The following is a 72089-nucleotide window of genomic DNA, read 5'->3' as shown; positions in this document are numbered from 1 at the left end:
GAAGGATGACAAATTAAAGAAAATACCTAAATAAATGAGTGGAAAACCATTAACTAATGCAGATGCTGCTATGAAAGACACAAAGGGGTCACTGAATGAGCGAGAAAATGTTGTGAATCATACCCTATGGCCTTCACAGTCACCACATCTCAACCCAATGTTGATGCTCTCTCCACCAGCATCATCAAAACACTAGATGAGGGAATATCTTTTGGTGTTCATCCCTCTGGTAGAGTCTAGAGAGGAGGATCGTGGTGGCCTAACATCTTACTAAGACACTTTATGTTGGTTTTTCCTTTAATTTGTTACCCATCTGTAGTTGTCTGCTCAACATGCCAAGCTAGCATATTTCACAGCAGTTGTATTATTAGCAGCTAGTAAGGTGAGGTGTTGACAGTAGACAGTCCATAGAGCAGAGAAACACTCCCTACAATCTGTCTATCTAATGGGAAAAAGGGAAGATAGAAGACCACTGTGGTGTTGACTCTTTCAAATGCCACCCCCACCCAATCCTTGCCTTTCCAGACAGTCACACTCTGCGTTGGCACGTCATTTGCTATAGCCGCAAATGCGATCATTAATTTACCCTTCCCAGTGAAACTTCATATACCCATGACACATTTTTTTCTTTGTCTAATTAAATATAATTTTGAAGCTCTTTAAATCCAACTTCATCCAAATGCAAAATCTAATTTTTCATTTGCTTTTGTACATGATATAAGACATCAAGTCAATAATTTATTAAATTACTTTTCCCATTCATTTTCTTCTATCTATAATTGATCTCTCCAGTTGAAATTCTGTTGTTCCTCTTACTCAGCCAGTCTGCGGAGAGGCTGCGTGACATCACTGTGAACAGGGCTTGTACCTCCCCATACCCTCACTGGAAAACATACACACACACACACACACACACACACACACACACACACACACACACACACTTCGGACATCCTTACCGTGTATACATATAAGACAGCACTTTATGTTAATCATTAGAAGTTTGATTCATTCTCTTAAACGTAAAGTGCATTATTTTTGATTACTACTTTTTGACTGTTGCATTTTTGTGAAGTTACCTTTTATTTATAAATATATTTAACCCTTGTGTTGTCTTCCTGTCAACCTCAAAATAAAACACTTTTTTTTTGTTTTTGCTTTTTACATTTTTCTTGTTTTGTCTGCTTGTATTATTCTGGATGACCACATGGTCATTGCTCTCTTCCACCACTGTCACATTTTGTCAGGAGGGACCTGATTAATTAATGAATCTATTTGGATTCATTTCTTTTATTGTAAAACATTTATTTTATAACTTAGTTGATCACCTTAAACACAAATTTTGCACACAACACACATTTTCAAAGTACCTTTGCCCATTAGGTATACTGCTAGCTAGCTAACTCACCACATTTCCTATGTATTTGTCAAATGTATTTATTTGGCAAATTAAAGGATTATGTCTGCTTATGATATGGTAAAAGGTTAGCTTACATTCGCATGACATGGTAAACCAATCTGAGCAGATAACCCCTATATTTCACTTTTCTTTATGTAATTTCCCAATTCCCTACAAATTACCGTTAATTCCCATGGAAAGTTTCCACCTTGAATATTCCCAGACATCATTTCAATGTTGTAAAGATGTTTATCAAGAAATAAATTAACCTTTCAGTACAATTTGGGAACTGCTGCTCGATGAGGTTATTTCAGCAGTTCCAGTGGAGGACAGGGGGAGAGGACTCGAGTCTGGCCATATCCTGCATCCCACAAAAACAGGGCACCAAACCCATTCTGAATTTCCATCTGTTGAATGACTGCAGAGCCAGTATGCATTTCTGCTCCCATTAAAAAGGCTACAAGAGCTGGCTCAGCCAGGTGGTTCACCACTATAGACTTGAAAGATGTTTATTTTTATGTTGCAGTGGTGCCCCTAGATGAAAAGTTCCTCTGTGTAGCTTTCTAGGGAGTGGTTTACAAATACAGAACGCTGCTTTTCAGCTACTTTCTGGGTGCCAGGGTTTCTGCCAAGGTACTAGAGTCTTCTTCTAGCTAAATGACCTTAAGATTATTTTTGGCCTGGTCTCAAGAGTCGGCTATGTTCTATCCGGTTCTATCCAGCGCAGTTGATGCTGCACCTGAGAAAAAGAAGGAGAGCTCCCCTAGGCCCATCATATAGGTGTTTAATCCAGGAGCGGAACTGACTTTTGCCAGACTCTTAAGTCCAGTTAACGTGTACATAGTTGCATTCTCCAACATTGTAGTGGGTGTTGTTGACAAATCTACAGCAGGCCCAGGAAGGCTGCTCTTACAATTGCCGAAAGCAGGAAAATCTCCAAGTGATGTTGCTATGTTAAAATGTTCACAATGGCTACATTTATAGCACGTGTTAATGTTTTACTCTACTTGCTTGCTAAATGTATACGTCTTTACAAATGTGTTAGCTATCTGGATGCAAGCATGTTTGAGAAACCTGTTGAAGAGGAAGCGATTGGCTTAGGTGTATTATAGACCAACGAACCAATCATTTACAATTTTTAATAAAAGGCACACACAATTACGTAATGGACCTTTTTCACAGCAGACATTTTGACTTGTCATAGTAGGAAAAGCACAATAACCTTAACGATGGCTCAATTCCATCAAGTGGACCCAGTAAGCTATTTCAGTGAGTCAGCATGCACAATACCAGAGCCTCTCCTAAGTGGAATGCAGCCATCATTAATGGTTTTGAATATACCTGTGCTTTTCTTACTATGACATGTCAAAAAAAAAAGGTCTATTGCAGAGGTTTGTGGTGTGAAGTAGGAAGACCAGTGGGGAACAATGCAGTCAGCCATAACTTTTGCTGGTGTTTAGACACAATACATTACCCTTTTCTAGATTACCATAAAAATGTATTTATGAGTTGCTTCATAAAAATAAGAGTAATATAGCATATTAAAATGTTTTTCAGTGATCAGTCAAGTGTGCATCTTACTAAAATGGAAGGAGTCTCTGTCTGTATGTCAGTCCTTCTACCGGTATTTCCTCGGCAACCGCTCATCCAATCAACTTCACACTTGGCAGGTGTATTGCTGAGGGCCCAAGGAAGTGCAGTGTTGACTGCGAGCTCTTGAGATCTACGGGACATATGTATTAGTAGTGCCTTATGTACACGGTGTAGTGTATTGAGAGGGGACCTCTATTAATTGTAATGGCCAATGGCTTGCTCTGCCTCGCTCGCTACAGAACATTCAAGAACAGTTGAAGAAAGACAGGCCGTAGATGCTACACTTTAGCAAACTTAAACATTTCAAGAATCAGCAATGTAACTTTTGGAATAAAAGCTTTTGTTCCCAGAAATAGCCTGGTTCTGTATTATCTAGCATTGCTAAGGAACGCAACTATGTCATGGCAGGTGTATTGCTTAGGACTCAAAGAAGTGCAGTGTCGAGTGTAAAGTTGTTTGGATGAGCGGTTTTCCAGAAAGCTGCCAGCAGCCATACTGTGGCCAAGCGTGCCACATTTTGAACAGGCACTGCACTAGTCAAGTCAAAGGCAGAGTGAGATATGATAATTATCCTGGTTGTGATCAAAGTTGGTAGACGTTTTCTACCTGAACCCTTTGATTGCTCCAATGACGAGAAGAGAACAGGTTTCTGACAACAAGGACAGACAGTGAACAGTCTTGGAAAATTGGTCTATAATTAAATGTTTACATAATGCGATGGTTCATTTTGGTTCATTTTAAAATTCAAGTGCTTCCCTGAGACAATTTCCTCTCCCTAATTACAATTTCCGTCTAGACTGACATTTACAATGAAATCCTCAGATCTTTGAAAATGTGTTTTTGATTTATAATTTCTGGCTTTATTACAGTAGTTAGTGACAAGAAATTAGTTTAAAAAATAAGAGCTCAAATTATCAGGGCCTTTGACTTGTACAGCTGACTCATTATCGTACGTTAAGAAAAAGCTTATCAGAAAATCACGTACAGCAAGAGAAGATCAGAGGAAGAAATAGGTTGTTTAAATTTTTTTTCAAAATGCTTTTCTGCTATTGAAATGAACTGCAGGGACATCAAACATTCTTGGCTGCATAGCTTTCTGAGGGAAGACAGACAAAATGATTTGATGCCATCTGAGGCTCACCAGTGCTGATGATCACAATACAGCTAGTTGACACACTGGTGATTATTCATGGAACTCACGCTTATTATGCTGGAGAGACAGAAGAATGGTTTTCTGTTGTAGGAAGTGAAGAGTTAGAAGTTCTAACCTCTGCCAAACCAATCTCCCTATGCATTTCTTCCAGCAGTGAAACAGCAGAGGGATGCACACATCTCCGTCCCCCATGGGTGTAATCTGACTTAGATAAACATTTGCCATGCAGTCTAAACATCACACAAAACCATTGTGACGCTCTTGTGAAGTTTGCTGTGATACTTTACTCTACCACAGAGATGGATTTTAGCCTTCAACTTTCTTTGCTAAAATATCTACAACCGGGCATGACATGCAGCTGAAAGGAGAACTAAAAGCATTTTTTTAAATAAATCTATGAAAAATAAAGGAAAATCATCTTGAATCAATTCACAAAAATATATAGATAATTATTCTTGACCTGAAACTATAGAAAAAAAACTTAAGTCCAAAGCAATGTGAAGAGGATTTCTACTTTGTATGTTAGAGCTTTATTTCCTTTTAAAAAAACAAGGCAACAAGCCGGTGGGTTGAGTATTGGCAGTGACACAAATTATATTGCTTTGTCTTTGAAGACCCTTGCTTACCCTACAGCACTCTGGCCCACGTAGCTCATGTTTTACAATCACACACATCCATCACTGAGTCAGGAATCATATCAATACTTGCCCATTTCCCCATTTGGGGAGAGCTGAGTAGATCAATTCATTTATAAGGAACCACAGCCATACATCCGTTTTAGAGATTAGAGCTATTGGCTAGTCATCTGATGGAGGGTTTAAGGTTCATTAAGTCAATGGAATCCTTAATCAATAAGCAAACTTTAAGTCCAGGCTTATATGGAAGAATTTCTACTATATATCTACTATTCTTATTCTCTAATCTATTATTTTGATAGTTTAAATTGTATTTCCTAGCTTTTGTATATTTTGTCCTTGGTAAACAGCTAGCCTGAGAAATGCCCATGTTATCTGTAACAGGATACTTCAAAAGGCCAGTGATGTATTATAGAATTGTGAAATTGTGAGGTTTTACAAATCTGTTTCATAACCTTGGTGCTGTGATGAGGTTTTGAGGCAATACAAATGGAAGTATTGGTGAGAAATAATTTCTTGTTCCATTCTCAAAGTCCAAAAACTGGTAATCTTTGATAGTGGAAGACAAAGGTTAAAGACACATGGCAAGCATCAAATGTATGTTGCCATATCTGTACAGTATTGTCCAAATGACAGAGGGTGAGTCCTCAATCACCAGGTTTATGTAAATCCCGCAACTCAAGTTTCTGTCTGCAGTCCAGCGTATCCCTCTCCAGCTAAATCGCGGGGCATAGTCTGGCCATGATTCTTAAGTGTCACTCGTGTCCACCTGAATTATTGTTTGTGTGTAATGCAGGGGAAGAACCAGCATGCAATGAGAAGTGGTTGTTCCCTCTGATTGATTGTTAAGTGTTGTCCAGGAACCCATTGCCAGACTCCACTTAACGGCCTGAACAGCAGAAAGCAATCAGTGGCTGTTACTAAGGGTCTCGTGGGGACGGGTCCGGTCATGATTGATCTTCAGTGGATCTCTGAAGATGTCTCAGAGAACTGGGTTTCACCAGAGTCATGTTCAGGTTAGAGAGAGTTCCCTCGGACCTGAAAATGTGGCATCACATCAACTGAGAACTTTGGTTAGTGCAACACAAAGAAGCCAAAAACCTTTTTTTCTGATTTAACTTTCCTTGTTTGGAGAATATGATATGTCTTGGTGTGTCTAATCATAAGTGGTATTGCCCTGTGAGGCATTTTAATTGGTATGACAAATGGTGTGTATTTGCATACATCATTCATACCGTATGTTAACGGCAAATTACCGCATGAAGCAGTGCATTATAGAAAAATAGTAAATCCCACAGGATATATTACATGTCTCCAGGCACTGTTGTACCTGAGGACACAGGGACACAGGGACACACACACACACACACACACACACACACACACACACACACACACACACGCACACAGCCGTCTCTAGTACCAGGCCGTAGAGCTGTCCGCTCTCCAGTGGTGTGTCAATGTGTTCAGTGACCACAACGCCTGGTGTTATTCTCATTACAGAGGGATCAAAGGGACATGAGCTTCATAGCAGCGGGGACTCTCTTCAGCCCCCTGAGAAGCAACTCCTCCTCTAATCTCAAAGGTCACATTTAGTCATTCAAATATAAAACAGCATCACATCACTCGCACCCATGTGACCTGCTGGAGTCTTCTCCAAAGCCGAGGTTTCAGAGGAAACAGACATAAGCGAAACAGTTCCATAAGGACTGGAAAACATGTAGAACAAACCACAGTTTATCCTTTAGCAATAATTAGCCTCTAAGGTGCCCCAAATTATGGTGATGACCCTGTTGATATTTAATCTAGACTGGTAAGTAATGTTATTTTAATATTCAATTAATATTCTGAGGCCCCGTACCACACACAAACAATAATCCTCATTAAGAAGCTGGATGAGGGTTTGTCCTTGCACAGTGTCATAATGGCTGAAAATAACAGCCATGAATTGTGCACTGGTACACTTTATATTCTGTGTGATCACTGTTTCAACAATGCTCCAATGTCAGGGGTTAAGTGAGGTAAGGTGATACATGTTTAAGATGAAACCTAACACGCTCATAAGTATCTTTCTATTTATTTTAATTTTATTTTTTTCATACATTTTCTTACTTGCACAATATGTTGTTTCACGCTCACCTCCATATAGCATGTTGTAAAAATAAATCAGTTTAACATGTGCTGTGCTTAGTATTGCTACAAACACGCAATGTTCACAATTAAAATCACACCAGTGATTTTTGTTACGGAATTTAGTTTTCATTCTTTAAATGACACAGTGAGTGGACAGTAATGGTGGCAGCTAATAACATTGCAGTGCCAACAGCAGTTCCTCGGGATCTGAGCAGCTGTTCTGCAGTCTATATTGGCCTGTTCTTCAAGTGGAGAAAAAAAGAGCAACCTAGATGAGAATTTTGTGCTTCAGTGGCTATTGAAAGATGAGGCAATAAACGGCTAAACTTGAGTAATCACACACTCCCTGAGGAATTTCTCAAATGGGGATGGTCAAAAACCTTGAAATTTGAGCCCCTCGCACGCAGCCCAGGCTTTAACATTTGATGAGATTCATTATTGTAGGGAGCTGAATACAAGTGTCTTCTGATTACAGGGCCCACCATTAGAAGTTCCCACCAGTGTGAATTTCCATGGTAGAACGTCAATAGGATTAAAATCTCAATTCACTCCAGTCAATTCTCCTGTAACAAGATTTCATTAAAAGCAGGCAGGGAGGAAAATGGACTCGAAAGCACTGAAACAGCTGGACTATAAATTATAAAAAGGTGCTTTCTGCTAACTGAACACACCTTCAGCTTGCAGATGCATTATTATTTAATGTTCAGAGGAGCTGGTTTTATGTAAATTGGAGTCTTCTATTCTCTTCAACCCCCTTCTCAATGCCAGGTACTTCCAAACCAAGCAAAGAGAGAGATTATGCAAACCAATTAACATATGAAAATAACGTATTAATATACTGTCTCTGAACTGTATCCAATCAGTTCCTTTTCACTGGCGTGTGTACAAAACAATTAAAATTAAATTTATACTGCTCTTCCTTAACATATTCTGCAGCAAATGGAATCAGTGAGCAAATGCTGACAAAAGTTTTACAGGCCTGTGTTCTTCCTTAAAGGCACACTGACTTTAAGAATATTTATAAGACGCCATGCTAATAAATTCCACTCTTTGTTTCTCCCTAATGATGTGTGCATCTGAGACAAAGCAGCAAAATCCATAGCAGTAGCCAGGTGCTAATGAATGGCTTACATTATGCTGTCCACTAATTACTACCACACCATAAATAAAACACAAGACAATCAATTAGTGGTAGACGTGTGTTTGTTAGTCATGGGCAGAAAGTTCCTCCAGGCCAGTGCTTTGCAACAGACCTGCTTTTTCCGGGTGTAATTTTGAAATGGATAGGATGATATTTAGAATGTTACTGAATGCCTTTCAGGCAGTCTGTTTCTACTCTCACAGATTACAAGTAAATTAATATATACACAGTTTCAACTGAGAGGTGAGTGAAATGTTAAAATGCACATGGAGCAGAAAGTCTAATACCTTCCGTTGAATTAGACAAAAGAAACCAAACAGGCAGCTATCATCTCTCTGACTAAGCTTTGCAAAAAGGCTTTCTCCTCCACTTCAAACAAAGCTCCTCCAGTTTCCCAGACACCAACTGGCTGACGTATCACACTTGATTTGAACCAGAGCAGGGGAAATCAGAGTGCATTAACACTGCATGTAGAAGGCACTAACTGAATGATCCTAGCATTATGCGGCCTCTGGCCTGGCCTATCTGCGTAGTATGATGCATAATTTGAGCATTAATGTAATTTACATTTTAACACAGTCCCAAAAGTAAACTGATTAGTTGATAGTTATCTACTAATGTGCCAAGAGGACCCACATGTCACTTGCATGCAGGCAGAGGGACAGGATTACACATGACAAGGTTGGCCTTGCAGGAGCAAAGACAAAGAGACAATGCCCGCCAGAAGGATAGAGACCAGAGAGAGGCACCACGCAGACATACACACAAACACACACTCAAAGTCTAACACAGAATCTTGTGAGGTAAATGGTTGAGGTTAAGGTTAGCTAGTGTAGCATTTTTGTCTAACAGGATGTATCTTTCTTCTATATTTTCAGGGACCTTTAAACAAATCATACCCATAAAAAGGAGGGAGAAACGTAACAATACATCTGGAGGATATAAGAATAGGTTCTCAGTTGTGTTTGCAGTCCTTAGACCACTTGATAACATCTTCAAATACGTGTTTGTGCAAAGTTTCAAGGGCAGTTCACTTTTCAGACATCGTATTAATCAATCTAAAATTCAAATTTGAAAACTTTCTGGGCTGTCAAATATCTTTTATCTCTGTCCCGGCAGAGTTCCTTCTTTTTCATGGGACAAATTAGTGCCCCTGTAGATGACAGAGGCGCTTAAAGAAAGTGTAACAGAGTTGCAGTCCCATGATGCAATGCTCCCAGTGGTTACATCTGCTATATTCTTTCATCTTTCTCCATTGTTAGGTGGGAGCTGTCACATTAGGAGGAGAATAGTGGCTCCTTCCCAACCCCAAGTTCCCCCTTTTTCCCATTCCAGCAGTTGGCAGGGTGGCAGGCCCATACAAAAGAACGTGCACCAGGGGCACAGAGGGGAGCACCGTTAGAGGAAAAACAGTTTGGGAATTAAGGTCATTAATTTTCCACTTTCAAGGGCTGCCACACAGACGGAGATAAAGTCAGCATAAATATTCCGCCAAAGTTTCTCCTGCTTTTTCTCCTCTCCCCTTTTTCATCGGCAGCCCATTTATCTCCATGCTGTCAATTAGAGGCAAAAGCAAAGAACTAATTAGGAACTGTGCAATTTTAATTAGCTGTTTTGATAATTAAACTAATTGGTTCCCTTGTGTTTCTGCAATGTGTGCTGAGAACTTTTTTGATATCTGGGCAGCAGATTTCCCATCCGCTGGTTAATTAGTCACTTTTGCATTAAAAAGGAGCCTTCCTTAATAGCCTTAATTTGCAGTTGAAAAGAGAATCTACCATCAATAATTTGTGTAATTGGTAACCGTTTGATTGTAATTTAGAGGCATGGCCGGACAGCTCTGCATGTCTAATTCCTAATGACTAGGATTAAAGTTGGATTAACTGTTTGGGAAAGGGATTCACTCTCCTCTCTTTCCTACCCACCAAATGGCACCTTGTCTTCATTTAGGTGGTCATGAAATTCAAATTGACTAGGTGAAGAGCAGGGCTTATACCATTCCTATTACATTCTATATGGTGAGTCAGGTTACAAAAAAAGATTCCAATAATTCCTATTTTCCACATACCGTCTCAGGAGCGCCACGAGGAAGATAATAAAAAGTGGTTAGAATTTATTATATGATGTGTTAAACCTCTGCTATCAAACCCATTTGTGTACAACTCTGAGGGGTACACATTGCAGAGATCAGCCACTAGGAGGAGCAGAACCTTAAGTCTCAGAGTAACAAAGTAAAGTACATCTCACTGTTCAATGAAACTTCATTCAAGTAGTAAGCAATGCTTTTCTCTCTGAACATTAAATTGCATATTAAACACAGTGTACATACACAAACAGAAACTGAATGTCTGCATAGGAGTTGCAGGCCTAAACCCAATGCAAAGATGGTGACATTATACAAATCATTTTGTACAAGTACTCACCAAACTGATGTTTGCTACAGTCGCAGAAACATCAGGGGAAACAACACTGATGTTTACAGGTGTCAGCTTAATGCTAGAATGCATTTGAATATTGCTAGAGGCTGGGGAACCTGGACTAAAAGCATATCATTCAACATCTTAACTATCAGGCACCATCTCTATACTTTTCCAGCACAGAGCCCCGTCAGTAGTCTGATTAAAAAGCACCATTCATCCCACTTAGCTAGAATACAATTAAGGGACATGGCTTTAAAAGCCCAGCCCTGAAGCCTCTCCCCATCCCACATAAAAGGAGCACTCTCCACTGAGCCTTGCCTGTAAATATCATGTTTGATATGAGGTTTTAATCTGCTTAGCCATTCTGAACTATAGAATGGGCTCATCCTCTCTCTGAAACCTCTGTCCAATGGCTGTGTGCCCGAGGACGAATAGGAACACAACACTAGTGCGCTATCTGATTAGGTGGGGTTAATTACAGAGCACTGTTTTGTAGTGGCTACATTTGAGAGCCGCCCATAAATAGATGGGCATGGCTAATGCATGCTCAGAAATTAATTTTAATTAACTGTGTATCAGTGAGGCTCACTCAGGGGCTTGTTTGTAGTATGTACTGACCCCGCTGTTGGATGAAGAGTGGGAAAGGGTCTACACCCAAGACACTGTGAGAGGGGCTGAAGAGTACACCATGGCCTACATGAGCCACGTATCACAGACACACAAAATGTTGTGTCTTTACACAAAGGTAATGTGGGTAATTTATATTGATGAGAACCTTGATTGAGAGCCACTCTGCAACTTGTCCATGCCTTCATATTATGATGATCTCAGATGGATTGAGACACAGGGTCTCTGCAGCTACTCCACTTGTTCAAATGAGGATCAAACACCAGTGACACTTATACACACATATACATCAAACTACATACTACCGCAGCTACATGATTTCGCATAACATGTAGACCCCAAAACCTGGCTACTGGTGGGATAATTGTTGTAAATTCACAGCTCCATTCGCTATTACCCACCCCTCACACACACACACCATTTTCACTCCCTTTCTGAACGGTCTTTATATAGTTGTTTCTTTCCACATTAAAATGTCAAATGGCTATTTGAAGTCAAGTCCTGATGATAGTGAACCATTCTTTCCCCTTTCATTTCCAGTTTTCTGTGATTGGATTAATTATGTGCCACTCACTTTGCTAGAGGTCAGCAAACATACATTCTCGGTCATAAGTCATCAATCTATGTAACTCTGGAGATGAAAAGTCAAGCATGTCAGCCAGGAAGCTGGACAGAGAGGGATCAGGCCATTGATTTCAGGGCCAACTCAATCTACCACAGCCTGATACCCTGAGAACTGAAATTATCCCTATGGGCTATGTACAGTGAGCTTTATACCCTAGATGTGTGGTGCATGATCACATTAGCCTATTTACTGTACCTCTACCACAGTTTATACAGATATAATTCTAGCGATACAACAATAATCTTCACAGATGAGGTTCCACTACACGCATTGTACTAAAATGCGATTGAATGCAAATCTTAAAGAGGCCCTTGATGATGAAATAGTTTGAGAATTATTATTACAATTTTTTTATTATATAGTAGTTAATGATAATGTGCTTAGAGTAGGGTTGGTGCAAAAATGTAACAGAAGGCAAGGACAGACTGAGCAAGCTCACACCACAGACAGCCTGCTGGCTGCTGACGAACCAGCATTATTGTAGCTATACTCCACTCCACTCTCCTAAATGGCTAATCTTTGTTGGATCTCACCCTTAATTGGTTAACAATCTCCGCAGGGCAAGTGAAAGTGGTGCTATTTAAGGCTCCACCATGAAACAGCAACACTTTCATCTTGGCAATAACAGGCAACAATTATATTACCAGATTCGAAACTGAACCTTCTATCTACCCACTAATCAAAAACGCAGCCCATCTGTTGTGCTTTCTCTTTTGAAACGACTGTTTATCTACAGCCTGTATAACTGTGTCTGGACACTAATTAACTGCTAAATAGACCGCAATTAGATGTTATTTCTATTAAATTCTGCTGGGGAAAAAAGTAAGGAGAAGAAAAACAATAAGTGCATTTTATGTTTACTCCAACTGTACCAGGCACCGATGGAACAGTATCACTCTCCCTCAATGTCTCTCTCTCTCTCTCTCTCTCTCTCTCTCTCTCTCTCTCTCTCGCTCTCATCCTCACTCTCAGACGCACGCGCGTCCGTGCATCAATACAACCCTACGTGTATGCGCGCTTCCTTGCTCTCTCTCTATCACTCACATTCAGACGGGCACACACACACACACACACACACACACACACACACACACACACACACACACACACACACACACACACACTTTCCCTTAGCTGTGCTTTTGTGTTTTGTCAGAATTAATGAGAAAAGTTCCCTTGCCCTAGGGGTAATTAGTGTCCTTGGAGTTAAATAAGCTAATACTTAGACACCTCTGGCACAAGCAATTATGTTTGTGTATTGAATAATTGATTCAAAGAGGGGGGAAGGGCTGCTAATCAGATCTGAGCATAATGAATTGATTTAATTAACAGGGGAATCCGAGGGTCTCTGGAAACTGCGCGCATTTATTCAGTAGCAGCAGAGGCGAGCGCGGCACATAAACTGGGAGAGAGGCGGCGTGAGTTTGCTTTCAGCAGTTGTCAGATTTGCAATTGGATTTGTTTGAATATAGTTGCTGTTTCGGAGCAAATGAGAACGAGAAAGAGAGAATATTAACAGCGAAAGAGAGCTCAGCCGTTCAGTCTGAGCGTCTGATCCGTCCGTGTATGCACAGTTACAGATAGGCGACACTAGATTTATATCGCTTTTCATTGTTTTGTCTTTTTATTCGCATGGAATTTATCAAGAGCAACCAACGCTGTTTGATCGCTCTTTATTTGCAATACAGTTCAGTCCGGATAGGGGGATCTCGCCGCGTATCTCACCGTATTCCGTGTATGAATTATTATTGATAGGAGGAGGAAAAAAAACGTGCAGACGACAATTCATCTTTCCAGGGTTTTGGTTTATCGAGGCGTAGTCTAGTCAACCGCGCGTTTCAAAGCCATTTCCAGGAGCAGCTCCGAGCAGACCGAGCGGTGCATCCTGCTGGAGCCGAGGACGGATCGCCCGGGGAAGGACTCCTCGTTCCTCAGGACGATGGTGTTGGACAAGGAAGAGGGTGAGTAACATCTCCGACCGTATGATGCTATAACCTGGGGAGTAACACGGCAAACTACTGACATTTTACACGTTAAGTGTTTCCCGTCGCCCCGGACCCGACGCACCCACAGCCTCTGCTTTATATTGGCTTTTTCAACCCCGTTTAGTCACGACAGGCTCCGTGTTTTCGCCAAGAACCCTGAATACTGTGGCTGCTTTCTCTACCATGAAGTTGAGATGGCACTTACACAAATAGCCTGCCACTGCCAAACTGCAGTTTAGTTCTGAAGAGAGTTGCATGTTTATCTGGATCAGATTTGTCTGTAGCGTTTTGATATGTAGCCTAACCCAGAGTTTGAGGATATACTCCACAGACGCTGCAGTGCATGTGGATCCTCTTTTCTTTCCTCCTCTAAGTGCTTTTTGCGTCTGTGAAGTTAGCGAGGCAGCCTTTGACATCACCACGGGATGGGAGATGACAGCAGAGTGCTTTTAACTTGATTGCAAATTATGGATAGCGCCATGCAACGTTCACTCACTTTCCATCCAAATAGGCCTACTTGCATTACTTATCTATTTCAATGTATTTAGGTTAATGGGTGAGGCAATCTAATTAATTTTAATTTAAATCAAACTCGCCTCTAATGACGTCCCATTTTGGATTAAACTGAGATGTGCAGTGTATTTATCACAGTCAGGCCTAAATGGTGCTCAGTGTGTTCATTTACATATTTTTATATAACATGATGATAACAATCAAATGCAGACTATATATATATATATATATATATATATATATATATATATATATATATATATATATATAGCTACAGTACTGAAGGCTTTATGTGATTTGCAATGAAGTTATTTTCTGATGTTTTTTCTTTTTTTAAGAGTGTTTTGCTGACCACATGCTGACATGCACAATGACAACCTCCACTAACCTTAAAACACATATTTGTGTGTGTTATTTCTCAAAGTATACGGCAGGCTAAATAGCCTTTGCACATTTGAGTTTATCTAGGGTTCCTCCTCCCTCCAAAAGTAATGGATGCATTTGTAACCCATTATTTATGTTTGAAAATGGATATTTCATATCTCTTAGCAGAGCATACTTTCACTTACACATCTAAAAACCAATAAAAGGATTGCGGCAGAGACATAAATTGGTCTGTCTCGCTGAATCCATGTTGTGCTGCAAATGTACCCAAATTAACTCAACTGTAAATTGTCTCCTTTGGATGTCTGTCTAGCTAAAAGTTCCCTATATGATTCATGATTCAGATTGCTTTTAACAGTTATTGGCTAAGCAATATGGTAAATGTACAAGGTGATGCAAATGGCATTAGTGGGAAAGGATGCACAGGAGCATGTAATGCAGTCAATACTACATTAACTACTGATGCCCAATTACAGAACCAGGGAGAGTGGCTTTTAGGAGCATTAGGACTTGCAGAAAAGCTGAGATCACCTGCTGCTCATTGCCTAAAAGCTTCACCCTTTATTTGCTGGGCCCGACCAGCAGCTCCAGCATTTTGGCCAGGTTGTCAACAGAACTGCTTGGATCTGGTCTCTTTCATTGTGGTGCCTCTTAGCGTTTATTGGCTCTAAAGTTATAGGCTTGTCAATTCAACCTTCTTGTCTAATGTATCCACTAAGTGCCTGCACAAATAAATGCGTGCATATGTGGAGAGGGAGGTGTGGATCAGTGTTTTGGGTGGCCACATGGGTGTATGTGTATGATAACTGTCTGTTTCTCTTGATTGATTCTCTATTATGCTTGTGTCTGTTTGTGCGTGCTGCTTAGGTGTTCAAATGTCAGTCCTTATGTGGCCCATAAAACAGATCTGGTCTGGTCTCATGTTTAAAGCCTGCCATACTGGTTGGCAACAAAGTAATTCTGCTGTTTGTTTGGCATACTGTTTTTTTAAACTCTGATTTCTTTTTGAAAAGTCTGCAACAATTTGTGCAACAAAAGCAATAACCAGAAATTCATATATGTGACCCCTTATATTAGCCCCATTGAGAAAATCTGCCTGTTACAAACCGTTTTCCAAAGTATCAATCTATATTTTTATATAAGTTTTATGTTGTATGTAGCTACCTGCCCATATTATCTGTCCTGTCCGTTAGGTTACATGCACATCGTAAAGTTATCATCATGCTCTCAGATGATGCAGTCATTAACTTATAATATACACTTTCTGGTAAAGCAGTGAGTCAGAAAGCACGGAGGAGGACTGTAAAAGGAATACAGCCACTGCTCTGTGAAATAACCTAATATGCAGGTCATAGTAAGTAATAAATAGCAACAAATGTACCAATTCTGTGTCAACATTTTATTTCACCCTATGATATGAAGGTTCCAATTTGCGTCTAATTTGAGAGGAAAAAGCAACTCAGCCATTTTCTCTCCTTCTTCGCACCAACTGCAGGAGAAGCAAGTGGTCACTGACTGAAGGCATATTTTTGCTGAACATTAACACAACTACAGTATACTGTTTGCAGACCTAAGCAGAAGAAATATCCTACAACTACTGATACATTTCTGGTTACCTTTGCTTGTTAATTTATGACCCTGTTATCATCCTGTCCAGTGAAATTTGTACATTCATAAAGCATGTGATTGAAAAGCAACGCTTCAGATGAATGCAGACTGGTGATCTGTCGGCTGCTGTAATAAAACTTGGGCTTCAGGCTCCCATTTTTATTTTGAAATAATAAGAATTGCTTCATTCTTTACCGGTGTTACCATGGCAATACTGTCTCATAGCGATATTGATTTAGAAAGTGGACAGTAATATTTCTTTTCTATTATTTGGTTTCTGAGGGTTGATTTCTAATTTCCAGTTGGAGATTACTTTTATATGTTCCTTAAGTCTTTTCACTTTTCCAAAGGAATGCAATTTGCTCCCCTGTATTTGCTATTTTCTCAGCTTATTGGTTTGCTCTTACTTCAAAATTAAACTTGCCCATTTCAAATATTAAAATTACGTCTGTTTTTTGTGCTCTGGGCCCTCGTTTGATATTTCTTAAGTCCCTACAGTTTCTTTTAAAAAGCTTTATTACAGGCACCTGCATCGCCTTTGCAGTACTTTTTCAATTTTGTTGTAAACATATATAGTCAAAGGGGGCAGTTGTGTGGTGTTTTAAACAGTAAGGAGTGTAATCTGTGCACACATGCATAAACATAACAAAATGGTACAAAAACATACAGTATGTATTCTCTGATACAGATTTGATATTAGCATGAGCAACACTATTTTAAAGCTATTCTCATTATTTAACACAAAATCCCATTTATACCATTTCAACTGTGAGTGTTCAATTCCGTCTAATCTGTTTCTGATATTACAAATGCAGAATTCTTCACTGGAGACAATTTCGTCTGTCACCACTAAACCTCTAAATCCCTATCAGCCCTGATCGTTTCACATATACGAGAGCTCGAGTTGTGTATCATTTTCCATAATCTTAGTGGAATTCAAAGGGACTGAATTGAGACTTAAGAGACACGTGTTAGCAAGCGCGCCCACCTGCCTTTGATGTAAATGGCTGCACTCATCAGTGTGGCACACAAACTCAATTATGCACTTAAGAGCATCCCTTTTATTATTGCCAGAGACCACATGCTAGCCATGTTATCACACAAATTCTCATGACAAGATCTGTCTACCACATGCATCACAGGGAACGGACGATCCCTGTTGTCTGACCCTTTTATTCACCCTAAGTGAGTTTTCCAATGACATGAAGAATTTCTGGTATATTGTTGAGTCGTGTGTGAGAATAGTGAAGGTTGCAGAGATAAAGATGCCACATTGAAAATGATATGAACAAATAAGAAACTCGAAGCCGCAAGGACATACGCACATCAGTTCAAATGTTACAATGAAACCTTTTACAAAATCCCAAAATCTGTTGACAAGTTGAGATAAATCGTTACTTTAAACCACCTTGGAGAAACCCAATGTCTTATCGCGAGCTCTGAGACAAATGCAGACATGCACAGAAGTAATGTTGATGTTGCATAGGCACAAAGCTATTCTCGCTGACAAAAAAAACCCAATGTGGCCGGGTTGGCTCAGTGAGTAGAGCAGGCGCACATATACTGAGAGGCAGAGGTCCAGGGTTTGAGTCCGACCTGGGACGATTTCCTGCATGTCTTCCCCCTCTTTCTCACCTAGCTGTCCTATCAATTAAAAGGTGGAAAAGCCCAAAAAATAATCTTTAAAAATAAAATCCCAATAACCTATCCAAAGTTGAGCCGCGTAAAAATATTATTATATTTATCAACAACATGTAATTCAGCTTTAATGACAATGAACCACCATATATTGTCAGTTATCCATCTGTTTGAACCTGTTGGAAGCAGGTGTCACTGCTACTTGTCACTGCAAAGCTGACTCTCTCAAGCTGTTGGCTACACTAATGTTGATGTGGAGGGAAAAAAAAGTATTCATACATTGATACACACACGCCCGAGCACCTACTGCAACATCTTATCAGTTGTTTTCACATAAAGTTATTCATTTGTTTACCTATTGTGCGCTCTCTCTTCTGACTTGTTTGGCATTCTGATACACTCTGTTAAGCTTTCTCTTTGGAAAATAATTTCTCCTTTATTCTGTCACCATAGGCTTAGTAAAGAAGACGGGGAAGATGGGAAAGGGGAATGACATGCAGCAAACTTCTTGAGATGAGCACATGTCAAAACTACAATGTCACCAGCTATAGTTCTTAGGCAGCTGAGTACAAGTGTCAAAATGCCCAGAAAATGCTACTGAAGAGAAACCTTCATATTCTACCTGCAGTAATAAAACAACATGTCACTTGTTACACTCTAAGGCAACGTAACCATTTTGTATTAAGCCTCAGTGGAAATCAAACACATATGGCATGAATTACATTTTTGGAAAGGATTTTAGACCCAGAAGAAACATGATTGTTTATGTTTATTTTATTACTATGGTGCATTATTCATGCATGAACTGAATCTAAAATCATAATTGCACTGATGTCTTTTAATGGTTTCTTGTGTCTTAAAGCAAAAAGATTTACTTTATTTATTATTCATTCAGTGCAGGTCTTGTTTAATCCCTTCTGAAATACTCGCTTGATGCATAATTGTTTGAATGAAAGCCAGGGCTGTATACATGTACGCTTGTTTTTGTGTATTATAGCCTGACCGATATATATATATATATTGGGAGAAAGAAACCTGTATTGACCAATACGGATTCTTCTTTATATATATAATTGTGACTAAGATACGTACAGAGCAGGATTTTACAGTTGAAGAATACAGGTGTCAGTGCTCTCTGGTGGACAAACTACTGTATGTATAGAAGGCGCTGTTTCTACATGACCTCAAACCTACTTTGGCATTTTTAATTGATATATCTGCAGTGAGCCAATAAGTGTTTTATTGGTCTAGCTCTGGTGCATATGTGAGTGTTTGTTCTGATGGGAGTAGGAAGCCACATGTCAACGGTGCAGGATTTTGTGGTGTGTAAAATGTGTTATATGAAAATTATAGTGTTTTATAGTGTTTCATCAGTTTTTCACAATTAAAGGAAAACATGTGGAGTGGTCTGAGAGCAGCAGTTGACAATTTTCACATACATTCATGTGCTTGTAGGTTGTGTTAATTGGTGTTGATTGGTTTGATTAGCACTAGTCTATGTTGTGGGGTAACCTGCAGAAATACAATACTGTATTGTTGTAATAATATAGTTCAGCTATATGAACTGGCCTGGTGTGTTCTCTCTATGGTGCACACACCAGTGAGTGCCAGCAGGTTTTCTTGCCAATGCCATATTTCCGATTTGCCAATGCCCTGATCGTTGTTGCTGAGTTTTTTTCATTTGTTTTTGGCCCTGCCTGTGTGAGTGTGTGGCTCTGAGAATGACAGTGTTGATTGGTCAGTAAAACACTTTGTTCATGTGGGTGTAAGGAGCAGCACAGCCTCTAGGGGCTGCTAGCGGGGCTTTTATACTTACAGTCTTGTTTCACTGTAAAAATCTTTCAAACATCACTCTGTGATATTCCCATTGCAGTGGGAATGCAGTATTGCAGTATTCAGTTTTCTGCAGGTTGAGTGTTAAAAAGTACCTTTGGCCTTAAGTTAGAGCTTTCTGATCTTTGTTGCATCACAGACAGACAGTGTTGCCACAGTTACTTTGAAAAAGTAAATTAGTTACTTTACAGATTACTTGATTTTAAAAGTAACTTGGTTACTTTACAGATTACTTGATTTTAAAAGTAACGAAGTTAGATTACAAGTTACTTTATTAGTTACATTCAGCAACTGCCGACAACACCCCCACAGCCTCAACATAAAAATGACAACCGGTTTACTGTGAGGCAGCTCGGCATGGCCAGTAGTAGGGATCTTGTTTATTATGGCACGAAAGAGAGCGAGTCAACCCTGTTTAAGGCCAGCATTTCCGCTACAACATACTGCCCGATCAACTTCTTCAACTCTCCCCCACTTACTGGTTTAGCACCGAAGTCCAGTTTTTGTTGTTTGGGTGGTGGGGGACCTCCTGCTCTCTGCTTCGCACCACCTGGTGGGACTTAGTCTGTAAGTTTGACTGCAGTGCTGCGACTCCAAATGTTTCTTCAAATTTGACGTAGTGTTTTTGTAGCTAGATAGCACTTTGCCACCAGCACAGAGTGTACAACGAACCTTAATATTGCCGTCTTTAGCTGACACAAACTCAAAATAGTGACTGTATTTCCAGCTAGAAAACCGCATCTCTCTCCTCCCTCCATTGTTGTTTACGTTTGTGTCGCTGCGTGGTACACGTGATCTGCCCACATGCTGTAAACGTGACCTGTCCTCATGCTGTAAACGTGACCTGTCCTCATGCTGAAAACGTGACCTGTCCTCATGCTGAAAACGTGACCTGTCCTCATGCTGAAAACGTGACCTGTCCTCATGCTGAAAATGTGACCTGTCCTCATGCTGAAAATGTGACTTGTCGCATACGTGACTTCACTCCCCTAGACTCAAGAAGAAAGCAAAAATCTATATTTTTACTAAGGAAAATGACAAAAATAGTAATGCACAGTGACTTGGATAAGTAACTTTAATCTGATTACTGGTTTGGAAATAGTAACGCGTTAGATTACTCGTTACTGAAAAAAGTGGTCAGATTACTAAATAACGCGTTACTGGCATCACTGCAGACAGAGATATATTATGAGTTTCTTTTCTCATTTCAGATCCATTTTACAATCTTCTGGGATTGCAGGTTTCCAGTCAGAGGATGAAAATGCCATACAGTACACACGTAAACTTTACAGCAGTTAAACCATAAGTTGTTTTAATGTTACTTGACAACTGGTATTTTGTTGTCCTATACCTTGCAGTTCCTCTGTTTTCAGGCACATTTACATACAATATGTGGTTTTAATCAAACTTAAAATAACCTTTACTTGGCTTTTTTTGCAAAAGCAAAATACTACATGCATTTATAAAAGCCTACAAGCTGCTTTTTAGTACACAAATCCAGAGAAATAGAGGAGGATGGAGTATTTACACTTTCTTAAGATTGTACAGCTATCTTGTTAGTAAATAGAAAAGCCTGGGGTGCCTTCACTTAAATAAGAGCCAACTTTCTGGAAATTCATCTCATATTAGATGACCTTCAGTAAATAAAATCTTGAATAGCTAATTCAAATCTGTGATTAAAGGGGGGTAGTTGTTTCCCTCTTAAAACTAGTAGATTAGGTTTTGGATATTGAAGTTGCTGATTTAATCAGTGCTTAACTATGCTAGGCAAATGAAAGTCGCCATCCACACACACATTCCCACTGAACCAACATTAACTGAAGACCTTGGACCCCGTCATTCAGAATCAGAAATACTTTAATAATCCCAGGGGGAAATTATTTCCTCTAGTTTAATTGTCATTTGATTTAAGCCAGTAACAATAATTACTCCTTTTAGCCAAAATGCCTGGTCTTTATATGATGAAGTAATATAAAAGTGTTAAAGGAATTCATTAAAAGCAAGCCATCTTCATAATGAAACATCAAACGTCATCTACAATATTCTGCTCTTGGGAGATTTAGGACAGGCTGTTCTACATGAGACAGTTAGTTTACCATCCCACCCAATCTTCATGAAGATCTCTTCCGTAACTAAACCCAACCAACCTCCCTCATTATTTACCCCATCAGGTGTGGGAGTAGGTGCTTGAATGACATTAGAGGCCAGAGCTGCCAAATAACTGCCCCCTGTGGGGAATTTGCATTATTCAAGATTAAAGAGCCTCACACAGTGCACCACAGTATGGTGTTCCTTCTTCCCCTCCATTTTTGACACACTGAGGACCCTGAATGGCACACCTGTCTCCTGGCATATCCTTTGAAATAATATATTTGCAGTAATTGCTGGGGAATGGGGAGGATTTTGTACATCACTTCCTGACCTCATGAGTGACACAAACTTTAGACGGCTACATTTAAAATCTCCAAATGCATTTTTAATGTGGACTAAAAGTGTTTGTGCATTATTCTGTTCCGGATGGCGGAAGGTGGCTTTGACAGGTCTAATGGTTTGATTTTTTTAGTTCATTTTTATTTTTTGCCAGGAATCACGAAGTGGCACACAAGATGCCTTGCCTATCATAAGTTTAGTAGTAGTAGTTAGTAAGTTTAATAGTAGGCTATATAGTTTGAGAATAGATTTTTTTTTTTTCTTTATTCAATCTCATACTGAGTGTCTGTTGAACTCGCTCCTAATCTATGAGGATTGAAAATGAAAATGCATTCACCTTCTTGGTTATTGACAGCTTGCACTTAAATGAAAAATGGTAAAATAGCAGATTTCAAGAACTAAACACCTCAGAGGAACAGCCCAACACGACTACGCCCACATTTGATTGGCTGGATGCGATACCAAATCTTCTTTTTGCTGTGTCAACACTCAGACATCCTTCCTCTTTAAGAGCTATCATGGGTTTATTTGGGGTAACACCACATGATAAAACAATGAATGTTTGTCTCTTTTCCTCCTCCTCATTCATTTTACTCCCTGACACTCATTTTCTAGCCCTATCGCACCCTCTCTCACTCCATCTATGCTGTTGACAGCTTACCTTGCAGAACTCTAATCTCACCCTACTACTGAGCAACCAAGTGTTTCTGCGACTTCTGTAATAATTTGGAAACTCTGCCAGTTTCATGTCTTTAAAAAAAGCCGCAATGAATTTAATTAGAAAGCTGTTGCATATCTCTGTGATACATTTCTTTTAATTAACCCCATGTGAATAAATTAAAAATAATAAGGGGCTGAAAAGTGTGGAAAAAACACCCTAATGAAGTTTTCCGTTAATTGGGATGGAGTCTGGTGCCAAACCACAGTGAGTAGTGAGCACCAGGAGCTAACAATGCCTTCTGTAAGCCTCAGAAAAGGGCCCAGGGCCTTCATGCTGACTTCAAGTGTAAGAAATGCACCTCTGACGTGATGGAAATGACCGTAGGCTGGGAGAAAAGGCAGTCCTGTTCCAGGCTGCTCTGCTGAGACTCCCCATGCCGTGCTTGAAGCTGGGCCAGTGTTATTGCAGCCCTAATGCGGCTGACTCATTTGGAGCGGATCAGGAGTAATTATGGTTGGGAAAGTGGCTGCCGACCGTGGGGGTCAGGACACTTGTAATATGTGAAAAGAGCAATTATTCCAGGAGACAAAACCCTCCCTTATCCTGGGCAGTGCCAGGGTCAATGCAAGGGACGGCTGGGCTCCGTTTCACTGGGGCTTATTAGCCACAGCAAGCTGCAAAGTTTGAGAGAGTGCATCTTGTTAATGAGCAGTCCCCTCCTCATCCACACCAGCCCTGTCTGCTCTCTCTCCCACTTACTGTGGGTGTTAATTATGTCATAATCATAGCATGCATACAGTCCCAGAATCACCTCACAGACCCCAGCATTCATACACAACCATCTGGAAATGTAGCATACCGTACAGTAACATAGAAGGCTCTCACAGCGAGCTATAAGAAAAAAAACAGTCAGTATGAAATGTAATATTGACTTGGGCCTTGTAAGAAACTACCTAATTTGAGAGAAAGTGTGTGTCTCCATGTGAGTGTGTGTTCATGCATATCTTTTCTTTTACTCCTTGCATATGCTCCAACTAAGGACAGAAACATGACTCACACAATGAATCAGTGGTGTTTATTTTGCTTATCATTCAGAATACATAAATCAGTCTGCTTTCAACTGGCATGTGTATTCCAGCTGATGTTATTACCAGATGTCTTGTATTTTGTCTTGGCAATAGAGAAACGTGTCCATGGGCTCAATTACAGTGATGACGGGAGCTGAATGAAAGGGGCTGATTCATGCACACAATGGCAGACACCTTGGCCTAGGGACAAATTTTATTTGGGATTGTCATAGCCACGGCATTTACAGTAGTGGAGAAAAATAAAAGAGTGACGTTTGTCCTATATTGTTCTTCCTGTAATTATATAATATAATTTAGATTTTCAGATTTCGTTAGATGATTCATTCAGTCATGCAGGGTTGACGTATAGTGGTTTGGGAACTTCATGCTGCAGTTTATAGATTCAGTTGTGCAGGAGAGCTTTGAATCAAGTGATGATTATGATGATGACAAACGCACTTGTTTCAGTTAAATGCAATCATTTGGTAATGTAGTATCTAATTTCCCTGAGCATCCCAGTGTGTGCATTCACCACACTGGTGGCTAACACTCTCTTATTCGCTGCAGCTGGGAGTTGGAATTATAGGGGCCCCTGAGAGGAGGCCCACCCAGGGCCAGCTCCATCCTTCTTGAAAGCCCGTCTCCCTCCGCATGTGTCAGGAAGGCTGAGTGATTCTCATCAAGATCCTTTACCTCCCCATGAACCAGCAAAGTCTGCATCACACCATGGCGTCAGTGCTTTTAATTGATCAAAAGACATTTAACAAAACACAGAATCAGATGTAACAGTCCCTGCTGCCATTAAGGCAGTGCCTGTGAGAGCAGCTGTTCCATTGGGATCATGTGTGTAGTAGTGTAGTGAAGGATACCTCAAATGTGGAGTCAATTTTTCTACAATTGTGTGGTATGCACTTTAAACTAGAACTGAAAGGATCCGTCAATAAATCAATTAGTCAATCAATCAACATTAAAATTATTTGGCAACTGCTTTGATGATGATTTGGTGATTAATCAGTTCTCAGATGTTAGCATTGTCTGCTTTTTTTTATATCTTTGTAAACTTAATATATTTAGATTTTGACCTGAAGACAACAGCCTTATTGTGATGGGTAGAGCTGCAACGATTAGTTGATTTATCGATCAACAGAAATGAAATCTGCAACTATTTTGATAATTGATGAATCATTTTTGTCACTTTTCTTTGTAATGACAGAAAATTTTATATTTTTGGGTTATGGACTGTCAAATAAAACAAGCTAGCTAAATAGATCACCTTTGGCTGCGGGAAATATAACAGGACATTTTCTCTTTTTTACATTTGACATTTATAGAAAAAGCGAATAATTGAAGAATCCAGACAATCAGCAGATTAATCAAGAATGAAAACAATTGCTAACTGCAGCCCTACATACAGTCCAAGTATTTAATAGGAGAGAAAGCAGAAATACAGAGACAGTATCCCTGGCAGTGTAGAATTTAGCAAGTGATGTGATTTATTATTATGTTTTTATTATTTCATTCTGCAGTTGATGCCAAGGCAATAACCAATCTTCTTTTAGTTACATTACTGTATGATATGATATGATATGAGATCTTTATTTCCAACGATTCAATATATATATATATATATATATATATATATATATATATATATATATATATATATATATATATATATATATATAAAATATGCATCTGCTTGTTGAGTGGTAATGATAAAAAAGGGGGGAAATCATCTTTTTTTTCACACACTCTGGTCCAGTCTGAGGAAATGTGGATATTGCCATGTATATGTAATAATTGCATTTCTCTAATTTCAAACATCTCCTTGAGTGCTCCAAACTGCGTACTCTCTTTTAAAACCTTAAATAGCTCAAAAAGGTTTAGCGGACTGATGTGATTTTTTGATAGCTGTTAAGACGGAAGTCTAAATGGGGTAACATAGAAATCGGATGCTATCTCTATAATAGAAAATACATGCTCTGACAGACAGCTTGGGCTGAGAAAAACTAACTGTACATATTCTTGAAAGATACAATCTTAAAGAAAGTAGATGGATGGTAGAAGGGAGAGATGACAGGCCTTTGCACACTGTACTAATGGCAAATTAAATTCCCTCTCAGGAAGAATATTTGGCAGGGCAAGTGCTGTCTCTCCACTTTGAGGGGTAAAATGCATCCCTTGTTGGAGAATGAATCGTGATGTGGAGAGGCATGCTTTTGGTGACATCAAATGACACTGGAAGGTCAGTGGCACTTGTATCTGTTAAATGGATTGGATTAAGTAGAGGCTGCCTCCTAGTCTGCTGCTTTCTTTCATAATGCAGCTTTTCTTTCTGGGAGGTGGCAAGCATGGGAGGTTCTGTTCTACTCCACAGTTTCACATAGCGCCGGGAGTGGTGACAGGTGCAAGAAAATGTCTCGTGGCATTAAGGGAATTGAAAAGACATTTACTTTACACACTCGTTTTTTTTCTGTCACTGCTCTTTGTTTAGTAGGTTTGAGCTAGTGCTTGCCACACTATTAAATCTGTTCTTTCCAGAGGCTGCTTTGGTAGAAGACATCAAACTCATGTTTGTTCCATGCAATGGCTTCAAGAAAGAGGCATCAGTTGAATGTGGATACTGGTTACACGGCAGACATTAGGCATTCTTCCATTGAGACATCTCTCTTTCAGCCAGAAGGACTGAGGAGTGTCAGACTCACTGCAAACAGTGTTGTCACTTTGATGATGCTAAGCAGGGTTTTAAACAAAGTGTGCATCCAATAGAGGGGGTGAGCAGCATACAGTAATTCCAGGATAGGTTAAGCTTTGGCCTTTTCAAACATGATGTAAAACACACACATTATATGTTTAAGGAGTGTGTGGCTGGTGGTGGTCTCAACCAATTAGGAGTAGTTCTCTGGAGGTAGAGGAACAACCTTTTTGTATAATTAGTTCTCTTATTTAAAGCAAAGATTTTGAGTAGAATAACTAATTAGGTGTCATAAAAGGCAAATCAACTCCTTTCTTTTACTTTGCACAAGCTCTGAAGCACACATACTGTACATACACAGTACACAGGCAGGCGCACACACACACACACACACACACACACACACACACAGGCATTTTCTCTCTCCTCATTAAGGCTGTTTTTAGTTCTGTAGAAGTCTGTCAGGCGAGCACTGTTGGCATACCTGCAGAGAGCTCCCCTAACAACCCATGAAATGCATGTAGAAGAGTCCGCCGTTAGCCAGTGTGGCTTGAATTTGAAGCTTTTTAGCTTCATTTACACTGAACATTGGTATTTATAGCAGGCTTTGTGATCCTAATGTGCCAGCTTCAAGGGGCCTGTTTTTGAGAGGTAGGGAGGTGAGGGAGCTGGAGGGCAGGCAGAACACTAATTGATGGCTCCCATCACCAGCACCGGACCAATTAGCCTCTCCTTTCCACTTCTGATAAAGAAATAAGATGGCTCAACACCACCAGAGCACTTACTGACATATAAACCAAAGCCATAAATTTGACTAACAAGCTCTCCTATTTCTTTCACCTCTTTTTTAAAAGGGGAAATGCTAATTATATTACATTCATAGCATTATTGATGTGTGGATGGCCAAAAAGTGCAGAGCAAATCTGGATCCAATAAGGTACTTTGTGAGTCACTTTAGGTGTGCAGATATGTGTCTGTACATGTGAGAGTGACAGAAAGAGAGAGAGAAAATATGCTTTTCTATTCCAAAGAAGTCCTTTGAAAAGTGGTATAAGGTTTTTGTGGAGGAGAACGAACATGACAAGCTCAGCAGAGAAAAACAGTGCTCAGAGTGAAGCAGTCCCTTGTTACCAGCCGAGGTTGTTTATCACTGAGCAAACCACCGAAGTTACTGTTTAATGACAGCTCTAACTACAGAATGATCCCATTCACACTTAACATTACACTCGCATTTGTGCATAGTTTCCTGCTAATGAAATGAAAATAAAAACTTTTATCTGGTCTGGAAAAAATGTACCTGTGCACATCTCTGTGCAACAGTGAAACAGTGACATTTCGTATAAAACTCAGTGTAACTTTAAATGGGCCATTATAGATACACATACAAAATGCTGGCCTAACCCCCTGTGATGCAGAGTGTCCGATCTTAGAGAGAGAGAGAGAGCGAGAGAGAGAGAGAGAGAGAGAGAGAGAGAAAAATGTGTTTTGAAAGTAGAGTGGCAAGTGGCGTCCACTGTGTGTTCTTTTAGATGGATCAATAGCTCAGTGTGTGAGAGAGTGTCTTAAGAGCTGTTGTCTTGTGCTTTCAGCTGTGGCAGACCTGTTAGTGCTACAGAGGGGAGCTGCGCGCCCCTGCCTTTGTACCAGCAGTGGCCTGAGGGGGGCTTTTAGTCCAAACACAAATGTCAACCACACATAGACTATTAGTGTTTAGTGCAGTTATTAAATGGACTTTATTTGTCCTTTAGGAGGCTAAAAGGCACGCTTAAAGGCGACCTGCGTGACAGCAGGGCAATTTGCGAGTTTGGTAACTTAGGCTCACTTGTTGCAGACACATGAGTACAGATAAGTGTAAAAGGAGGAAAGGCTGTAATGCTCTGAGTAGGGAACATGTGTGTGTGTGTGTGTGTGTGTGTGTGTGTGTGTGTGTGTGTGTGTGTGTGTGTGTGTGTGTGTGTGTGTGTGTGTGTGTGTGTGTCATCAAAGCCCATTTCACTCAACTGTCTACAGCTGTAAAAGCTCCTCATGGGCTTTGTTTGGTATAGATTAACATTAACCTTTTAAAAAGCCTCTGACCACAAAAACGTTGCTACCAGACCCCAGTGAGATATGTTATGGCCTAAGTGCCTTTTAGCATACACTCACTCTCTGTGTTTTCACACACACACACACACACACACACACACACACACACACACACACACACACACACACACACAAAATGGCAGGTAACTAACGTACTACACAGCTCCCTGTAAATACCACTGTAAACAAAATAAACATTGTGTCTTTTACCCCTTCCTCTGAAACCTGCTGCAAGTGATCATGTTACTTTTGTATTACAGCATGTTCTTAGTGGAACAAGTAAGTCAGGGCTTTGTAGTCCAATGTGACCTGTGTGCCTATCTACATGGAAGAATGTTTTCTTTAATGCATATGAAGCAGGTAGGCAGTGTACTGTGGCTAGGCTTAGACGCCTCGAGAAGCAGCCAGCTTATCAAAAAGAGAACATGAAAAATCACTTGTGTTCCTGGGCCGTAAATCACGCATGGCTGTTTGTCTCCTTATCATTACAGGTGTGCCAATGCTCTCCGTCCAGCCCAAAGGGAAACAGAAGGGGTGTGCTGGCTGCAATCGCAAGATTAAAGACCGCTACCTGCTCAAGGCCCTGGACAAATACTGGCATGAGGACTGTCTCAAATGTGCCTGCTGTGACTGCCGCCTGGGGGAGGTGGGCTCCACCCTCTATACGAAAGCCAACCTCATCCTCTGTCGCAGGGACTACCTGAGGCAAGAAAGACACAATCACCTCTCTCCACTCACAACAAACACAAATGCCATGCTATTCAAAAGCTCTGTGACATGAAAGAATCACAAAGGTTGTTTTTTTTTTTACCTCCTGGTAACGTTTGCTTTGGTTTCTAAGTGTGTGTTTCCTGTGGCTCCCATTCACAAAATCACAGCTAAAATCTAAATCATGCAAATATTCCTCAGTGGTAGAACTGCATCACAGCAAAACCTTATATGTAGAGAGTTTGTTGTCATATTCTTTTACAGCATGCATATAGCAGAAAGTAATTTTGGGATGCTCCAACACAAGCATATTGCACTGGCAGAAAAAAAGAACATTTGGGGCATTTTAGGAACAGTGCGTCTCCTTTTTTTTTTTACTCTTAAAACATCCAAATAATAGATAACTTCTAACATTCCTGTGTAACCATCAAAACATGAGTCATGCTGACATTTTTGTATCACTGCATCTAGAATAAAAATGCATAGTCAAACTTAGAATATAAAATAAGCAGTGGGTTACACTTGGTTGTCATTTACAATAGGTTGTTTCCATAATACTAACATCTGGCCATCGCAATTGTTGAATTTTGAAGACATTGGGTGCTACTGTATCAAGTGGCTCAACCTATAATAACCTATGCTTCCATCAACATCAAAATCTCACTGGTACCAATAAGATGTATGCCCATTAAGCAAGTTTAAACCACAACAGGTTTGTTGCTGCGTTTTTCTAAAATACTTGTATCTTTTTATCTTTGTCTGCATCGACACAGAAGACTTCTGTCATGGAGTAGACTGGCTCTCAGTTGTACCAGAGCTGTAGGCTGTGAGAAACCTCCAGTCAGGCTTGTTGCTTCATCAGTGTCTTTGGCTCTATACCCCCCTTCAGATGCCCCTGCCATCTGCTTGTTAAATTAAACATGACCATTTCCTGGGCATTAAGTCACATTCCCAATGAGATCCTACCATTTATCTGAGAGGGAATCCCCCAGGGGCCAACTTAGGGATACCGGTGCCCTAGGCTCCCCCTCTTAAAACTCCCTGTCCTGCACTGTCCTCCCCCTTTCCCTTTCTCCATTGCCTTCACTGATACTGATACATATCGCTACCCCACACAGTTCATTATTCTAATTTAAAAACATCCAAAACAGCAGCCATCATTTTGTATCACTTCTAAAAATCCAAACCACATGGAACCTTAATCAACTGGGTTTTCTTCCTACCTCACTCATGGATCTTTATGACATTTTACCTACATCTCAGCTCTTTCTCTGACCTGGAAGAAGACCGCAGCCCACTTGAGAGGCGCTTAGGGACGTTACGTTGAGATAGGCCATTACCATCTATCAGTTCCCACCCACAGTTAATGCTTTTAAGATGCAGTGAGAGGTCCACTAAGACCTGATGTTGCCCCCCGAAGGGGCAGATGGTGCAGATGAGGTAATAATAAATGGGCAAATGACTAAGAGAAGGCAAAAATGATGAAGCTCAGAGTTTCACTTGGTAAAATACATCTGCTGAAAGGACAGCAACCCCCACCCCCAAGCCATAAGTGCCTAACTGGCACTGTGAAGGGAGAAGGAAAAGCTTTCTCGCAGCCACACCAGCAAGATGTAGAGGTCAGAGACAGGATAAAAAACTGGGAATGACATATGAAATCAAGAGTTAGGCATACTAAAATAAGAATAAAAAGGAAAGAGGAGAAGTGTGCTCCTCTGTTGCCCCGGATTGCCTAATGAAATCCATCCCACTCGCCTGCTCTTCAGCCTGCGACAAATGCAGAACACTTAATGGCTAGAGATGCTTGAGATGAATTCTATTATGGAACAAATTAAAAACCTTGCCTTGCGTGTAGAGAAGAGGCAGTTAAAGAGACCAGAGTATTTGAAAGTAGGTGATGCAGTCTCCATTCGGCACCACTTTCCTTTTCATTCCTTCTTTTCTGTGTAGTAAGACGAAGGCTCCCCTCACCTGCAGTAATAAAGTTAAATCTGTGCACTGAATTAGCCTCCTGCACTTCATTAAAGAAAAGCAGGTGGATCAAACACACTTTGGTTATTTCCCAGAGTTTGGATCCCTGCCATGCTCACATTAATTATTATAGGAGCTCCATCTGTGGTTGTCCTTCAGTGGCATTAGCAACTTATTGAATGCACTCACGCTTTCCTGAATCTTACACTTTAACACACAAACACAAAAATACACACATACCTTAAACAGCGTTCCCTCTGCCCTCCAAACCATTGCACCAACAAAAAGTTCAGTTTCTAATATCCCTGACATTCACTTCCTGGTATCAAGGGAGTGTTTTTTTTTATCAACTTGGCCACACTTTTTCATTAGAAATGAGAATAATAGATTAATTAGGCGTTAACTTTATGTCTGGGGCCCAGGATCGCATGACTTCACCAGAGGGTTGACAATCTAGTCATGGTGTGATCATCAGGACTTGAAGCCTGAAATCATTTAATCCTCTATTTCATATATTAGAGCGGACATAATAGTCACCCACTTATCAAAATGGGGTATAATTAACTGTAAGAGGAAAACGGTTTCAAGATAATGAACATCCATAAGTTATCCACGAACTGGTGAAATAGCAGGGGGAAGATGATAGCTCCATCTGGATGTGACTTGTTTTCAAATCTTCTTCGTTGTCTTCTCCTTACTACTTTAGTTAGTAAAGCAATTGCTCTCCTCCAGTAACAGTTGCTCTTTCTCTCTGGGCAAGATAAATCTGAACAGAAAGGTTTACACTTTCAAAAAGACGCAACTGTTGGGGAGGGTCAGAACATGCGGTGCATGCATTAACAGCTTTCCCTTTTATGAAATCTGACTTACTTCGAGCGGGCTGGGAAGTCTCACAGAGCTCAAAGAACAGGTAAAAAACTTCAAGAGCCACAGCCCAATCTGAGGGAAGCGATACAGAGAGGCAGATGATGCACCGTAGGAGCTTTAAGGGTTTGAAGTTAGCAAAGCAGCAATTGAAAGACCTAAAGAAGGCCCTCTTTTTTCTAAAGAGTGATTGTAATAACTCAATAACAGAGAGAGGAGAGCCGAGCTTCTTTGCATTCCTGCCATACAACTCTGCTACCAACAACCCACATCAGCACACAATGATACATTTTTAGTGACTAAATACAAGCTCTTTTAAGGAGTACGGAGTATGGCAGTTCTGCTATAAATGTTGACATACTATGAATAGTATTTTAATTAAAATTCATGAACATACTGACCTCCAATGGTCAGTTATGTTAGACTTGCCAGATATTGAATTATTAAGTCCGTCATCCCTCTGTCTCCAATTTGAAGCTTTAGTAAAGGGATTAATAGTGATCATTATTGCAGCTTAGATCTTATAAAGTTACAAAGTTAAATTATTATGATGATCAATTAATAGTTTTAAGTCATATTTCCAGCAAAAATATTTTCTAATTTTAGCCTCTCAAATATAAGAATTTGCTGCTTTGCTTAGTCATGTATGATAGTAAACTGAATATCATGGACTGTTGGTCGAATACGACAAGACATCAGAAGTTGTCACCTTGGGGTGGGGAAATTATAATTGACATTTTTACTATACTACTTTAGTTACCACGGTGCAGCCCTACTAAATATAATTCACTATAAAAAGGGTCATATAATATCTAAACAAAGATGATGAATTTTGACAGTTTCTAAAAATAAATAGCTTGCCTGCTTTCACTTTACACTGGATTATGCCGTTCAGAAATCCTTGCCAGAATGTCTCACAGGTTGTGGAGAGCAATCTAAATCAGCACTTCTAACCCTCTAATCCATTTAAATAAACCACAGAGGCGGCCATTTTAAAAGAGGACTTTTGTGCTTCAAACCCTGTTGCAATGCTGATGATTGATCGACAAAACCTGATGGGCTCAGTTTACTACGAGCAGCTCTGAACAAGACTCTCGTATTTTCCAGAAACTCACCATTCACACTATTTAAATAGAAATGCTAAAAAAAAATTTAAAAAAAACTGTGTTGATGTTGAATTTCTTTTCACTGTCCTTTTGAGAATATTGATTTATTTAATCCAAATGACCAGGGAAATTGAAGTGCATGAGCCACTGCACTCCTACAATACAGGACATGTGTCAGAACAATACATGGGAATTCGGCAGAAAGTAGTCTATTGAAACAAAAATATCTATTGTAAATGAAATGAATGAATGTTTTTTTTTCAAAGGTAATCCACAATTTATGAAGGCACTGTTTCAGCGCTGTGAAGCATATCAAGTTGAAAGAAAAAACGGAGGCAAGTGTATGAACGTAGTTTTCTTGTGTATGTATATACACAATGTACAGTCTTTCTTGGCTAATTGGAAATCCTTGGCTTGTATAGATGACATTATCCCTGTAGATGTTTCAATGGACCTAATGCTTGAACGGCCATAAACAATGTGTATCTATTTTACTTTGTGTCACTTCTTCAATTTTGTGGTAATATGTTTTATTATCTCAGCTGACATCAAATCTCTTGACCTTTACATTTGCCTCTAGATCATGTTTTGGTGTAAAACATTCATTGCTTGCTCTACACAGCTCCACTTCAGCTGTTACTCATGAGACTTCTTCAGCTCAACAGTTCAACTCCGGTTGCCTTTAGCTTCATAGGAGCAAAAAGAGAAGAGTGTAATGTGTTCGAACAGTTCTCTCAGGCTGTAATCTCCTTTTAGCATGAGGAGCCTAATTAAGCCATATGTTTATACCAAGTTATAACCCAGAAACATCAATTGTTGGCTGAAGAACTGTGTAAATGAGATACTTTTTTACACTCCAACTCTTCATGTTATGGTGAAGATGGAAGATTTTTTTTCTGTGCCAAATATCTGCCTGTGATAGTAAATTACAAAGCAGATAGGGGAATCAGGTTAGCATGGAAGAAGTGGCTCTCTTCATGATTTGAAGACTATTTGGAGTGACCAGTGTCATTTAGGAGAACATGCCACGGTCCTGTAGCTTCATTTTTACTGCACTTACACCTAGAAGGTGTGAAGCCTTTCTGTGCTATTGCAGAATACTTAAAGAGAGTGCAGGTCCAGCAGAGTGGAGCAGGTGGAGGTGGAGATGGTGTTCATCTGGATGTTAATACTGAGGGAAGAGCGAAATGCACATGTAAATGTCCTAACAAAACAAAGCAAAGTCTAGATGCAGTCTGTAGTAATTTTACAGTTCATGGTTGGTTAAGTTAAAATTCAAATTAGGTAAACACAAACCACATAGACTGATCTCATGAAATGGCGTATGTATGACACGCCAATTTGTATGTCATTATTGGCGTGTTATCAAGACGCATACTTGCTTTTTAGCGCGTTTATCAATGCCGTTTGGCCTCCACTGACTTCCATTACCTTGCGATTGTGTGTGAATTTACACCGTAGCGAGTAGTATGAAAGGGCGAGAATCCGCGTAGGGGAGGACTTTCACCCAGGAGAGCGGGGATCGTGTCCCGTGTGTGGCGTTTCCTTAAAGCCAACCCCGTTGTTCTTTTCCTAAACCCAACCGTCGCTTTCTTCTTTTACTAAAGCCAACCCCATTTTTCTTTTCCTAAACTCAACCGTCACTTTCTTCTTTTACTAAAGCCAACCCCATTTTTTTTTTCCTAAACTCAACCGTCACTTTCTTCTTTTACTAAAGCCAACCCCGTTTTTTTTTTCCTAAACCAAACCGTAGCTTTCTTCTCGCGATAACACGGCAAGACGACAGACACATGCCACTTGGCTTAAGAAAGTAGGTGTGTATGTTTACGCAAAGTCATGATACCACGTTGAACCACAATAGTCCGTCCACTTAATACCAGGCTAATCGCGTCATTTTAGTGTCTTATAGTTTTGTTTCAGGTTTTATTTACATACAAGCTTATAGATTAGATTAAACTTTATTGTCATTATGCAGAGTACAAGTACAAAGACTACGAAATGCTATATTCAATACACGTTCATTTCCACTACTACAACCTTGCTTGTGGCTCTTGAAAAGACTGCGCTGTGTTTACGCCTCATTATGGGGACTACTACTTAGTGTGATGATGTTGTCACTGTTATCAACTGTTATCTCCAGGGTTATTTTCTCAGACTTGACAAAGCCTCTACAGAGCCACAGAAGACAACATTATACAACTGCTTTTACAAGCTGAGTAGTAATCAACATAACAAGTACATTTAATTTGATGTGTAATATTGGTAGACCTTTAAAATGTCTCAACCTTTTTCAAAAACAAGGGAGGGTACAGAACTAATCCAATCTGTTTCTTTTTGCTGAAAGCCTTTAGTATATTTGCAAAGCAAATGGAAAGGTGTTTTAGTAGTAATGTTTTTATTCTTCCAGCTTTATAAAAATAAGTCTTAAAAGTCAAAGTAGCCTGTATTTCTGATAGTACAGTTACAATGCAGCACAGTAGCTGGGGTTGCAAACAGCTCTGCAGAAAAGTGATCTTAAAAAAAATATTTGTGTTGCATAATAAAGGGGAAAATATGTTATACCCACAGTAGTTAAATCATAGCTTTGTAGAGAATATAGATGTAGCTGAAAGGTAAAAAACTAGCCACAGGTGTCGCACGCTGCCTTGAGTAAAGGGTCGGCAGCAAGCTGGGCTTCCCCACCAGGCGTCTTCACAACCTGTATGTATCAAGTCAGCACCATGTCCGCAGCCCAGCAGGGTGTAATGGAGAAGGGTTAGAATAATCATACAAGCCGTTATAGGTGTGTGCATGTCAGACTCTTTAAGTGCCCGAGGCTCTCTAGGCTCTCTTATAACGTCGGCTCCCTGAGGGAGAGCAATAGACATCAGTGTGTGACTCTTCAGTCCAGTATAAACCTCAGGTGTGGTGTTAAACATATAGCAGACCCTGCCACTCGACTGTCATGATGGCACAGGAGGTGTGAGGCAGTGGCTTGTATCTTAAGATTATTTTTTGGGCAGTTTTAGGCCTTCATTGACAGGACAGCTGAAGAAATGAAAGGGGAGAGAGAGGGGGAATGACATGCAGCAAAGGGCCGCATGTCGGAGTCAAACCCGGGCCCGCTGCGTCGAGGAGTAAACCTCTATATATGGGCACCCGCTCTACCAACTGAGCTATCCGGGAGCCCTGTGGCTTGTAACTTAAGGGGACAATGTTTTTGTGAATTGTAAGCAAAAGGGAAAACAATTAGCATTCATTTCATCATGTTACAAAACCAAGAAATCAGGCCAGGAAAACCTATATACTGTAATGGAAACAAGGAGCACTGGAGCACTGATATTCGCTCAATTTTTGGATCAATACTGAATGTGTGAGAATTTTCTAATGTTTGGAAAAAGAAAAAAAAAAAAATATATTTTTTTTAAAACGTGTCTCTGTGGAAAAAAACAACATAATCTTTGTGTTACAGAGTGCCCCGTTGGTGGCAGATGTGTACTGTATGAGAACATGCAGTGTTTTACTAAAACAGTTGTAACAATGTCTCTGTTTAACACCATGTGAATCCCTCTCATGGAACATAGCAGCCTCTCTCCCTCTGTTTCTGTCTCTCCTGCTCCTCTGGGGCAGTGGCTCCTAATTAGAAGCAGGGCTGCTGGATAGACGTTTTCTTTAACAAGGTGAAAGCAACTGAATGGGACTAGCAGAAGCAGAATATCAACACTGTGACTCTTCTGTCTGAGCTCCTACAAGTTTTGGGGAAAAGTGTTTAACAATCTGTTGGAATGGCAATCTGCTGTTGCCTTATCCCCTCTTGCAAAGATGAAATGGTCCTACCCTGCAGAATATATAAATCTATCTGGGCTTCAGAATCTCCAAATTAAACATAGGGGCAGGTGCGTGGAAAAAAATGTAAATGTAAATGTGACTTGGAAAAGCATTTGAGGTTCCTTTAGTTTGAGGAGAAAAGAGATCGACACCAGTGCCTACTTGCTGTGTTTGTGACCTTTATCATTTGGCTCCTATCGAATAAGTCTAAACCAGCAGCAGCGAGGTTTGAACAGTGAGTCTGTTCACTGTGAAACATTTAGTTAACTCTTCAAGGTTACATCTCCCATCACTGTCTCAGGCTCCTCTTTGAATAGAAGAGGGAGGCAGAGAAAGCGAGAGAACAGATTGAGCCTGAATCCTTGTGACAGAAATCTTTTGAACTTATGACTAAATTATAGAACGTAGCCTCTTGTGTAAAAATTCAGCTGGCTTTGGTTGGAGATAGACTCATTAGGTATTTTAGCTATGAAAGAAGAAAACTCTCAACAATTCAAATGGTTTGCTTCAGACCTGTTCTCATTGCGTTTGTAATGTGCAAGAGGGGACATTCTTTGAAGAAGGAGATTAAAACCATGTGATCATTTTAATTAGATCATTAGCCAAGAATTAAGATATATGTTTGTAAATCTCATTAACAAAAATACCAAGTGGGTGCCACGAAAGCTTTGTGCATTATATTCGACGCGTTTCAATTTTGCCCTCTTTTTCCTCCCATTGCAGCATTTTTCTGCTATTGTTCTTGCCGTCAGTACGTTTTTGTTTGCTCTTTTATTGCATCAAGGTAAAGGGAAGGTGGGTTAATCTCTATCTGTGCTCTCTGTCTTTCAGGCTCTTTGGTACAACGGGGAACTGTGCAGCCTGCAGTAAACTGATCCCAGCCTTTGAAATGGTGATGAGAGCCAGAGATAATGTTTATCATTTGGACTGTTTTGCCTGTCAGCTTTGTAACCAGAGGTAAGAACGGGGATTATAACTCAACAAACAAAAAAAAAACATGAATGGGGTGTTAAAATGGCCAATAGTCTAAATATTAGAAGCTGTTGAAAAGGCTCTCTTAAGGTCTTATTATATTATTACATACCACTGAATAACTCTGAAATTGTCTGGAATTGTCTTCCCGTGTTGTAAAAATAAAGGTTGCTGTATTGCATTTGTAATGCTCTGCTAATTTCCTATTGTGACACACTTCCAGCAGTTTGTCCTTTTTTTTGTTGGCTTGCTCTGTACACATGATGTAAAGTTAGCTTTTGCTCTTATGCGTGCAAGGAGGTATAGGAACTACAACCTCCAGAGGTGTGTTGCTGGAGAACAGGTGTGAAATGGTGTTTCCTTAGGATCTATTATGAAATTGGAGAGAGCACAAAGCCTATGGTATGATACACATAGAATATGACATACCCAAATATTGCTTTTCCCCATTAATATACTGTCAGTAATGGCACCACTCTGGGAGCAGAACGTCCTTTGCATGCTTGTCAGGGGTGATGTGACCCTGTTCCTCCACATAGCAAAAGCCCATTAACCTTCTGCAGGCCAGATTCAGTTACCATAGTGAACACCTGCTGTAAGGGAATTATGACTGCAGTCTCTCTTCTCAGCTGGCAGACATGAAGCCATGTCTCATCTGGCACAGTATTGGCCGTGACTGTTTTACCAGCCTGGCTCATTACTAAAGCCAAGCTATGCTCGGCTATATTCTTATCTTCACTGTCCTTCAGTCACATTATGGAGCTGTCTCCACTGTGTCACACAAACAAACAGTGGCACACAGAAGAACATCAGTAGGGCAGGCTGTTACATGTTATTTTCCCTCTTCAATTGACTCTGATACTTCAGAGGAAAAATCATTCTCAAGCACTGGTTCCAAACTGGTGTGTGAAAAAGCTAACCCAATGGCAGAGTTTGATTGGAAACTCCCGTGGTGCCACTGCCTTTTTGCAAGGGCTAGGGAGTTCACCTGCCTTTCATCGGGTTCCAGGGCTCATGTCTGTTTGCTTTGAAATGATAGGGTTTTAATCCACTTTTATTTGAAGCCACACATTTATGATGCCATCAAAACAGGCTTTGACGAGGCACAGTGTCAGCGTGCGTCAGGTAGAACATATCGACCAAATGTGTGCAATCAAACAGAATCATCATTAGGCCTACCTGCAGAGCCAGTCAACACACACACGCACACACGCACACACACACACACACACACACCATAATTCCAACAGTAATCGTCTTTGTGTTTTTAACAGTTCTGCCTTTGTTTGTTTTTCTCTGCCAACAGGTTTTGCGTGGGGGACAAGTTTTTCCTAAAAAACAACATGATTTTGTGTCAAATGGACTATGAGGAGGGCCAGCTGAATGGGAGCTTTGAGACACAGGTTCAATAGTTGGAACCTTGTGGCAGCAACAATCGGCTCCACACTTTACACACGAGATGGATGTTCTGCTGCACTTGGAAAAGACAAGCGTCTGTCTGCTTGCCTGCAATACTTTTTAAGACCCCTTTATCAGTCCCTAAGGACTCTATTGTAAATGTTCAACTTTTTGCCCCTCCCACACCCCAACACTGAGCAGTTACAAATTTTGATGTACAGTTGTGCCTGCTTAGCTGAGCACTGTATTGCTTGTATGTTTTGTGAAATTTGTTTCCGGTTGGTTTTATTTTCCTTTTAGAAATGGTTCATTGGAGGGTATGTACAGTCTGTTTTCTCTGTATATATAAACTGGAACATTTATTTTATGAAATGTAATGCAATTTTATTACTAGTGTGAATTAAAGATTCTTAAATGTTCATAGTGAGTTTTTTCTCTTGTACCAAAACCAAAGTTGTCGTCGGAGGTCGGCCCATGTGCCGATATGTAATTATGTCTCCAAAAAAAACGGCAAAGCTATAAAAAGCTTTGCAAGAGAAAATATATTAAATATACTTCTTCGCAACATGATGCAACAAAACAAGTTTTATTACATTTTACAGAGTTCTGATGGAATTAGAAATGCTGTTTAAAATGAACTACATACAATTTTATTTGGAATAAAAGAATGCTTCTTCAAACTGTGTTGTTGTGAGCGTGCAGGTGTCATGAAAGGGAGTGAGTTAAGCTAAGCTGCTCTCTGTGATTCATGCTTCACTAATTGCCATCTGATTATAAGGGTAAATTGGCCTGGAAATTAAATGCAAAAGCAAATAAATTAGAGAGAAAATAAATGCTCATTGAGTTTGAGCTCATTCACACTCATCAGCAACAGAGGTGCAGAGCTGTATTAAAAAGTACTCTTCCCAGAAGACTCTTGTTAATGGAGCTGTGTCACACTGTCTGTTTATCTGATGAGGTTATTTCTAATACACAAACCAAGAGCCAACAATATACAAAGTCTGGTGATCCTTCACGGGGTAATTCATGTCAGTGACTTTGCTTATTACATGTAGTTAATCAAGCTATTCTTTTTTTGACATTGGCAACTTGATCTCTAAATTCGAGAAAAAAAAATTGGCTGCAAATAACACAATGTAAGTGATAAAAAGCTATATATATATATATATATTATGGGCAGCTCACTGCAAACCTGTGATTTTAAAAATATAAAAAATTCAGATCTAATTAACTTTAATAGACTAAACATGCAAAACAGGTTTATGAATGCAGGGTGACACAAGTGTGCTGCATTCTTTATAAGACCCGTTTAGATTTTTTTTGAGCCAATTTATTATTTATTTTATTATTATTTATTATAGGGCATCGTTTAATCGTTAAGTGTACAAAATTTGGGTTGATTTAAATGAATTCTGCCACGTTAAAAGCTCCATACTGTCATGTTACTATTAGCAAAACGTTAAACAACCATGTTTCTTAAATGGTGAAACAATGAAAATCAATTAAGAGTGAACAAACATTCTTTCAGAGACAGAAAAGAACCTAAGCAGAAAGCAAATGGGCATGGCTTAGAAAAATAAATAGCGGTTAGATCATATCATAAATTTGATTTAAGTTCAAGTTCAGTAACAGGTAATATGCCATACATCAGTCTGGACAGTGGTCTCTAACCTTTAATTTCCCCCTGGTACATTTGACTTCACATGTTACCAGACCTCATACTTTATGTGACATGTTAGACCCAGCAACCAAAAAGGCATGCAGTTAGTCATCTTAACTTCACTTTGTTTCACTGTGATGTTATAAAGTGGCTGGAATGCCTGTATGCACAATATACCTGTCTCTCACCAATGCATGTGTGTAATGCATGCCTCAAAGATCAAATCCCTGGTCGGGGTTTAGATCAAACCTGTGCTAAAAAAAACAGGTTGCACATCATGTCTACCTGCGTAAATGCTTAAAGGGCAACTATTATATAGCATTTTCTAGAGATCTCTTTCTTAGAGATTTCTAGCTCCGATACTGCCTAAAACGCTGGTATCGGTATCGGGAAGTACTGGAGCTTATGCACCAATCCGATACCACGTAATAAAGCCCTAAAGAAAATCTACGTTAAAGTAGTTTATTTATGTTCTTTTTCCATTATAACTGACTGTCAAACTGCAAAATAAAAGAAAGTTCTGGGGCGTTCACTGTTTGTGTTTGTTCATGTTTCACAAAGAGTTTAACCTGAGCCAGGCCAACAACAAAGATAGAAATCATATCACATCCATACAGGGATAGTAGTATACAGTTGTTAAAACATAATGAAATATATGACACACTGGTATCGGATCGGTACTCGGTATCGGCCGTTACGCAAGTTCAGGTATCAGAATCGGTATCGGGAAACAAAAAATGGTATCGGGCCATCTCTAGCATTTTCAGGACTGTATTGTATTGTATTTTCTGTTTGTACTAGAACATGTTCACTTTATTTTTCTCATACTGCCCATGGCTGTTGCAGTTGTATTCACCCTCTGTATGAGATGGTCTGTAGGAGCGCCTGTCTTTTTAAGCCCCCCTCCCGTCCCAGCCCAGTCTGCTCTGATTGGCCAGAGTGTTTCCTGGAATCCGCGCTCCGCCACAGCCTCCGCTGTTGTTTCACTAGTTGAAGCTGGAGCTACTGCAACGGAGTATATATCAGGATTTTGTACCGTAAAAAATCTCCAATCAAGGCTTCTAAACCAAATACTACACAACCTGACATGTCCCAACAGTTTAGCATGCAGCTACAAAGATAAAGGCTACTGAAACAAATACTATCCAATCGGGCATGTTTCAGCATTAATGTGAACTCAAATTGGATTTAATTTAACAAATTGGCAGCCAAGATGACATATTTTATTGCCGTTAGCATGTAGCTACTATAGTTAGCAGTGGACACTAATAGAATATACAGCACTTTCTACAGTCAAAAATAATGGCTTTTAAACCAAATACTACATAACTGGAAATGTTTCAGGAGTAATGTGACCCGGAATTGGGGAGAACTGGCAGCCAAGATTACATATTTTAATGCCGTTAGAATGTAGCTACATGCGACAATGTTAACAACGCATAGCTTAAAAAAAAAAAAAAACATTCCAGTCCTGCCTACCTGGAGCAGATAACCAACCATAGAAGGCCGGCTTAGAGTTGCGTAACACTTAGCCGAGAGTAGAAAAAACTGTTGAAACTGGAGCGTTCAGAACAGTTCACCGGGATTTTGTTGCATTATATATATATATAAATATATTAGGGCTGTCAATTAATTAAACTATTTAACCGCATGATTGTCCATAATTAATTCGCGATCAATCACAAATTAATTAATTTGTAATCTTACATCAACCAATGCATCCCTGAGCAAGACACACAACATTTTTCAAGTTGAATTTGAGACTTGATGTACTAGGGTGGTAACAAAATTCACATTGCGGCGAGCCAGACGGCGGATGGCGGGTTTGGTGATCCCCTGGATGTTATCACGGAGAACTTTACAGTTGTCCACAACGTTACTGCTGCATTGCTTCCTGATTTCCCAAAATGCAGCGCAACCCGAGGCCCAAATCACAGAACGTGGTGCGCTAATCGTGTGTCAAAAAAAATTGTGGAGTTAACAGGAATTTTGCGTTTATAAATCTGCATTTTTAACTGGTCACAAAACACCTTTCAGGCCTCTTTAACCCAATGAGTAATGATGGTCCTGCGATAAGTCCGTTATTATTACGTTAATTTTGACAGCCCTAATATTTATTTTATAAATATTATAAAAATGTCTGCCGCAACGGATCTTTTAATCACAACAACAGAAGACGCCGTTTGGTGAAGTCGTGGAGGGGCTGCGGGCCGAGCTGCTGCTAACCTTTGCTCAGCTTGTTTCTCTGATACCTTAAGATCCAGATGCCCATGACTAAAATCCTTCATACTGTTAAAATATAAAGTTAAAAACAACCAATATCTAAAAAGTGTATCTAAATATGTGGCTTAAAACTGGATAGAAAGTCAATTTATGACAGCTTCTGGCTGACAACCAAAACGCTGACGCATGCGCAAAAAGGCTATGACGCCATTGACAGGCGACCAAACGTAAAGGCAATGGACCGTTGCCTTGAATAAAATTACAGATTTCTCTGGGTTAACATATTGTTGGAAAAATTTGGGAAAATGTAAGTACACAACTCAACAAAATATTTATCGTAGGTCTAGTCGTTTTAAGCCATTTCATGTGTCAAACCTCCACTGCCTTAATACCTATTATTATTATTATTATTATTATTATTATTATTATTATTATTATTCAACACAGTATGCTTCTTCCTTTTTGGTGAAAGTGGGTAAACTTCAGATTTAAACCCATTTGTGACATTTTCTTTCTTTTCTTCTGGCAGGACACAGAACAGCAATATAATTTGCTAACACATAAATCAAGTGTGCAAAGAGCATTAATTACAAATTCATTAAAAATTCAGACTCACCGGCAGGTGTGCAAATAAAGGATTAGGTAGACATCAATTAAACCACATAAGAGAGTATTTTAATTGCAATTCCTGGATTGATTTACAGAGGGAAACAATCAGGTTCCATGCATAATGGCTGATTGCTCATTTTCCCGAAAAATAATGAGGAAAAAACCTCACCAGGTAACGCTGTCCCCAGCTATAAATTCATACACACATAGATTCAGAGGTGTGTGTTCTGTCATGCACAGACACATGTAGGCATATATACGAGTCTACACAAAACACAATTTTTAATTCTAACCATATAATAAAACATGCAAATGAAGAATAAGGTACGAACAAACAGACATGAACCCAGAAAATTACTAAACATGACACACGCAGACATTCTCACATACAAAAATACACATGCACTGCAGCTTGGCATTCCCATCTGCTTGTTTTAGTGGAGACGATCTTAAGCACCAAATGTTGTGCTGTTATGACTCAAGTTTGTGAATTCTCCAACCTACTCTGTGTTCCTGATTACTGCATTATGGCATCTGCTTAATTAGCTTGGCTTGTGTCATATGTTGCACACAAGGGGGTGTTAAAAAGTGCCCTTCCCTCTTGCTCATTATCTGCCTCGATTCATGTGATGTATAATCTCTCCTGACAGACATTCATATTGACATAGGGACAGCTGTCAGCAGAGCATGATCATAAAGGGTGCACATAGAATAAAAACCACAAGGAAGGCAGATAAGTGGAAAGGCTGCCAAATGTCTAAGTGAAACTACTGATTATGTGTTTCACTCTGGATCCATCAACACTGCAACAGTTGTACTGAATTTAATTTTATGGATGAGAGTTTTTTGGGAGAAGGAACTGATAGTAGGCCGTGCATTTTGATTACTACAGGTAATATTCAAAGTAGCCTCCTGCCAGTGTATTTTCTAAATTGGTGTGGTGTCCAACTCTTGGCAAGGAATCAACCTCATTATTGCCATGTGGGAAATTCTAATCATATCTATTCTGCTCTGGACAATCATTTCCATCCCAAAACACACCAGTTTCTTCATGGGACAGAGAGTTTGTATATTAGAAATGCTCCTTCTTTACAAGTCAAAGTATCACAATATATTATTTACATAACACAACAACATGACAAAAATGTATTAATAATTATATAATAAATAATGTACCCCAATAGGGTTGTTGTACCAGTGAGACCTTTAAGAGATTGTATTGCCATGATACAACCCTGATGTAACAGAACACTGAGTCAAAGACTCTGAAAACGAAGTTTTAACATTTTTTGTCAAGGAAAAAATCTGGGTGTGGCCAATTAACTAACTATCGTTGAGATATGGTTAAGGTTAGGCAACTTAACGGCTTGTTTAATGTTATGGAAGAACAGCTGTTATGTAAAAAAAAAAAAAAAAGAGAGAGAAAACATTAATTGCAGGTCTGCAATGGGTTCTGATCTTCTGCATCAGAGTTTTGGATGGGCTACATGCCAGACACCAGTCCACCATACCAATCGCCACACCCTTACTTTCTGATTTGCTACAATACAAAAGGATACACTACATCCTGCATTGGCACTGGAAAAAATCACGACCTACAAATTTGCCCGATATAATATATTTCCTGGGATACTGGGCTGCACGACAAGATAAAGCATGCATACCTGTTTCCTATATTTCAGCAAATAAGAATAAGAAAAATGTTATTGTCCATTTTGTCTTTGACTTTGGCTCAAACAGTACACATAAAGTAACTAGACTAAAAGTCTACAGCCATGTTAGCCTCTGTGAAGTTGTATGTGAGCTAAATGCTCACATCAGAATGCTAACAATGACAATGCTAACATGTTGATGTTAAGCAGGTATAATGTTTAACATGTTCATCATTTTGGTTTAGCATGTTAGCAAGGTAACATTTATTAATTAGCTAAACACAGTACAGCTGAGGCTGTTTGGAATTTCATTCATTTTGCAGGTTAACGTTGACCAGATGATGGCGGTAGAAGAACAGTCAGGAGATCAAAGTTCTTACAATTCATCCTCTGGGGACCAAATTTTACAGCAAACCATCAGATAGTCAAGATATTTCAATAAAGAAAGTCAGCAGGATATATCCTCTGGGAACCATGAATGTCTGTACCAAATGTTGTGCTAATCCATTAAGTAGATGTTGAGATGTATCATAACATAAGAGAAAACTTTGACCTACCGCTGGCATTGAGGAAATGTCAGAGGATCACCAAAATAGTTAGAATGTATCCTTGAATATCAGAAAAAGTCAGTGTTCATTGAAGTGAGCAGTATTCATCCTCTCGGGACCATAAATGTCTTTACAAAATTTCAAAGCAATCCATCCAATATTTGAGATATTTCAGTTTAAACCAAAGTGGTGGCCCGAAGGACGGACTGCCATCCCATGCCACCTTGGCTAAAAACATATACATAAATAAACATAATAAATCTACATAAACTGTGCAAAAAGTGGCAAAAGTGCTACTATGTGCATGTGTTACAGTACTATGTCCTTCACTGCTTATTCATTATGTTAGAGGAAGTTGTAATGAATAACTATTTGAATAAATTCTTCCTGACCAGAGGGTTATTATAGGGTGTCCTTTGCCACTGAATAGAAAACAACTAAGGGAAATGTCACTGTTTATTGAATGACTGGGACAGTATTGGATATATTGCCATTGTCTGCACAATTAATCAAATTTTAATCACGATCATGATTTTGGCTTCCCACGATCAAATTCACGTGATCGAGCGATATTTAAAATGATTCATTCCGTTCATAGAACGCTCCATATCAAAGTTTTCTTTTTTTTTTCCAAAGCTCCATAAACCACTGTCTGATCACGTGCCTCCATGAGCCAATCAGAGTTGTTCCCTGCACCGCGCAGCTTAGTTTAGATGTTGACAGTCACAGAGGACAGAGTAACGTGAGGGAAATTTCACAACAGATAGCAGTCGGTCATAAGTCATTACGAGGTTTACCAGTTTACCAGTAAACGCAACATTTTGTCCCATCTGTGTTGTTTTTCAGACAACAGCAGTGACCAGTGCTAGTTTGAGTCTTTTAGCTCATAGCTTTAGCGGCAGACTGCTATTGGAATCCTCTACAGTGAAATACAGTCACACTACACCGTTTAGTTGTCAGCATTTTAGCCATGTTTAATCCAGTTACTACTGTAGCTAATGGTAGGCTAATGTTAGCTGCTGTGTAACGTGTTATTAGTGTTTACTAGCGTGACATGTAGCGATGTTTCTGTTGCCTCTGTCTGTTTTGGAGCAGACATTTAAGTGGCACCGTAATCCGCGTTGCTATTTCGTCCGGTAGATACCGGTTAACATTGCATGTATCTTTTCACGGCAATCACGCATGTGTGGAAAGCGGTCGCACAACAGCTGAAATGGCATACTCCTTCATAGTATCCTTCAACAGGAGGAATGTAGCACAATATGGATGTATTGGCAGGAATGTAGCCCAATATGGATGTAAAAGCAGTTATAATTAGCCAGTGACAATACAATTTGTTTTGGTTGAAATCAACAAATAATCGTGATCTCAATATTGATCAAAATAATCGTGATTATCATTTTGGCCATAATCGTGCAGTCCTAAACTGAAGGCACCATGGAGTCCCGTCGGAGCCCACATGCTTTACCTGCGTTGTTTATTTCCATAACTCACTCACTGGGAAGGCAAAAATGTTGCCACATGGTGACTTCAGGGAAGCAGGAGAATTTGATGTTGTTTCTTCGTCATCTCCGACTCTGGCAGTGGCCATGGTGTCCGGAATAATCAGGCTGCAGGCTACTGGTAAGCTAACGTTACGTGTCTTTAGCTGCATGCTACCAGCCAGTAAGTTACGCTGTGCCTGTTTTTTCTTTGGATGTGCGCAAGTAGGCGGGGTGGAAAGAGAAAAAACTACTGGAAGAATCAGGATTACGATAGCCAAACTCGAAAGCCAATTTCAGTCAATTTTTGTCATGACAACCCTAATTGCCATCAAGTGGGTATATGTGGGATTAGGCATTTTATGGTTTTAAAATAATAATAAAAAAGCTGTTCATGACAATGAGGTTGGTTGTTTATTTTTGCTGTATGTGTAATGTTTATTATATAACAATTTGAATGGACAATCTATATTCTCTACTCTCTATGAACCATTATGCTTCATAATCTTTCAAAACAAACATCTTTGACCTTACAGCATCAGAGACAAAGCCACAGCATTTGTTTTAAAATTTGCTGATTACAGTTATTTTAAATAAATAGAAAATATGAGCAGAGATGCTAACTGTGGTCAAGTGACTATTATTCTCCTTATATATATATATATATATATATATATATATATATATATATATATATATATAAATAAATTAAATATATAATAATAATATATTATAAATTAACAGATTTTGACACCAACTTAAAAACTCCAACATATGTTCCATTGATGCCTAATGGGTCTCCTTGTGCTAAATGCAAGAGACTGAAGAAGGCAATTAGTTGCATGTGGCTTTGATTAGCACCGATTCCACAGCATTGAACAGTGCTGGAAGGAATATAGAAAACAAAATACTAAATTACTGCTGAAGCTCTTTTTGACAGAATGCAATGAAATGGAAGAAACTATTAAACTCCATGGTAATAACAGGTAAATGTGAACAAGTTAACTATAGCATGGTGCCCAAGGCTAAGATTATGCATATTCTACCTACAAACAGCCTGTGCCAAGCAATGCATATAAAGCTGAAATAAATGGCTACAGATGCATGAACTTGCCCTGAAAGAGGTTTGCTTACTCTGTGATCTCATTCTTAAATGAAACCAATTTGCCTAGAAATTGGTTCTAAGGCCTAATGCTGAACTCTGTACATCAGCTTCACCACACACACACACACACACACACACACACACACACACACACACACACACACAGTTAGCTTTTACAAACGCACTCTTTCACAGTCACACAGCTTCCACCCCTTCCCTCGCTGCAAATCATGTTTGACTTTGAAGTGCTAATTTTGGAAGTTTAGCCAATTTTTATTTGCTGCTTTGAAATGTATCCCCTAAGCTGCTGCACCAGCAATGAAATATACAGACCTTTACAATGAGGGATAAGTGACCAAAATGAGAAGCGCCTGGTTTTCTTCCTAACATTATATAACTGTGAATAATCCCCACATAGCATTTTCTCCTGTGCCATCAGTGCCTCAATTTATATTCAAAAATATTATGCAGACTTTTTACTTTTTGCTCATTCCTCAAACCACACCCAAAGTTGGAGCTAATTTAAGATATCTACAATACAATGCTGCAGACAAAAAAAACCTAAAATATTTCCCACAATATTGCTGTGTTTTATCAGTGTTTGTGAACAAAAACAACTACAATATGGAAAGTAAAACGGTAATCTGAGTAGATGGTTTCACTTTGGTAATGTATCCGGATTTTGCTAGTGTCTGATAACAGGAACATTGTATCATTAGTATATTTCTCAGAATGCAGGCCTTCATTTATATACTATAGTGATCCACTTTAGTAACGTGTAAACCCTGACAACAAACCACAGTTTGACTATGCAGCTCTATGTAAACGTTAAAATGGCATTACAGTTATTATTGAGCTTTGTCCCTCTCGCGTACCGAACCCAAACATGGTTATGGTAATATATACGTTGCAGCATTTACCAACGTGATGGATGCAAGGATGACCTCAATCACAATCCTTTTTTAACAGCTTTCAATGGGAACTGGAGCATTATATAGTAAAATAAGTTGATCAGATTGGGTTCTCACCAAGCAGTCCAGCTAATAACATGGAAAGCAAAGAGCCTGAGGGAGAGAAGATTTGGAATGTGGGCCCCTCCACTTTCCAGCACTGCTTTAACACAGCCCTGGAATTCGCAATAAATTGCTGTGGTATTCAGCTTTTTGAACAGCTTATTACTGCTTGTTTTGTGTTTATTGTAGTTCTCAGAATTAAATACAAAATTAGATTTTATTACATGTGCAATTTTCTGCCCTCGTAAAGAAAAGAAAAAGAGAGTGCATCACCTTGTTGAGTATGGATGATCTGGAGAGAATGTATACTGTATATTATTTTTAATTATCTCTCTGTTTTTGATGCAGTCTTCTTACGCTTCCAAGGATGCACACTATGGGATTGGGTGGAAACATTTCATGTATAAAATGTCCAAAAACAGCTGAGAGATCAAAAAGTCTACTACCTACACAATGAGTGTATATCTGTATGTATAAGTGTGCGAATGAGTGACAGAGAGTGAGAGAGAAAAAGAAAAGCGTGGAGTAGTTTGTATTGTATTTAGGCATTAAATGTATCAGTGTTGTATTCTGTTAGCAAGCAACTGTTTGTTCACTGTACAACTAGGGATGGGTATCGTTAGGATAGTATTGTTTGTCCTGGAGCTTAACAATACTTTGGTACTGACCAGTCTGGATCCGGTACCAGTTTAGTACCGGTTCTCGGTACCCATCCCTATGTACAACTGGAATAAAAGATGTATTTATCCACAGCTCTACTTCCCAAATTCAAAAACAATGTACTCATTAGGGCTGCTGAAAGTCGAAAATAATTTGAATAGGAAAAAAAATCAATACTATTCAAATGCTAAAATGACTATTCAAATGTGACTTTTTTTTGTTTATAAATAGGTTGGCTAACGTTAGCTAATCTCCCTCTTCCCGCCTTGGCCTACCCGCATGTGAAACAAAATGCTTTTGTCATGTCACGTCTGATGAACAATAAGTTAGCGGGAAACACAAAGCATTGTGAGCTAACGTTACGTACCGAGTAGGGTTGCAGCTATCGATTATTTTAGTAATCGAGTATTCTACCGATTATTCCATTGATTAATCGAGTAATCGGATAAGAAATACTTTTGTTTTATTGAGGAGCAACAATATACAATAGTTTGGTTTAATTTTCAGAAAAAGCAACATTTTTATTGCCTACATTGCTTACAATATCATCTCTCAAAAAAAACTAAACATATTAAGTGCATTTAAGTGCCATATTACATTGTTTTTAAAGAAAACATTTTCTGAAATGCAATATCAACCTCAAACTAAGGCATACATTAAACATACATAAACATTACCTTAAGTTGTACAACTTAACTTTCAGAACTACAAGTTTCAACCTGAGACTGATCTGTATATAAGTATATATAAGTTATACTCAACCTATTTTCATTTATATATTTGATTACAATGCTACACAGCTCTGTTACACTTATGCTAGTAGATCGTTGATCTGCTGTTTCTCCGTGAACATAGAGAGTGAGAGAGAATGGTGCGCAACAGTCAGCTGTTTTTTCTGAAGGGATTGTCAACAAGTCGGCTCTTTAGATCAAATTGTGGTCACCACTACATATTTTCTTGTCTTTGATTTTGATAGTTGTTGTGTTTGGTGTAGTTTCATCGTCCATACAACTCTGTGATTTACTTTTGTCGGGTCCGCTTCGTGGAATGGATGATTAAGTTAGACTCAATGTTTTCTGTTGAGATGCTGAAGCACTGACGTCATGCTATTATTGTGGTAAGCTAGTTCGATTTTGCAGTAGACACACTGTACACACTGAGTTTTCGTTTTAATTACGTTTGAACTGATTTCAAACTTTGGACACTTGCTGATGTTTTCTCCAGCCTGTCTCTTCTCTTAGCCCCTCATTATTTACACTCTCTTTCTTAATTTTGTAATCTGTCTTCATGGCATGTGTCGCCAGCAGCGTCAGCCCGGTGTGCGACAGTAATAATCATCCGTGCGGAAACACCGTGAGCGATACAACTTTGGTAACATTGATTAAACAAAGCTTTGAGGCAAATCATTTTGCATCGAGGATTTTTAGTAATCTAATTATTCGAGTTACTCGAGGAATCGTTTCAGCCCTAGTACCGAGTAGTCTTGCTTTGCCAGACCCTCCTCCAAAGCGCGCTACGTATACCGAGTAACGTTAGTACAGGGGAGAGTGACAGGCTGCGGCTGGAAATCTGAAGAAGGATGGGAAATAGTTTTAAAATCGACATCCACCGAATCAAAATGCTTATGTTATCATTAGTTAGCTCGTTCTTGTTTCTTACTGCGTCGCGAGATATAGCTAGTAGCTTAGCTGGGAGTTTACGGAGACAGCTAAAGTTAATGATAGCTGCCCTACATCTGTCAGAGTTAGCTTAGACTTCATTTATTACCTTCTAATAGCTGTATTCTCAGTAATGTGACAATCTGCAAGAAACAGGTTGCTTATAAATCACTAAAATAGTAGTGACAGCACCGTTTGGCTTATCGATGCAGTTAGCATCGTGGCTAACACTATTGTTATTAGTTTATGACAAATCGTTTTGGCTGTGCTTTCTAACATGATGTCATTGTGCTAATCGAGCATCGTTAGCCTTTAGAACAGAGCCGCTTCACTACACTTCTTAGATAATGTTTCATATACTGAGTTCTCTGTTTATTTGTCTTTGTCGCTGTGTGCTCGTGGTGGAAAATGAATGTAAACAGAGAGCGGCCTGCCAGAAATGCAATGCGCCGTGACGTAGGTCCCCTTCAAGGCCAGGCTAATGTTCCTCTAGTGGATAGAATGTGTAACAACAACCATATGCTTATTAGTGGCATTGACAATGCATAAACCTGAGTAGTGTAGTACATATTTATAAATGCATTTGAGCATTAAATATTTGAATATTATTTGAATATTTAACAAAATAACAAATGAAATTTGAATGGTATTATAGAGGAAGACTGACAGCTCTAGTGCTCATGCTTGAAGAATCATACTCCCAGTGGCCATTTTCACACTTCCATCATTATACACAATGCAGTACAGAGAGACAATGTGCTTTATTAAAGCATGTACTATGTATAAATTTAACTGAGCGCTAACATAGTAGACCTGCCTTCACCCAAGTGGTTCTTTCAATCTTTGTTGTCAGCACACAGAACCCATTTGGTTTTCACTTCATCTTAAGCTTAGTGAATGCATTAACTACTTGCTATGATAGAAAACACAGCACTCTGATATTCAACCAAACCCTGCATCAAACTAAAATTATCGCCTTGTGGTTGTATGCCTCTGTCAACCAGTCAAGTCGCAGTTTATATCCATGTATGTCCAGATATAATATATGTAGTGAAGACCTTGAAGACATTTAATACAATGTATTAATTGTATTTTTTGGCAAAATGGAAGTTATCACGATATTGACTTGTATGATTCCAGTGAGAAACATGCTGTCTTTACTTGGAGACTATTTTTACAGAAGACTGATAGAGAGCCTTTGTCACATGGTGCAACAACAATCACCTAAAGCTCAATATCAGCATAACCAAAGAACTTGTGGTGGACTACCAGACAAACAGGAAGTACCCTGTCCTGGTTGTCATCCAGGGAGAGGAAATGAAGAGGGTGAACTCATACAAGTACCTTGGATTCCAAATCAATAAAAAAACTGAACTGGATTTACAACACTGAAGCCATCTTTAGGAAGGACCAGAGCAGACTGTTCTTATTGAGGAGACTCAGATCTTTTAGTGTGTGCAACAGGCTCCAGCAGATCTTTTCTCAGTGTGCTGGGGTGGTAGCATCAAGGTTTGGAGGTCAGCAGTCTCAACAAGCTAGGTGATCAGGTTGGAACTAGACAGTGTGGAGGCAGTGGCGGAGAGGAGAACGAAGGACAAAATCAAAGCCATCTGGGATAACCGTTCAAGATTCAAGATTCAAGGGTCTAAGGATAGAGGATGCTGTTTGCTGTACAGATTGTGAAGCCCCTTGAGGCAAATATTGATTTGTAATATAGGGAAATATAAATAAAATTGATTTGACTTGACTTTGTTAAGCTTTGTTGTTCTTGTTCTGCTGTTTGTCTAATTGTTTGTAAGTTCATTAAAACAAACAAAAAACTTCAAATCAAATTCATTGTATGTGCCAATAAAGCTGATTCTGACAAAGTTGTAGCCATGACAGTAGACAATGCTTCAAATATGGATGTTGCTGCAATGAAGCTACAACGTCTGAAATGTGGAAGCTTCACACACATCTTCAACCCGGCAGCACAGAAGATCTATACCATAACCACAGTTTCAAGGAGGGCACCCAAGATTAGTGCCACCAATTCAGTATCCGACCAAATGTGAAATATTGTCACAGTATCGTATATAATCATCAGTTCCTGAGTTATGACGTTGAATAATGGCCAGAAAAACTGTGATTAAACCATATCCTAAATCTCCGATGATGTTGTCAATAGCTGTTTACATAAACTAATTTATTGTAGATTTTTAAGTATTGCATTAGAAAAGCTATATGGAAAGAGCAAAATTCGATAAACGTACCCAGTTGCACAAAAAGTGACAAAAACTGCTGATTAAATACTGTCCATGTGATGTTAATAAATCAATAACTATGTATATGTAACAAATGTTTTTTGAACATGAAATGTGAGCTAATATGTAATTTAATCATTTCCATGGTGTTTTATTTATGCCACACATCACTTTTAATTCTGAAAATAATTTTATTGAAGAAAAACAGTCATTTTATAACTGGTACAGCCAGCATTTACTTTGGGACGGTTTCAATTGGATGTCGGGATGGTTTGGGACGGTGGTGAAAAAAGTTAAGTTAGAGCCCTGTATTTCCCCTACAAAGCTCGGTCCATTGTTTCTCTAACAGCATATCAATGACATCTACTGTATATTGTGTTATACACTACACTTAAGTCAAAGCAGAATAACTGACCTTTACCCTGCCACAGTGAAGCAGTAGCAAAATATACAAAGGGAGAGCAGAACAGTAGTTTCAGTACTGTAATTCAGTACATTATGTCCAGCATAACTTTCAAAGCTAGTCCTAATCATATTCAGCAATTATTCTGGTGGCACATAGTTACAATGATATCCAAATGAGATCTCTGTAGCACTGACATACTTTCTGCTAGCAGGTACAGGATGCCTCATATATGATTAATTAATTGCGGCAGCCTGCCATCTGTGTTTTAACTGATTAAATAGCTCACAAAGTGGGATGCACCTTTTGATGTGAACCTTTGGGGAACTGGCTCTGTCTTTGTATTTCTACCTTGATTAAGCACAATACTCCCGCACTTCCTCTAGCCCTCTATTTCAAAGTCTTTTTTAATTTGGGAGGAAAGGACACAAAGGCATTTGGGTTGCTTTAAAATGTTGCCCATTTCCAGTAGTCAAGGGGCTGTCTCTCTCTCTTTCAGTCTTTTTGTTCTTTTATAAAGTGAATGTTTCACACAGGGCTGGGCCAGTGAGCAAGCATCGAGCTTTCAGATAAAAATTGATTCCAGTAAATTCTCACCTGAGATCCATCACGGTGAAAGGCTTTAAAAGGTCACACATGTAATAAGTTCCTATGGTCTCAGTCCCTCCAATAATAGGCCTTTAGTCTGCCATGGAAGGCTGGTATATAGAAATAATTGAGTAATCTGTGGACCATTCAATTCAATCGTGGGACTCAGTGACAGTGCAAGGCCTTCTGGGCTGCAAAGAGGTTGTTCTGGAGAGTCTTTCTGCTGGCAGGGAAATGTTTTGTCCTCTAAAGCCATGCACCTCCATCTTTGCAACGTCACAGTGGATTGCTGACATTTTTGATGCTCTTCCAGGCCTAAATTGTGTAGGATCATGTCAGCATTTCAACTCAGAAAGAGAAAAGAATGACCCGACAGAAATGCATGCCTGTGAGTATTAATTAAATTAAAATCTCTCGTTGTATCCTAAATTAGTATTTTCCCCCAATATATAGTACAGTGCATCTGATGTAAATCGCAGCATTACAAAATGTTTTTGTATCTGGAAACATTTGAGGGAACAAAGTAAGAACAATTTAACTAACACTTACATTACCTCCAGAATTTGTTGAAAACGCCATCTCTGACAGATGATTTACCGTTTTAAGCCGACTCATTTTAAAATGAGAATCTTGTAAAAGGTGTAAAATATACACTTGATGGCTACATACATGATATCGTGCTAAAAGACTGAGGCTAAAGCTGCATGTCCCAGAAAAAAAGTCAGCATTCTTATGATTTATGTAGGACATTGGTCTTCTAATGCAGCGTAGAGCTAGTTAGTTCTGGTATGATAAGTACAATAGGGAGAAATTGTTTGGTGAATGTAACTCTATCTCAGTAAAGGCTGTAGTTGTGGACAGTTTGACAATGAAAAGAAATGGAAGATTTTGAAAAAAGCTACAAAGAGGACCTCACACTCCAACATTTTTACATACGGAGTACCTTCTTTAGTAGAATCTATGCTCACCGCTTCCACATAAATCACACAAATCAAAGCATGAAAGTCCTGCTCTGCCTAGTTACGGTTGCTAAGCTATAATTGGACAATCCATGTTTGGGGGCGAGGGTTCAGAGTCAATTGTGTGCTACCTTGAAAAGCTGACAATGTTAAAACATAAGAAGTAATTAATTAGTTAATGAAGAAAATAAGTAATTTACTATACAGTAAAGCAATGTCACATCTCAGTTTATTTTGATAATGTTTGGCACATATTGCAATTCAATATGAGGCTACTTAAACTACAATCTTTGAGTGAACCACATCACTCATCACTCCATCTCTTTATCTGTCTTACCACACTGCAGTCTCTTTCTCGCTCTCTTTATACAGTATCTGTATATCCTTCTGAATCTGAAAGAAATGTGTTACATTGCGAAGTCTAACGAGTGTCCTGTAATTAAAGTCCTTCAGAAGGATAGTTTGTTGACGACAAGTAGTTGTCAGCACTGATGCCAGGCAGCACAAGATGAACCTTTGACATGAAAAGTCTGCAAACTGCAATAGCATTTCCACACAAGTCACAGATCTCATAATAGTCTTTAAACATCATTTTATTTTTAGCAAAAAACTGTTCCCACACGTCAAAGAAGCATTCTCCACACATACACACCCGCACAACATGACAGATTTAGAAATATGACTTAAACCAGAACAGATGGCCCTTAAAAGTAAAACACAGTAATTCAATCTGGCTAATGGGAGGAAAGCCACAAACTGCTCCATTCTCATTTCTTTGACTGAGGAACTCAGCTAAATTGCTTCTCCAGCTCTGATGCTCAACCCCTCTGTTATAGTGTGTTTCTGTGTTCCCCATGCATATTATAAGACATTTAAAAGTGTATATTTACAAGACATGCCTCATCATGTGCACAGACAGGAGCTATTAGTGCCTCAACAGAGGGGGAAATGTATTGTAATTGATTGGTACAAAAGATTACCCTCTTCAAGAAGCATAAAGCTATTTCAGAACTGCATTTGACGCCTTAGAGCGCTGCGCAAAGAAGGCTCTTTCAGCGCCACACATTCACGGTGACATGCAGTTTGCAAAACAATTACCATGCGCTGTTGTTTGATCTTTGTCCCCACTTTGGTTCTTTCTAAGTGTGAGTACAAGTCACTTGCCAGCCACACAGGCAATCGTGGCTTCTATCAAGGGATGTCAGCTATCGGCAAATGGAATGCATATTCTCTACACATGTCCACAAACTGCAATAAGGTGTTCCTTTCACCACTAAAATGATGTAGTTAAAATGATAATGAATTGCTATTGGAAAGTTGTGGCTGCATAGGTTCTAGCAGTAGCACAATAAGTCTCCACAATGTTGGTGAATGACTTGGCAGTTTGAAATCCTAAAGGTGTTAGAAGTGTTCCAAAACATACATTAGGTTTGGTGTGGAAAGTGATAAAAAAAAAAAAGCCATCTTAATCGACTATATAGCATCCAACTACAGGATGCAAAGTCTTTTTCACAGAGTCTGTGGGGTTGAGTGAACCGCAGTCTTAGCCTCATGAAGACAAAACATTGCTGTGTCTGGAAATGATTTAATTTCATTCACTTTCTGTATGTTTATGAAAAAATATCTAGTTACAGAGGGGCTGTATTCTCTCATGAGGTTTACCTAATTGCCCAGTGAATCTGACTTCAACTTTAAAGTAGATCAACTCTACATTCTGTACAGAAATTATAACAGACTGACAATGGGAGATGCATGTATGGATTTAGGGCAAGTAATGTGTGTAAAGGGTGGATGGGTAGTGAATCTGGAATTCCTAACTAGCAGAAAATTGGTTTCTGTATAGCAGCAACATAGCTTGGATACTTTTAGTTAGTCTTTGGAGGAAATATATTAACCTGCTGGGCCATGCACACAAACGTTCCAACCTTATTGTTGACAGGTTTTATGAGCCTAATGCACTTTGTGATGTATAGCATAATAACCCAGTCTATGACTGTAGGGCCTTACTCTTAATATTGGCTGCCGAGTGAATCAGGCAAAATTATTGTAATGAGACAAAATTTCCATACAACAGCAAAATGAGTTCATTACTCTGAGTTATATTGGTGAAGTAACCACAAGAAATTGATGGTTTTATTAAGCTGGAATCAAATTTCAGCCATAAACAGAATTAGGCAAACACGCAGACAGCAAAATGTAATAATAATTACATTAGTCTTATCAAAAAGGTTATCAGAATGGCCCCTGCTGCTTCTTATTCATCGCTTTCAAACAGAGATACTCTTTTCAGCTAGCTAGAAGTGGCCTTAGTAAGCTGATTGAAGCCTGTCCAAAATGACCACTACCCTACACAGCTGTACAAATACAGGTTGGAATCTAACACTTGCAACTGGTCAATTCCAGTCTTCTGTTTTAAGCCTAACAAGAGAGGCATGACCCAACAGAATGTGGATCAGGGTAGCAGAAACCTAAGTATCTCACATGTCCTTTTTCCTCACAGCTTGCTCTATCTGGGAGATCCCCAGGCATTTCCGGGACAGCTGGGAGATGTAGTCCCTCCAGCACATCCTGGGTCTGCCCTGGGGTCTGTCCCAATGTGATCGTTTCCTGTATACTTCCAGAGAGAGAGCGTATACGGGTAGTACTCACTCCTCTTAAGATTTGGGATTATTTGATATTCAAGGCATTTAAACTGAATTGGTGTGTCAATGGTGGGGTTTAGAAAATAAAATAAAACTGACCTTGGATAGAATGATTACAGTGTTTTCACATAATACAGCATGGGTATACAATTTAAATTACAATCTCACAATTACAAGCACAATCTACGTTAGGTGGATCCTAAAGCTACAGCTCATACCTTATGTACCCATTAAACAAAGTATCAGTAGTCATTCCTCTCAAGGTTACCATCTCTCTTAGTAGCTGGCTGTACTCTCCAGCTGTCCACTGAGGACTGCTTCAGTGCATTCTCTACATCAGCTGATTATACTATCTATCAAGCCCAGCTGTCACTGCCCATTTAAACCTTTGTCAAGTCCTCCATGCAATGCAGCCTGCAGTAAACCAAGTAATTGCACTTCTGTAATCCAACACCTAAACATCACTTGCTCTGTATATTTCTAAAACAGATAAGCAAGATGGTGTATTTAAAGAGTAATATGTATGAATTGTGTTGCGTTGATGGAGGAATGAGGAATAGTCTTGTTGACAAATACACTGGTATTGAAAAGAACATTTTCTTGTTTTCATTGTAGTTACAGCAAGCTAAAGGAAGGAAAAACCGATGCCAACTGCTTTTTTTCTTGTTGCCAAGGCACAAACAGGATGCTGGCAGCTACAAAGATTCAATTATAAAAAGTACAGAAAATAATTAGAAAAAATAATAGCACTTGAAAAAAATTGCCCCTCCAGAAATTGCGCATAACAATAAATCCGTTAATTAGCTCATTAATATTCAATTGGGGTCAGTGGACTTAATGGAACCTTTTTCATGGGCCAAGGAAATGTTTAACACTCACTTTTCCTCTGCCTGTTCTCATTATCAACTATGCACAGGCAGGCCTTATCAGCCCTCCAGATGGTGAGGAACAATGCAGCACCATTATCGTCTTACAGCAGCGTGTGTGCCTTGTAACCGGTGTGTGCCTGGGACAGTGAAGTATAGATACTGAGGCATTTAGTGTAATTGATATGTGGTATATATCGTATTGTTTAGGCCTGTTTGTTTGCTTTGCTGGTATTCAAGGCGAGAGGAGAAGCGAAGATTGATTTTCACCGCAGCCATTCCAGCTCTCACCACAGGTCACAGATAACTTGTCAACGCAGGTTTCGGGGTTGGTGTAAAATGCATCAAGGCTAAACTCTCTCGAGCATTGTGGAGGATAGGGAGTTTCATCTCTGCAAACACAAGCCCTCTCATTGCCGTTACCTTGTGCATGGATGTTTTATTCAACAAGTACATGGGATGGAGAGATGTCCGAGCAAAAAGCTTTTTGCATCTCTGCTCTGTAAGGTTCTTATTTTTCTGTTTCGCAAATACAAACAAAAAGTTTATTCTTCAACTGTAAAATGACCCGTTTAGTATTTTTGGTGCCAATGCTTTAAGAATGTATCTGATGCACCTTACATCATTTAAGACACCTTGTCTGGTTTCACAGAGGATCGGCAAACTTGCTAGGTCCCTGCCGCTGCACTCTCTCTTTTATAAGCTTCTCGAAGATTCAGATTACTTCAAGCTATTTTCACCAACATACGTATTAAGCCTATCATCAGAAAGCAGACCAAGACAGAACCACTCATGCATACACAATTGGCCAGAAAATGACTGTGTCAAAGTCTATGGTAAAGCCAAGTTTAATTAATGTAGGTATGATGAAAGCTAAGTTGTCACTGTGGGGCATTTTAAACCAATCATATTTACAATGCCTTTGTTGGGATCTCTCCCAGAAATCAAGAACACCAAGAAATATGCTAGCAAGGATTTCACAGTTCTGTGATTTTCTGAGCAGAGTAAATAATGCAATCTGCGAAGAAATCTTCATTCACTGACAGTCAAAAGGGAAATTGATGCCACTTGTTACAAATATGCAGTACATTTATTTTTTTATCAGCATTTTCCATAACACTGTGGATTAATGTGCCTCAATTCGGAAGATGAAGCGTGACATCGTCATTTTGCATTAACGTGCTCCATCTTTATATCTACAATAGCTAAATGTCAACCTTTTGGAAGCCAACATGTTCATGCTCATCCAGGGTTATCCCCCTTTAGAAAATAAGGTAAAACATGAAAGCACAGTTTGTTTTTGTGTTTGTTTGAAGCAAAGGCTGTTGATTTTGACTGAGATGAAGGCTGTTGCATTTGTTCTTAACATGTCAGTTTATTGGCACCATTCTCAAAGCAAAGGAAGATTATTTGGAATGATATATTATCGCTTGAAAAAAGAACATTTTTGTATCAATTCAGTGGTGCAGAAAAACATGGGGATGGACTGACTGAGGGAATGACTTAAAGGAGATTTCCCCACATCTTCTTGACAACTAAGTGAAACTAAAACTAAATTGAATTTGCCTGGCTGAAACAATGTAGGTAGAAGGATTTAACAACAAAAGCATTTCTAAACAAATAACTGACAATGTTTCTCAGCTGTGAGAGCTAACAGAGCACAATGGCTTGAATTGAATGTGCTGAACGGGCTACGGCCATCCCACAAATAGAGGTGATCCTAAATCATGTGCTTAAAGGTTGCAGCTTGAGAGCCCAGGTGTCATGGATAATTCCTACTCAGATATCTATAGCCCTCACTATCTCACCCCATTCTCTCTCTCTCTCTCCTAGCTTAACTTCACCTCTGTCAAACAGGCAAGCTTCCATCCTATTGATCCCCCCCAACCTCCAAACGCCCACCCCCCCTCTCCTCAGGCCCAGGCGTAAGGGCAGTCACTAAACCTCTGGGCAATGGGAAAGAGGACACTCCCCACTGAGTGCAATTGGGATTTGAGAAAGTTAAACACTTCTCAAGCACAAAAATTCAGCCTGGGCAGCAGAGAGGGGATTCTGTCCTCACGTTCACCTGATCAGAAGGTCAGCCCCATCACCATCGTCCTTCTTGCCCATCTTGCTCTCTCGCTGCCTTCCAGTAGCTCTGGAACGGCTCAGCTTTCTAATTTATTTCAAACACTGCTGTCAACAGTTTTTGCTGCTGTCCTTGACTCTAAAATGATTCCGGGTTCATATTTTGAGAATGACACACTGCGGGGGTGAAGAGCAAAAGTGCAAAAGGGATGAAGGGGGAACTTTGATAGACAACACAAAACCATAAATACATAGAATAAAACAATTCACAAAGACCATAAAGCACTAAAATAAGATAAAGTAAGATAAAGTTGGTCCTAAATTGATCATTAAACTAGCCCCCTTTGGCCATTTGGTTTTAAGAAAGGTAGTATTTCTACATTTACTGATGGGAACAACAACAGTGAAAAACTTTGTAAAACATGAATGAATAGAAATACTGTTGCGTCCCAGTGTTTTTTGCCAGATGATACTGTTCTCTTCTCACTACAGTTAGTGTTCTTGTCATTGATCAGGTAAAGATCAATTAAAAACACAAATTCCATTTCAACCCAAACGGAGATTTGATCAAGTGTCTTAAGTCTGACCACACCAGTCACCACCATTCAAAGCATTTATGACCAAACCAAAATCCTCAGAAAATGTAGACTTGATGATATAAAGACACATCTATCCAAACAAAACTATCTAAATCACTTTTGTTTCACAGCTCTTCACTGCGCTCATTTTAAAGACTACAATGATGCCACACTGGCCAGCTAACAAATGCAAAAATTAAAATGCTCTTTTATCATTACTTACAACATTAATACACAGAGGGGGGTGTCCGATTCACTTGAAATGAAACGGATGTGTAGTAGATTAAATAAAGCTGTCATATCAGCATGTATGTGCTAGTTGTTGTTGGTTGTCCCTAAACAGATACAAACCCACTCAAGAGAGGGTTACAACACTGATGTTGTACTACACTTCACCCTCATCAGTGTGCACTGTTTTTTCTTTAATACATATTCAAATGTTTCGGTGGCACGAATATTTACACGTTCAGCTTCGCACAATCATTCCCAGCTTGTAAATGTAACCTTTAACAGGACACAGATGACACAGGAAACAACAAAGGCATCACAAGAAAAAGTAAAATGTGCAGGACCAGACAGAGAATCTTGGAAAGAGCAGAGGAGGCACAGTAAGGGACGCAGGAGATACACTTATATCAGTACACTTATAGGGTAGATGGTTAAGTGATTAGATCAAATGCTCCATTCTATCAAATATAAAAAGATATGTTTTTTAAGAAAATAACCAATTATAATACATGATATTGTACAAACGGAGATTGACAGGAAATTAAGATAGGGTATTGTAAAGTATACCAACCAATATACCAACTAAGATAAATGCTATCTTAAGATAGCTTTGTTTACAAGTTTGGACAATTGTTCTAAATCTGAGTTTGATTTATCTGGTTCATATTGTTTTCTAAATGTTAAAATAATGTCAACGTAACAGAACTTGAAGATTGATCTATTCTGAAGATGAAGCACTACTAGTGAATAATGGAAAGTGCCTTACAGGTTACTGTCCTCCTGTTCTGGATTTAGTGGTTGTTAAACAGATGAGACCAGACAGGTCAACAGCAGGCTCCATACTTACAACCAACTGCAAGTGATTTGTTGGTCCACACAAACAGTTGAAAGGTTTCCATTGTAGCTGAAGCCCATGTTAGCCCAGTGCCCTTTATCTATTCAGAATTGTGGGTTTCCTGTAAAACAACCTGCAAGAGCGAAGGAGGGGTAAGGCCATATCACCACTACAAAAAGAGCTGCATGTTAACAAGAACAAGCACATTACGTTCAAACAATGCAGCACTGCCTCCAATCCTGTGCTCTCTTTCACTCACTACATCCCACCCCCTCGGGGTTAGCAGACCTTCCTTCATGTTCAAAGATTATCTGTTAATCCAAAATGTGCAGGAGCATGAGACGGCAGGAAAGGGACAAATACTCTGGGGGGAGGGAGGGAGGGATGCATGGCTTTATTTGTTTGTTGGCTTTCATATTAATCCATTGGAACACAGTGCATTTTCCCCCTCTTTTCTGGGCATGTGTAAATGTTTTAGAGCCATTAAATGGAAGATGACATTTTCAATGGATAGCATGTAAAAGTATTAATTGTAAAGACCATTATTTGGTGTCCATGAGGCTGAATCAGCTTAGCCACTCCATTCCCCCATTTGCATACAAAATGCTTTATTTTGGCAATCAATGAAAGTGCTCCACTGTATGTGTGGCTTATCACATGCTTGCAGGAAATGGATTCCTTAGCCATCTCGTTAAATTCTGTTGATGCAGAACAATTTGAAACATGGCACAGGCAGCAATGACATTTAAAGATGCCTCGGCTTAATTATATTTTGCAAACATTTGGGCTGTTTGTCCTCGGGGATAAAGTGCCTCCACTACAAAGTTAACTTGTTAATAATTCAAAATGAATCTCGCTCTTTGTTGAGCACCAATCATTATCTCCTATTAGTGCTGGTTAAGGGCATTCAAGGTGCCTCAAACACACAGGGGGAGACATGCTGCTATTTAATACTTAAAAAGAAGCACACACATGCAGCCCCATAAACTTGGTAAATTTCAGGAGAAAAATCCAGTCCCTAAAGTTCTTGGAAAAATGTCAACCTTTAGTACAGAGAGGAGATGCTAAAGTGCACAAACTAATTGAAAAAAATAATTTAAATAAATACATACCTACACTCGTATACAAAAACACAACCAGGAAACAGGAAGTGGATGTTAGCAGAGCTTATGTAACTCGCTAAAGGCGCTGTATGCTTGAAACAAGCTAATTTGTACAAAGTGTCTTTTGAACGGTCACACTTGAAGGTGGAGCTGAAACTTTGCCGTCATACAGAGGGGTGGGATGCGATGAATCGTTCAAATGGGGTTAACAATGCACACTCACACACAGGAATTCATTCAACATTTAAAGAGTTGAAACAATGATTTGATTTATAGAATAGTAGGTTGACAGAGAATATGTAAGCAGAATCAATGATTCCCCCAGTATTTTTCTCTATCCACCCCAGACTTCTTGTGCACGTCCAAAGAAAAAAACAACAGACAGAGCATAGCTTACAGGCTGGTAGCATGCAGCTAAAGACAGATGTTAGCATTAGCTTACCAGTAGCCTGAAACTGCTTTTTCCAGACCCCTGTCCACTGCCGGAGACAGAGAAGAGGGATAAACAACAGAACTGAAAAATCCTCCTGCTTCCCTAAAGCCACCAGGATGGCAACATTTTGCCCTCCCTGTGAGTGAGTTATGTAAACAAACAATAAAGGTAAAGCATGTGGGCTCCAGCAGGGCTTCATGGTGCGTTCATGTGCATCTCGGTAAACAAACGGTGCATTCAGTTGCACTTCGTTAACTATTGTTTTAAAGTAACCTTCTGCCATCTAGTGGCTCTTATTGTGGCATTGTGTCACCGCTGAAAAGAAAATGTTTAAAATCTAAAATTGAATCAAATCTATAATATACATAATTTTTTCAAGCAAAAATTCAAAACATTAACTTGAGAAGCTTTGCTGCTTTTCGTTGTCTTTTGCTAAATGAATATCTCTGGATTTTGGACTGACAGTTGGACAAAACATACATTTGAAGATTGCACTTTGGGCTTTAAGAAATTGCGCTTTCAACATTTTTAGACCAATTAATCGAGAAAAAAACAGCAGATCAATCGATAATGAAAACAATGGTTAGTTACAGCCCTACATTTATGTGTTAAACAGTGTTTTGTAAAAAAAAATGCAATGTCAGGACAAAATAGTAATTAAAAAGCAGTTGCGTATATTGTATATGCTTCAACTTAGACAACTAAGATAGAAAAGTCAACAGAGAAAAGTTAAGCTGCATCATACTGAAACTGAATATCTTAGCTCTACCTGTACACAAACAGAAAACCATGTTTTTCCATACATCCTGTATATGTGCATTCATTAGGAAGAGCTCACATTCGAGGTCTATGCAGAAAGAAGTGTGCATGTTTTGTATGATAGTCCATAAAAGCAACACAAACTTAAAATGCATCCTTTGATGAGAGTGTACATGTATGTTCTTCTGATACTGATAAATTAAAGTGTACAGACTGGCACCCATACAACTAAAAGGCAGCCAACGTCTGGTCTATATTGTTAAGCATGTCTCGGCTCCATAAATCCACCTCATTCACTTTTCATAGCTGTCTTTCTTCTACTGTATGAATATACAGGATTTTAATTTGTGACAGTGTGTCCTTTATGAAACTTAAAGCCAGGTGCATCCCCATCAATATCAGCAAAAGAGGAAAAAATTAAACCTCAAAATATACACTGTAGGTGTGCATTGATTTAATATACTGCCATAAGCCCTTGCTCCTACACTCGACATGCAATTTGGAAATAAATTGACTAATTTAGATAGAGGCACGGGGAGGAGTGGAAAAAAACCTGATGTAAACCTGGTCCACTACTTTTGAGTAAGGTGACATTGTGCAACAAATCACTTATAGAATAGAGAAAGAAAACAATTTATTTCTAAAAAGTAATTTTGTTTGGGGAAGGTGCGTTGATTGCCATGTATGTGAATCTATTCCTCACTCAACTCCAGGAGCATGAACATTTTATTAAAGTCAATGTTATATTTAGCTGTTAGCATAATAATCAGAAAGCCCAGACTTTCATCCAAAGAAAAACAGAATCTCATTCATTCCAAGTACATAATAGAAGGCCAACTGCAACAGCCTATCTTTCCCAGGCTTTGTATACTGCTGTGCAGGAGCAGAAATAGTTGACTTTTGTAGCAGCAGAGTCCATTGTGTTTTAATTGAGCCCAATGAAGAATAATTAAGTAATTAAAGGCTAGATAAGAGAAAGGCACAGTAAACAGATAAAAGAAAAGTTCTGTTTATTAACAATATTGTACACTGCAAAGTGAATTGGACATACCTCCAGTATGGCGTCACTAAAAGAAGACAAAGCATCAAAGGAACCACCCAAATGGGCCAACAGTCTGTATGTCATTTCTTAAAAGAGCTTGTGGCTGTGAATATGCACAAATGTAAATGTAATACTTCCCAGCTGGATTTTGGGAATGGGAGTGCACTGTGATATTTTCACCAATCTGACATTAGCGGGTTTATTTTTTGAGTAATTGCACAGCTTGATGTGTACTCAGGGGTTTCCATGAGAACGATGAAAGTCTTATTTCAACAATGCTGCAATTATGGGGAAATATGGGAATACATTTTGAGCCAGTTCACAGTTGAGTTAACTGAAATAATGGAATAGAAAGCAAGGGTGAAAATGGCAATTTGAATCTCGACTGTTTTTAAAATACAAGCCCATTACAAAAACAAATCCTTACAACTAAAATCTCTAATACCCTCTATGTGTCAGATACTGCAGCCCGTCCATATTACTTTGAAGTAGTTCATGGTGCCAAAATTTTCCAAACAGTGGTATCTGCTTTATTCAACATACAGCAGCCATAATCTCTGTTGGCATCATATGCTGGTTGGCAGTGATAATCTATAATCCATTCATCCAGAAAGGGTAAACAAATGCATATTTGTTTCCTAGGATTAAAAGCTTATAGAGGGTGTATGGCATGGCCAATAATGTTCATCCATGCCAGCTATGACAGAATTTCCAACTGTATTGCAGATACAGTGTTTTTTTTAAAGTCACAAGGCAGTATTCCAAGTATTTGAAAACAAAGTACGGACTAATGATCCCAATATTATTAGGCTAGGAAAACCCAAAGTAAATATTCTCCCATGACAATATCTCTTTTAATGATAATTTTACAATTCCGCAGATTTGTCATTTGATACCCATGCCTGCCAGCCTGCCTTGTGGTCAGCAAACAGAGCTGTCACATGAAGGTCACCAGTTCATAGTTCAAGATTGAAAAGGTCTACAACAATTGTTTGACTGAAATGAAACCCTACATTGCTGCAGGAATAAGATGCCAGTCAGGACATTGAAGAAAATATTTCTTTAAACAAAACACCAACTATAGTTTCAACACTAATGGAAAACCAGAATTCGAGTACTGCCTTGCGGTTGTATGCCTTTGCCAACCAGTCAAGTCGCAGTTTACATCCATGTCTGTCCAGACTTATATAATGTATGTAGTGAAGACTTTGAAGGAGTTTAATAAACATATTAAGTGTATTTATTTTGGCTAAATGGAGGTTATCACTATATGTATGATTCCAGTGAATAGTTTCCAGTAAGAAACATGCTGTCTTCATCCAGAGACTATTTTTTACAGAGGACCGATAGCTTCGTCATATGGTGCAACAATCACCTGAAGTTTAATATAAGCCAAACCAAAGAGCTTGTGTTAGATTACCAGAGGAACAGGAGGCTCCCTGTCCTGGTTGTCATCCAGGGGAGAGGATGCTGGTGGCTTGTCCTTTAAGAGCTGTACTCGACTCATTGAACTTGAAGAGCAAGAATTGGGCATGCTGTTAGAGGGCTACTACGGCACACACAGAATTGGAGTTACATCAATGTAAGTACTGTTTTATAGTGATACAGCTCTCCGTCTGTTTATATTCTTTGATATTGGTTGAAAACCATGGCCAAGGGCTATTAGGAAAGTTGTGTACTCAAAACAGGACCTGATGATGCAACCACAAAAAAAAGATAAAACAATAGATCTGGAGGTCATATTCATTAGATATGACTGCACAAATGTGGACTCATATTCAGACAGGGCATCCAGGCCAGCTTACTCTAAAGGTTCAAAGGTGTAGATTCCACTTTGATACCAAACAACAGACAGTAGGCCTCAGCCTCCAAAGCACCTCTTAATAACTATTTCATTACCAGATGAATCCTCACTGTGAAGAATCCATAGCCTTTGGAGCAAGCAGCAATTGCCACCACAAATGTGTCTAACTTGGGGAAACATAACCTTTCTAAAGCACTTCCTCAAGAGGTGTGCTAGCAATATGGAGCCTTTAATGCACTAAGAGCTTAAAATCAATTCTGAAAAGTAGCTAGTGAAGGCATACAATAATTTGAGTGTTCCCTTTATGAAAAATGTTAAGCTGATGCATCTGAACAAGCAGGAGGCAATAGATTTTTTGTTTGCCAATTTGAGAATACAGAGCATTACAGTACGCTAGGCAGAATTTGATAAATACATGGATAACAGAGTCCATGTTTTAGCAAAGGCATGACTGCTTCAATCTTGAACAAGACTGCTTTACTTTCTAAACTTGTTTCTACTTGTCTAGTCGTGGCTACTGTAAAAAGAAAGAAGCCAGATTGTCTGCAGTATTTGATAACATTGTGTGTGTTACTCAAGATGTAATTCATGAATTTGCATTTTCATTTTAAAAAAATTACAAATATTTCTGTTTGATTTGCATCTAGCTATATAAAACATTGAGCCATCCACTTTTGAATATTTATGATGACAGTCAAATCCCTGTGGGTTTTGAGAATTGCATAAGTGGAGCTGCACATCATCTGTATAATCAAGAACACTGATGGGATTTCTATGCAAAAGATGTCCTAAAGGGGCGGCCTCTAGCTCACCCAGTAAGAGTGTTTGCCACATGTTGGCTGAGTCCTGTAGTGACGTGGGTTTGAATCTGACCTGCTGCCCTTTGCTGCGTGTCTTTCCCCTTTTCCAGTCTATCCACTGTCAATAAAGGGAAAATGCCCCCCTCCAAAAAAAAAGATGGCCTAAAGATTTTAAAAACAGTTCCTGCCGCCTGGTGGTTACTGGCGGAAGTTCAGCACGGTGAACTCTGGGCGGCAGACCAGAATTTGTGCAGGTTCACTTGGGCAGCAACCGCTTCATACCCCTACTGCCGGGATCAAAACTGCTTCCCCTCTGCCGCCTTGCCTTCATTAAAATGACTGGAGGCGGCAAGTTACCGTGCGGCGGTATGAAAGCCCTTTAATAAGGATTGCATAATTAATACAGTACCGAGGTCAACATACCTGATCAAAAAATTAGCACCAAAATCAATAAGTAATAAATTACTTTAAGTGAAATTGCATTGTTTCTGTTTGGTGAAATTCACATTCACAATGGCAGATACCAATTGTTGCCCGTTTTCAACTTATATGGAGTAACCGATGGTTTCAAAAAACCTTTAAAGGCCCTGAACACCCATACAGGTGTTTTCAGTTAATGTGGCTGATTGGACCTCTTCCCAAGACTGTGTGGGTGTGGTTAGACTGATTGAGTGACATCTTCCTGAGTCCCCTGTTAGTGCTGTTGCACCTGTTAGGGCGGGACAAATGACAGCTGTATAATTCGTATTGGTAGAAAGAATTTGTGACCTAATAAGTTCCGATCAAAGCTCCGGCCCACCTTCAACCTGAGCAGAGTCTAATCAGCCAGAATATCTGAAACACCTGTGTGGGTGTTCAGAGGCTTTAAACTCTTGATACATATTCTGTAAAAGATGGGAGTTATTATCGCTGCCATTGACTTTTTCCTAATGTTATATAGGGCCTAATATAATTCCTGCTGCACCTTTAAAATGGCAAAATATAACAGTAATAATGACACAAATGAATTGAAAAAAACATTTCCAACTCATAGTTAATCAAGTGAGCCTTGCTTTTATCTCTTTTCCAAATTTGCATACATAAAAGACTGATGGCAGCAGGAGAATCCCTTACAACTATCCCAGCGGAAAATAGGACTATTATCACAATGTAATTAGAATACTGAATGTATAGCCTATCTACGCATCTTTCACTAACTACATTTCCTCCATATTTTCTAATAATTTTGATAACTGCATCTATGTCACATGGTTCATTACTTTTCTGTGCTTAATGTTTGTCCTCAATTAACTGTCTGTGTTTCGTTTTCAATTTAGACAAGACAATTTTCCACTTTCCACATTGTGGACAATAAAGTTCAAAACAAACTCATTTTAAGTAACAAACTCATTTATGATAAAACATAATTAATTCAATGTTACTTATACTGAGGCCCACACAGGTGTTCCAATTGTGATTATGAAGTGATGCCTTTATTAGAGCTGACTAAATGTGTGTACTAATATTGTAGCAACACGCAAGCTGTACCATCGCTAGTGAACTACAAATGTGGTAAAACTGCACTTGGTTTTAGGGAGAGAAAAAAAAATCATCCTTAGTCACTGGATTCTAAAATAGTTAGACATATCTATTAAACATCATACATTACACTGCAGTACCGTTTGGACTCTGAGTAGGCGAGTTCCAGTCCTATACATGCCATACCTCTGTACCTGAGCCTGCACTGCCATCTGCTGCTCTTTGGTATGAAACACACACCAGACTGAATAGGTTAATAGGTCATGTGTTGCATTCAATTGCTCATCGTAAATACCAAATTTGTAAATGCAAGTTGTATATTCAAGGCCTTTGCTTGGGAATAAATCATACACTTTACTGTAAGTACTCCACCCTCTAAATGTTAGAAGGGGCTGCCACAAAACACTAGAGAATGCATGCAGCCAAGGGCAAAAAACACATTGGTTCAATACAGTGTCATGATGGCTCATCTTTGGCATTTCAAGCAAGCGTTAGCATTTAAAAAATAAAAGAAAGAATGACACGTCACAACATGACACTATGACAATTTCAATGACAAATGTCAGCTAGTAAGAATAACACCATTAACCCAGAGTTTACCAGATCAATATCAAATGATACGGACATGCCTGTAAAAACACTTACGTCCTACTTGTGCTTGTGTTTTTTTTTTTCTGACAAATCATAAAGTGATCAAGTTTACTTACTTAATTACACTTTCCATCCAAAGCCATCAGTTTACCACTTGTATCAAACCTGAATTACAACTAGCTAAGCGCTATCATGAAGTCACACACTGGAATCCTACATTGCCACACATGTCAATCAGCAAAGCGCCTATCAGCCTGACAAACACCCATAACACAGTAACACAGTGAGCTGCCTTACCTTGACCCATGTATGTCTTCCTCCTCATTTTTCTAGCTTTGGCTTGTTGCAGTGATGGCCCTAAAACAATTTATATGAAATGACCCATGATTAAGCAAGGTCTGTGTATGTGATCGTGTGCACCAAATGTGGGTACAATAATACAAAGCTAAAAGACTAGGTCCATATTGTTATAAAACTCATTTTGTGGAGATTTAATCAAAATTGAAGGCTGTGGTTTTTATTTTTTGTTGGGACAAAATAAATAATGATGGAGAACCTTGGCTGAAA

At 39.2% G+C, this 72089-nt stretch overlaps 1 protein-coding gene across 1 annotated transcript; it reads left to right on the top strand.

Annotated features, from left to right (window-relative positions):
* The first annotated feature begins 13053 nt into the window (after positions 1-13053).
* Positions 13054-39856, top strand: lmo1 (LIM domain only 1). Its single transcript, XM_078257471.1, has 4 exons — positions 13054-13687; positions 29117-29330; positions 37913-38038; positions 39360-39856. Exons 1-4 carry the CDS (start codon positions 13666-13668, stop codon positions 39463-39465), a joined length of 468 nt encoding a protein of 155 aa, XP_078113597.1. The 5' UTR covers positions 13054-13665; the 3' UTR covers positions 39466-39856.
* The last annotated feature ends 32233 nt before the right edge of the window (positions 39857-72089 follow it).

The sequence above is a fragment of the Sander vitreus genome, chromosome 1 (assembly GCF_031162955.1).
Source record: "Sander vitreus isolate 19-12246 chromosome 1, sanVit1, whole genome shotgun sequence".
Taxonomy (NCBI): domain Eukaryota; kingdom Metazoa; phylum Chordata; class Actinopteri; order Perciformes; family Percidae; genus Sander; species Sander vitreus.
Note: the sequence above shows the minus strand (reverse complement) of the source record. Positions and strands in the feature narration are given on the sequence as shown.

Bases quoted from the DNA above. Each gene is read 5' to 3' on its own strand.
- lmo1 (XM_078257471.1), top strand. From the start codon at position 13,666: ATGGTGTTGGACAAGGAAGAGG. The intron at 13,688-29,116 runs GTGAGTAACATC...TTATCATTACAG, and splicing joins GGTGTTGGACAAGGAAGAGG to GTGTGCCAATGCTCTCCGTC. The intron at 29,331-37,912 runs GCAAGAAAGACA...TCTGTCTTTCAG, and splicing joins TGTCGCAGGGACTACCTGAG to GCTCTTTGGTACAACGGGGA.